This window comes from Dendrobates tinctorius, unplaced genomic scaffold (genome assembly GCF_039654945.1).
Source record: "Dendrobates tinctorius isolate UK_male_01 unplaced genomic scaffold, ASM3965494v1 ptg000211l, whole genome shotgun sequence".
Classification (NCBI taxonomy): Eukaryota; Metazoa; Chordata; class Amphibia; order Anura; family Dendrobatidae; genus Dendrobates; species Dendrobates tinctorius.
The window spans coordinates 2959092-3031180 of record NW_027361878.1 but is presented as its reverse complement, the minus strand read 5'-3'; positions in this window follow the sequence as shown (position 1 = coordinate 3031180).

The window sequence follows — 72089 nt, the reverse complement described above, 5'->3', positions numbered from 1 at the left end:
GTGATGTTGTGTTTCTGCGTTTGATGCAAAAAACTTACCAATTGTGAGCCCACTCCAAGTGTCTGTCCACCCCTTCCTTCTTCTTCTGGGAGCTCCTCTTCATCTTGTGATTCCTGTTTTGAAATAAAAGGCAATGAATACACATATATTACAGAGATGATGGATTTTGGAAATAAAAACTTACCGTCAAACGCTGACGATGCGAGGGAGGGCTCCCAGAAGATGTGCTGTCTTCCTCATGGCCAGACTCCATGGCTGTGGGTGGTGTTTCTGCTGCTGCCATTGCTGCTGCTGCTGCTGCTGCATCTATTGGGCGGCTGTTGAATAAAGAGAAACAAAGGGCCAATGAATATCTTGATATTCCATAGCCCTAGTTTGGAGGAATGGGGGATTTGATAATTACCGTCTCTCATCTGCTGCTGGACTCCCCTCCCGTTGTTCAGCATGCTGCTCCATTTGGGGTGGTGCTGATGGTGCTGCTGCTGCAGATGTCTGCTGCCTTCTCCTGCTCCTGGTTCTTGGCTTGGGTGGCATGTTGGGTGTGGCTGAGAGTCCCACTGTCTTGCTTTTATATATGTCCTGTGGGCAGAGCTACTGAGCATGCTCAGACCAAAGAAACCGGATCCGGCCGCCGGATCCGGCTGTCGCCGGATCCGGCGCATTGCGGCGCTCATAGGCTTTCATTGTATGAAAAAGCCGGACACGCCGGATCCGGCGTATCCGGCTTTTTCGCCGGAGACGAAAAACGTTACAGTAGCCGTTTTTTCCAGACGCCGGATCGCGTCACATTGCCGGATCCGGCGAAAATCGGATGAAACGCATGGCCATCCGGCTCGATCCGGCTCTAATGCAAGTCAATGGGGGGGAAACCGGATCCGGCATTGCATTTCGCCGGATCCGGTTTTAGTCAAAAGCGCCGGATCGCGCCTGACGCCGAAAACCTGATGTGTGAAAGAGGCCTAATGCGGGTCGCCCCAGACCATCAAGAGAATTGCAGATTTTTGGTGTTGCATAATTTGCATGATACCATTGTTCTGGGGTTTCCCTGGTTACAAATCCATAATCTAGTTTGGGATTGGAAATCCGAGTCTGTGGTGAGTTGGGGTTGTCGGTGTGCCCTTAGTGATGCTCCTGTTTTCTCTACCTCTCCCCAGTAGCATGATGTTCCTAACTATTTGGCTGATTTTTATGATGTATTTAGTGAGAATGAGTCTGTGTCTTTGCCTCCTCATAGGAGTTATGACTGTGCAATTGAGCTGAGCCCTGGGTGTAAATTTCCCAAGGGTCGACCTTTCAATTTATCTGTACCCGAGCACGAGGCTATGCGATCCTATATTAAGGAGTCGTTGGAGAAGGGTCATATTAGACCATCCTCTTCACCCTTAGGTGCTGGGTTTTTTTCATGGCTAAGAAAGATGGGTCATTAAGGCCTTGTATTGACTATCGTTCCCTCAACAAAATTACTGTTAAAAATCAGTATCCATTACCCCTGATTTCTGATCTATTCTCCAGAGTTAAAGGTGCTTGCTGGTTTACAAAGCTTGACCTCAGGGGGCGTATAATCTTATTCGCATTAAGCATGGGGATGAACGGAAGACGGCGTTTAATACTCCGGAGGGACATTTTGAGTACCTGGTGATGCCTTTTGGGCTCACTAATGCCCCTTCTGTCTTCCAGTGCTTCATGAATGATATTTTCCGAGACTTGGTGGATAAATTTTTGATCATCTATCTGGATGATATTTTGATCTTTTCCATGGATTGGGACTCTCATGTGGAACATGTTCGGACTGTGTTCCGGATTTTGAGGGAGAATTCCCTGTATGTCAAGGGATCGAAATGCCTTTTTGGTGTACAGAGGATTTCATTTTTGGGATTTATTTTGTCTCCATCAACTATTGAAATGGACCCGGCCATGGTACAGGCCATTTATGATTGGGTTCAGCCCACTTCTTTGAAGGCCCTCCAGAAGTTTTTGGGTTTTGCTAATTTTTATCGTAAATTTATAGCTAATTTTTCTGGTATTGCCAAACCATTGACTGATTTGACTAAGAAGGGTGCTGATGTGCTGAATTGGTCTCCGGGGGCTGTTTCTTCCTTTCAGGAGCTGAAGCGAAGGTTCACTTCTGCTCCGGTTTTGCGGCAACCTGATGTCTCACTCCCGTTTCAGGTAGAGGTGGACGCTTCTGAGATTGGTGCAGGAGCTGTTTTGTCCCAAAAAGATCCTGTAACATCTAAAATGAATACCTGTGCTTTCTTTTCCCGAAAGTTCTCCCCATCTGAACGTAACTATGATGTGGGGAATCGGGAACTGTTAGCCATGAAATGGGCATTTGAGGAGTGGAGACATTGGTTGGAGGGAGCTAAACATCAAGTCGTGGTCCTTACTGACCACAAGAATTTGATTTACCTGGAGTGGGCCAAACGCTTGAATCCTAGACAGGCTAGGTGGGCCTTGTTTTTCACGCATTTTGATTTTGTGGTCTCTTTTCTTCTGGGCACTAAGAATGTCAAGGCAGGCGCCCTATATAGGAGTTTCTTTGCTGATTCTCCTGTTGTGACCAAGCCTGCTACCATCTTAGGTGAGGGGGTAGTTCTTTCTGCCATCTCGCCCGATTTGAGACGTGCTCTGGAAGAGTTTCAGGAGGACAAACCTGAGCGTTGTCCCATTGGAAAATTGTATGTTCCTGACCAGTGGAGGAAGAGAGTGATGTCTGAAGTTCATTGCTCTGCATTGGCTGGTCATCCAGGTATTTTTGGTACTAGAGATTTGGTGAGTCGGTCTTTTTGGTGGCCCGCCTTGTCTCGTGATGTCAGGAATTTTGTGCAGTTCTGTGGGACTTGCTCTCGGTCTAGACCTTGTTCTCGCTCTAGTGGGTTGTTGATGCCTTTGCCGGTGCCCAGGAGGCCATGGACCCATATTTCAATGGATTTTATCTCTGATATGCCTGTCTCTCAGAAAATGACTGTTATTTGGGTGATTTGTGATATATTCTCTAAGATGGTCCACATTGTACCACTCTCTAAGTTGCCATCTTCCTCAGAGTTGGTGCCCTTGTTTTTGCAACAGGTGGTTCGCTTGCACGGGATTCCTGAGAACATTGTATCTGACAGAGGAGTTCAGTTTGTGTCTAGATTTTGGAGGACTTTCTGTTCCAAGCTGGGAATTCAGTTGTCCTTCTCCTCTGCTTTTCACCCTCAGACCAATGGGCAGACGGAGAGAAAAAAACAGACTTTGGAGTCGTATTTGAGATGTTTTATTTCTGCTGATCAGGATGATTGGGTTTCATTTTTGCCCTTGGTCGAATTTGCTTTAAATAATAGAGCTAGTTCTGCCACTTTGATGTCACCTTTTTTTTGTAACTTTGGGTTTCATCCTCGATTCTCTTCAGGCCAGGTGGAGCCTTCTGCCTGCCCAGGTGTTGACACTGTGGTGAAGAGAATGCACCAGATCTGGGACCAAGTGGTGGATAAGTTGTCTCTCTCCCAGGAAAAGGCCCAGCGGTTTTCCAACCGGCATAGGACCATTGGTCCCCAGTTTAAGGTGGGTGATATGGTTTTTTTGTCTTCAAAGAATATAGCTATGAAGGTGGCTTCTCCAAAGTTTAAACCTAGATTTATTGGACCTTACAAGATTTTGGAGATTCTTAATCCAGTCTCTTTTTGATTGGCTCTTCCTGTTACATTTAAGATCCATATCGTGTTTCATAAGTCTCTGTTAAAGAGGTTTGTTGAGCCAGTAGTTCCTGTGGTGGCACCTCCTGACCCGGTGTTGGTTGATGGTAATGTGGAATATGAGGTTGAGAAGATACTGGATTCTTGCCTGGCTAGATGGAGACTCCAGTATTTGGTTAAATGGAAGGGTTATGGCCAGGAGGATAATTCTTGGGTCCCTGCATCCGATATTCATGCCGAAAGATTGGTTCGTGCCTTTCATCGGGCCCATCCTGATCGCCCTGGTGGCGTGGATGAGGGTTCGGTGACCCCTCCTTAAGGGGGAGGTACTGTTGTGAGTTCATTTTCCCCTTCACCGTCGATGTCTGATGAACTCCCTCTTCTGGTGAAGGAAGGTAGTGAGGTTGATTACCAAACACCTGATCTTGTAGATGATGACTGGGTAACAGGAACTTCTGACTGGATATAAGGCAGCCGACGCCCTTCTGAGTCGCTGGTGATTTCTCTGCTGGATTCTTGGAGACCAGTCTGAATCCTGATTCCCAAAGATAAGTTTTTGCTCTGCTATTGAACTTATTAGTTTTGTTTTGGTTACCTTGTTTTTTGGAGTTCAGCCATCCCCGGTTGGGGGTGTGCTGAGTTCCAATTTTGTCTCTGATCAGTTTGTCTCTTTGCTCTGTCTTCAGAATTTACCTGAATGCTGATATAGTCTTTTGAAGTCCTAGCGACTTCAGGGCCTGTTTTTCCTATCAGACGGTTGGGACATTTTTTGTTAGGGTTTTTTACGGATTGCAGACAGCAGCTTTTCTATCCTGTCCTTTTTAGTTAGCTTGGGCCCCATCGTTTGCTCAACCTATCTTTCTATCTGTGTTAGTGTTTTCATCTTGCTTCACCGTCATTATATGTTGGGGGCTGACTATTGCTTTGGGTTCTGCTCTGGGGCAGTTTAGTTTTCCCCTTTCTTTCTTTAGGCCTATTTAGTTCTCCGGCTGTGATCGAGGGGTCTAGGGCTTCGTAGGAACCCCCCACGGCTACTGTTAGTTGTTGTGGATAGGATCAGGGGTCTGCAATCCGATAGCTACCAACCTCTCCGGTTTTCTGGACTTAGCTTGTATTTTTGTTTTTTCCTCCTTCGGTGACTCATTCATAACACTGGAATATCATTTGAAAAATTATGTGAATAAAAAAGTCCAGTAGCCTATTAGGCACTGTCTAATATCAAAATGCAGAGCAATTGTTAAAGAAGCACTCCCATCAAAAATTTTATCCTGTTAATATATAGCAATCATCATATTATACAGCACAATATACTTACAATTGCTCATTTTGGCTTCTACCTAGATAATTCTTCTTTCTGCTCTATGTAGAAACAGTAAGTCCCTTGTCCCTGCATTTATCATTCCCCTCTTCAACCCCTGACCCAGGTGCTCCTCTCTCCTGCCATAGACTTTTACGGTGATTTATGACTCATACAGGAAAAAATTACCCCCTGTTTTTACATGGCGCTTAGAAGGATTCAGCTAGTCAGTTATTAATTGTCACAGATCTAATGGAAAAGAGAAGAATTTTATGGGTAGAAAGGCAAAATGAGAAATTGTAAATGCACAATGCTATATAATATGATTGATGACTGCAGTATATTAAATGGATATGAGTTTTGATGGGAGTTCTTTTTTAAGTCCCCCAGATGAACAAAAAAAGCCGTAAAAAAATAATAAAAAGTAAATTGTATAAATAAATCATAAATGTTAAAATATTCTTAGTTCTTTTTTTGTGCATAATACATAAGGTATGTAGCAGAAGGATTAACCCCTTTAATTACTAAATTATAGAGTGGATCAATTTTTTTAGTATATATTAATTTATAGGATGGCAAACCCATTTTCTTACAGCTCTACTCACGGCAGACTGTGGACGATCTCCACTCAATGCACACACAGACTTCACTGCAGGCTTGGGCATAGGCCGAGACTGCAGTACAGTAGCAATCACAGTCACCTCCCATATCACAAGCACAGGTGTCTCTAACACAAGCATCGTAATAAGCCTCAGGGTCAATCTGCAGCAGAAGAGTGAAATAATTAGAATAATGTTAGTATGAAGTATTCTTTTTACATAAAAAATATTATCCCTTGGGAAGCACCATGGTTTTGCAGCGCTGGGGTCCTGGATTCAAATCCTACCAAGGACAGCATCTTCAAGAAGTCTGCATACTCTCCCCATGTTTGCATGGGTTTCCTCCAGGTTCTCCAGTTTCCCCCACTTTCCAAAGACATACTGATAGGATATTTAGATTGTGAGCCCCAATGGGGACAGTTATTGATGATGGTGTTTTCAAAGTACTGAGTAATATGATGAAACTGTAAAAATAAGCGTTGTAAATAATAAATTGCATATTACCTCACTGTGACATGGGGCGAACGCTTGGCTTAGAATTATGTTGCACATTCTTTGTGCCCAGGGTATCCTGTATGGATTGACAATACAAGGATCCTTGGAGATATAGACTTCTGGGCAATAGGGAGATATCTTCCAACTGTCTCTAAACTGTTTCACATCTACAACTACGCATTGACTCCTGGTGGTAAAATCATTGTTTCCATTCCCATCAAAGTTTCCACATAGGCCACACACTTTTCCCTAGTTAAAAAGAAAAAAGGATTATTGAATACATTCAGAATGGAATTACATGTTGAACAGGAGCAGGCAGACAGTTGGGGGCCCAACCTGGGGCCCAAGACTGAAAGTCAACTTCCACAGCAGGTGGAATTTTGCATTATTAAGAGCTTTTGAACTGAAAACGATCCATATATTGTTCTTGTAGTGAGACCCTATTGGTTGGAGAAGATATATCCCCTATCTAAAAGACCCACAGATACAGGCCCCTATGCCTCATTGTGTCTGCTTTTTTGCCTAGTTTTGCTATTCTATTTGCACCTTTTTTCAAGTCTATTATATATGTGTTCACCCAGTATTTTTGTTTGCTTTCTCCTTTGCAGGCTATGTTTAGTTATTCCAGATATTATTCCAGACATCAACAACCACACAACTGAGAAACCGATACCATGGCCTTGGGGAGGACGAAGAAGGCACACCTAAGGATGAGACACTACCAGCAAGCAAAGAAGAAAAGGGCACACAGTAACACCCAGAAGTGACAACAAAAAGTACAGCCAAGAAGCAAAGAAGAGTGGTAGTGGTGGGAGACTCACTACTGAGAGGCACAGAAGCAGCCATCTGCAGACCTGACATAACTGCTAACCGCAAGAGAAGTATGCTGCCTCCCAGGTGCGAAGATCAAGGATGTGACCGATACAATAACAAAGCTCATCAGTTCCAAGGACATCCACCCATTTCTTCTGATACATGTTGGCACCAATGACATGACAATGAAAGACCTACTGACAATCTGCAAGGACTATGAAGAGTTGGGGAAGAAAGTAAAGGAACTGGATGCACAGGTAGATTTTTCTTTTTTTTTGTAGTCCCCTTAAAAAATTGTGAGGAAAGAATGCTTGCAGATGACAAGGAAAAAACTAATTTATTAAGCACCTTTTTCTCCATTGTATTCACAGTGGAAAATAAAATGTAATATGAATTGCCGAGAGACAAAGAAAACCCTATATTAAGGGTCACCAATCCAACCCAAGAAGAGGTGCGAAAACCGCTAAATAAGATTAAAATAGATAAATCTCCGGGTCCAAATGGCATACACCAACGAGTACTAAGACAACTAAGTAATGTAATATACAAACAATTATTTCTTATATTTAAGGACTCTATAGTGACAGGGCCTGTTCCACAGGACTGGCGCATAGCAAATGTGGTACCAATAGTCAAAAAGGGCTCTTTCCCCATCTCACTCTACCCCTCCACGAGACCTCTCCATCAATGTCAATGACTGCTCGCTTTCCCCAGTCCCACACGCTTGGTGCCTTGGGGTGATCCTCGACTCTGCCCTCTCTTTCAAACCACATATCCAAGCCCTTGCCTCCTCCTGCCTCCTCAAACTCAAAAATATTTCCCGAATCTGTGCATTCCTCAACCATGAAACCACAAAAACACTAGTGCATGCCCTTATCATCTCCCACCTTGACTACTGCAACCTCCTACTCTCTGGCCTCCCCTCTAGCACTCTGGCACCACTCCAGTCCATCCTACACTCTGCTGCCTGACTAATCCACCCGTCTCCCCTCTATTCCCCAGCCTCCCCCCTATGCCAGGCCCTTCACTGGCTTGCTATTGCCCAGAGGCTCCAGTTCAAAACCCTAACCATGACATACAAAGCTATCCACAACCTGTCTCCTCCATACATCTGTGACATGGTCTCCCCGTACCTACCCACGCAACCTTCGATCCTCTCAAGATCTCCTTCTCTACTCCCCCTTATCTCTTCTTCCCACAACCGCATACAAGACTTCTCCTGTGCTTCCCCCATACTCTGGAATTCTACCCAAACACATCAGACTCTCACCAACAACGGAAACCTTCAAGAAGAACCTGAAGACCCACCTGTTCCGACAAGCCTACAGCCTGCAATGATCCTCAGTCTACTGAACCACCTCACAACCAGCTCCACAATCTACTAGTGAATCCTCACCCATCCCTGTAGACTGTGAGCCCTCGCGGGCAGGGTACGCTCTCCTTCTGTACTTGTGTGTCCCTTCTCTTGCACATGTTTATTGTACTTGTCTATATTTCCCCTTCTCACATGTAAAGCGCCATGGAATAAATGACTCTATATAAATGAATAATAATAATAATAATAATAATAATAATAATAATAATAATAATAATAATAAATAATTATAATAAAAGTGAACCTGGAAATTATAGGCAAGTACGTCTAACCTCTATTGCTGGTAAAATAATTGAAGGGTTTCTGAGGGATGTTATTCTGGATTATCTCAATGAAAATTACTGTTTAGCTCCATATCAGCATGGTTTTATGAGGAATCTCACCTGTATAACCAATCTAAACAGTTTTTATGAAGAGGTAAGCTATAGACTGGACCAAGGTGAGTCATTGGACGTGGTATATCTTGATTTTTACAAAGCATTTGATACCGTGCCACACAAGAGGTTGGTACACAAAATAAGAATGCTGGGTCTGGGGGAAAATGTATGTAAATTGGTGAGTAACTGGCTTAGTGATAGAAAGCAGAGGGTGGTTATAAATGGTATATTCTCTAACTGGCTCGCTGTGGCCCGTAGGGTACCGCAAGGGTCAGGTTGGGACCTATTCTCCTCAACATATTTATTAACGGTCTGGTAGAAGGTTTACACAGTAAAATATCGATATTTGCAGATGATACAAAACTATGTAAAGCAGTCAATACAAAAGAAAATAGTATTCTGCTACAGATGGATCGGATAAGTTGGAAACTTGGGCCGAAAGGTGTCAGATGTGGTTTAACAATGATAAATGTAAGGTTATACACATGGGAAGAAGGAATCAGTATCACCATTACACACTGAACGGGAAACCAATGGGTAAATCTGACATGGAGAAGGACTTGGGGATCCTAGTCAATGATAAACTTACCTGGAGCAGCCAGTGCCAGGCAGCGGCTGCCAAGGCAAACAGGATCATGGGGTGCATTAGAAGAGGTCTGGATACAAATGATGAGAGCATTATACTGCCTCTGTACAAATCCCTGGTTAGACTGCACAAGGAGTACTTTGTACGGTTTTGGGCACCGGTGCTCAGGAAGGATACAGTATAATGGAACTAGAGTGAGTACAAAGGAGGGCAACAAAATTAATAAAGGGGATGGAGGAACTACAAAACCCAGAGAGATTAGCAAAATTATCTGTGTGACTGATGTCCTATGCAAGCCCTATTTGTGTGCATTTTTTCCACTAGGCAGCCAGACCCTTTTGGGTTACTGGCTGTTCTCATCAGTGGATTGCACCTGTGCTGCCCCAGCCTTTATCAATGGAGGTCTGCTGCATCCTGCTGGTGCATCAGTCAGAGTTTTGGTGAGTCTACCTTTCAAATGTGTTTTTTTTTTAATTTTTGGAATTTTTTCCTTATGTGCGTCGTTCAGATTTAGTGTAGGGACTCACAATATTTGGGGACCCTTGACGCTGGGTTGTGAACTTATCTGCTTTGGCCAAAATAGTAACTAATACCCCATATTTTTTTTATCTTTTTGCACTTTTTATCATTTTTGCAGGATGCAGTTAGACCTCTTCATGTTGGCTTGGTTTTTCTGTGTGATGCATATACAGTTGTGGCCAAAAGTATTGACACCCCTGCAATTTTGTCAGATAATACTCAGTTTCTTCCTGAAAATGATTGCAAACACAAATTCTTTGGTATTATTATCTTCATTTAATTTGTCTTAAATGAAAAAACACAAAAGAGAATGAAGCAAAAAGCAAACCATTGATCATTTCACACAAATCTCCAAAAATTGGACAGACAAAGGTTTTGGCACCCTCAGCCTAATACTTTGTTGCACAACCTTTAGCCAAAATAACTGCGACCAACCGCTTCCGGTAACCATAAATGAGTTTCTTACAATGCTCTGCTGGAATTTTAGACCATTCTTCTTTGGCAAACTGCTCCAGGTCCCTGATATTAGAAGGGTGCCTTCTTCAAACTGCCATTTTTAGATCTCTCCACAGGTGTTCTATGGGATTCAGGTCTGGACTCATTGCTGGCCACCTTAGGCCTCTTTCACACATCAGGTTTTCAGCGTCAGGCGCGATCCGGCGCTTTTGACTAAAACCGGATCCGGCGAAATGCAATGCCGGATCCGGTTTCCCCCCCATTGACTTGCATTAGAGCCGGATCGAGCCGGATGGCCATGCGTTTCATCCGATTTTCGCCGGATCCGGCAATGTGACGCGATCCGGCGTCTGGAAAAAACGGCTACTGTAACGTTTTTTGTCTCCGGCGAAAAAGCCGAACACGCCGGATCCGGCGTGTCCGGCTTTTTCATACAATGAAAGCCTATGAGCGCCGCAATGCACCGGATCCGGCGACAGCCGGATCCAGCGGCCGGATCCGGTTTCTTTGGTCTGAGCATGCTCAGTAGCTCTGCCCACAGGACATATATAAAAGCAAGACAGTGGGACCCTCAGCCACACCCAACATGCCACCCAAGCCAAGAACCAGGAGCAGGAGAAGGCAGCAGACATCTGCAGCAGCAGCACCATCAGCACCACCCCAAATGGAGCAGCATGCTGAACAACGGAGTCCAGCAGCAGAAGAGAGACGGTAATTATCAAATCCCCCATTCCTCCAAACTAGGGCTCTTTATTCAACAGCCGCCCAATAGATGCAGCAGCAGCAGCAATGGCAGCAGCAGAAACACCACCCACAGCCATGGAGTCTGGCCATGAGGAAGACAGCACATCTTCTGGGAGCCCTCCCTCGCATCGTCAGCGTTTGACGGTAAGTTTTTATTTCCAAAATCCATCATCTCTGTAATATATGTGTATTCATTGCCTTTTATTTCAAAACAGGAATCACAAGATGAAGAGGAGCTCCCAGAAGAAGAAGGAAGGGGTGGACAGACACTTGGAGTGGGCTCACAATTGGTAAGTTTTTTGCATCAAACGCAGAAACACAACATCACACTACACACAACACATAGAAAACAATGTTCTGCAGACCACACACAGCAAACAAATGCCTACATCCAAAGACATAACATTTTTTGTTTTCTTCTCTAGTCTTCCCAATCTGGTGCTCGGCCAAGAGGTCCTCGCAGTGCCTCCCAGGGTCGTCGGCGACAGCAACGCGGCGGTCACAGCGTGTAAGTATAAATATTTTTGCTTTGTTTTTTTTGCACTTTTTATTTCATTTCTTTTGTGGAGGCTAATTATGTTATTTTTGTCTTTTTCTTTAACAGCCTTCACAGCGTGCTCCCGACTCTGACGGTGAGGATGGAGGGATTGATGTGGATCGCCTCATCGATCTCGTCAGAGAAAGGGAGCCGCTCTGGAATATGGCTGACCGCCGCCACGCTGACCTGATCGTTACCCGACGACTCTGGGAGGAAATCTGTTCGCTCCTTGTGGACTGCTGGGAGGACCTCGAAGCTCGGGCCCAGATTAAAGAGCGTAAGTATATACAGTACCGGTTGCTTGATTTAAACCAGTGTTTCCCGAACTCCAGTCCTCGTGGTCCCCACGGATCATGTGTTCAGGATTTCTATTTACTTTGGAAATCCTGAAAACATGACCCCTGGGGACCATGAGGACTGGAGTTTGGGAAACACTGATGTTGTATACTAACCACTTTGTCCTTTCTCGTTTCAGGGGAGAGAATTGTGAAGCGGTGGCGGTCTGTGAGGGATCGTTTCAAGAAGGAGTTCAATAAAGAGATGCAGGCCCCGAGTGGATCTGGAGGACGCAGGAGCAAGTACAAGTACGCATGAGCCCTGTCGTTCCTCCGGGAGACAATGCTCACCAGAAGGTAAATTTTACTCACCACATGTGACAAAAAAATGTTTAGATGTAACTTTTTTTTTTCAGCCAGGGCCATACCATGTCACTATTTTAATTGTTTTTTTTTCTCTTTATTCCACAGCACGGTGAGCAGCACTCGGGAGCCTGCACGATTGGACCCTTCTGAGGCGATCCCTGAGGAGACCGGCACCGAGGGACACTTCGACCGCCCCGGTACATCTGCACCTTCCCAGCCTTCCCACACATTCGACCCATCTGTACCATCCACCAGCACAGGAGCATCGTGGCCACCTACATTACATGAAGCTGCTGGTGAGGAGATCGCTTTCCCTTTACCCCACCCTTCTGCCCCTGCCACCTTTAGTACACCTGCGGGTACTGGGCGGCAGCGGCAGAGGGGTCAGGAAAAGACTTATGCGCCAGAGTTCTTGCATCTGAATGCATCTTTCCAGAACTGTCTAAAAGTCTTGTCAGAGCACATCTCCGCAGGCTATCAGCAGATCAACTCCAGCATTCTGGAGGTGAAGACACTTCTGCAAACCATGCATTCAGAAGCAAGATCTTCGCCAAACCACACCTTTTTCAGGTCTGTTGTGGAGCGCATGGAAACGCTCTCTCCTGCCCAGCAGATGCATGTAATGCATTCATGCCACGCTGCTCTCCAGCAAGTTACCTCCCAACCTCCTCCTCCCACCACAGTAGTTCCTCGACCTGCACCCCCTCCAGCCACTTTCCATCCTCCCCCTCCTATTACATCTACACCCCCTCCAGCCACTTTCCATCCTCCCCCTCCTATTACATCTACACCCCCTCCAGCCACTTTCCATCCTCCCCCTCCTATTACATACCATCCACCTCCCCAGCACCATCCACCTCCCCAGCACCAGCAACCTCCCAAGCACCAGCAACCTCCCCAGCACCAGCAACCTCCCCAGCACCAGCAACCTCCCCAGTACCAGCAACCTCCCCAGTACCAGCAACCTCCCCAGTACCTGCAAACTCCCCAGTACCAGCAACCTCCCCAGTACCAGACATCTCCCCACTTCCAGCAACCTGCCCCGTACCAGACATCTCCCCACTTCCAGCAAACTGCCCCGTACCAAACTCCTTCCCCATACAACTTGCCATCAACATCATCTGCTCCTACAGTCCCTGCCCAACCCTCCACTCCACCACCCACCACCTCTTCTGCTTCCCACATGTCCACCCATTCTGTAGTTTTTTCCACACCTTCACCTCTAACTGTTCCTTCCCCACCACGATCCCAGTCCTCTCTCCACACTCCCAGTGTCGAAGTGTCCCGCAGCCCCTCCAGCAGTATTTCCACCACACACTACACAGATTTATAATGTGTGTATTTAAATAAAAATGACCAGTTTTATGGTATCAAAGCTTTATTAAACAAGTTTATTAAAATTTTAAAAAAGTTTACTAAAAAAAACATTTTTCAATAAAAGTTAAATTATTTTACACTGGTTGTCTGTCATTTCTTTCTGCGGCGAAAAAGGTTAAATACAGGGTATTTAAAAGGTAAAAAGATATTCAAAACCAGGTATATAACTGTGGGTAAATTTTAGCTTTTTGCCACAGTTGTGTTCCTGGTTGTGTTTGAAGCAAAGTATTTAACCTAAAAAGTTGTGTTTATTGTTGGTGATTTCCTAACAATGTACACAACTTTTGTTAAAAGGTGAAATACTTTGCATAAAACACAACCAGGTACACACCTGTGGCCTAAAGCTAAAAATAGAGACTATGACAAGATAGCCAACTTTGGTTGGCAAAGGTATATACTGTTGGTACAGAAGGTACACAAGTTTGGTTAGGGCACAAATCTTTCACACTCTGTCATCCTGCCAGTGTACTCTGCCTTGAGGTGACATAAAGTATAGTGCAAAATTGTCCCTCATTACTGAAACCGTCACAGAACTTCTAGTGGTAATGTCATGGTAATCTTGCAAGGTGGTTTCTTCAGAGGTGTCCTCAATGGAAATGGGTTCCTTGCAGATAACAAAATTGTGGAGTACCACGCAAGCTTTGATCACCTCGTCCACAGTTTCTGTCTTGAGGTTGATCGCAGTCAATAGGACCCGCCATTTGGCTGTCAGAATACCAAAGGTACATTCAACCATTCTTCTTGCTCTTGTGAGGCGGTAATTAAAAATGCGTTTTGGTCTTGTCAATCCTCTGCTACCGTACGGTTTCAAAAGGTGTTCTGACAGCTGGAAGGCTTCATCCCCTACACAGACAAATGGCATAGGTGGGCCAGATGTTTGCGGCAGCGGTCTAGGTGGTGGGAACTGGAAGGTGTTTCCATACAGTTTACGCCCCATGGCAGACAGTTTGAAAACTTGAGAGTCATTGGAGCAGCCATAGGCCCCAATATCAACCGCAATAAATTTGTATTCCGCGTCAGCGATGGCCATGAGGACAATTGAAAAATATTTCTTGTAATTGAAATATTCCGATCCCGATCCAGCTGGCTTTACAATGCGGATATGTTTCCCGTCCACAGCGCCCAAGCAGTTGGGAAACTGACATATCTGTTGAAACTTGTCAGCAATTTCAATCCACCTCTCTGTTGTGGGCTCTGGTAAAAACTCTTCAGCTAAGGAGTCCCACAGTGCACGGCATGTGTACTTCACAATTCCAGATATGGTGGAAATCCCGAGTCTGTACTGGAAATGCAGTGACGAAAGGGATTCTCCAGTTGCAAGAAATCTGTGGGGAATTAAAAAACAATAAATTAGTTTTAAATCACAGCATTACATACCAAAACTGAGCTATAACACTTGGAGATACAAACTACCACCAACAAGATTGCAGTGAAAGTGTGCTCTGATGCGATCACATCCAATAAATGTGGCTTACCTTAAAGTCACCATCAGACGCTCTGCGGGTGAAACAGAGAAGCGGCAATAGGTGTCCGCTTTTCTTATGAGGTGTGCAATGCGCTCCACCAAGTAATCAAAATTCTCCATTTTCATCCTAACATATTCAAAAAATTTATCCGGGTTTCGTCGAAGGTCCATGCAGAGTGTAGAATAGACCCCACGCGTCATTCTCTTGGCTGTGATGGGGTGGATCCACAAACGTCGTCTACGATGCCTGATGCGCTGCTGTCTCACTCTCTCCTTCTCCAGAACAATCACCCTCAAATGATTCGCCTCCGCTATAAAATCCGCCAAATTCTTCAAAATATTTCCAATGACAACATCCATCTTCGCCAGTAACTTGCTCTTCTCTCCAACCTGCACTTTCTCCTCGACAACCTGTCAAAGAAGGGCTGTAGGAACACTCTATATATAGTTTTCCAGTAGCCAATCCCGTTCGGAAGGCCACAAGGGTCAATTTTAAAAACCGGATCCGGCGTAATCCGTCGAAAAACGGATAGAAAAACGGATGAACCGGATGAGACGGATCCGGTTTTGTCTGTCAAGAAAAAGACGGATCCGGCAGAAAACCGGATCCGTCACATCCGGTTTTACTAAACATTTGCCGGATCCGGCGTTCCGGCACGACGCCGGATCGCGCCTGACGCCGAAAACCTGATGTGTGAAAGTAGCCTTAGAAGTCTCCAGTGCTTTCTCTCAAACCATTTTCTAGTGCTTTTTGAAGTGTGTTTTGGGTCATTGTCCTGCTGGAAGACCCATGACCTCTGAGGGAGACCCAGATTTCTCACACTGGGCCCTACATTATGCTGCAAAATTTACTGGTAGTCTTCAGACTTCATAACGCCATGCACACGGTCAAGCAGTCCAGTGCCACAGGCAGCAAAGCAACCCCAAAACATCAGGGAACCTCCGCCATGTTTGACTGTAGGGACCGTGTTTTTTTCTTTGAATGCCTCTTTTTTTCTCCTGTAAACTCTATGTTGATGCCTTTGCCCAAAAAGCTCTACTTTTGTCTCATCTGACCAGAGAACATTCTTCGAAAACGTTTTAGGCTTTTTCAGGTAAGCTTTGGCAAACTCCAGCCTGGCTTTTTTATGTCTCGGGGTAAGAAGTGGGGTCTTCCTGGGTCTCCTACCATACAGTCCCTTTTCATTCAGACGCCGATGGATAGTACGGGTTGACACTGTTGTACCCTTGGACTGCAGGGCAGCTTGAACTTGTTTGGATGTTAGTCGAGGTTCTTTATCCAACATCCACACAATATTGCGTTGAAATCTCTTGTCAATTTTTCTTTTCCGTCCACATCTAGGGAGGTTAGCCACAGTGCCATGGGCTTTAAACTTCTTGATGACACTGCGCACAGTAGACACAGGAACATTCAGGTCTTTGGAGATGGACTTGTAGCCTTGAGATTGTGCATGCTTCCTCACAATTTGGTTTCTCAAGTCCTCAGACAGTTCTTTGGTCTTCTTTCTTTTCTCCATGCTCAATGTGGTACACACAAGGACACAGGACAGAGGTTAAGTCAACTTTAATCCATGTCAACTGGCTGCAAGTGTGATTTAGTTATTGCCAACACCTGTTAGGTGCCACAGGTAAGTTACAGGTGCTGTTAATTACACAAATTAGAGAAGCATCACATGATTTTTCGAACAGTGCCAATACTTTTGTCCACCCTCTTTTTTATGTTTGGTGTGGAATTATATCCAATTTGGCTTTAGGACAATTATTTTTGTGTTTTTTCATTTAAGACAAATTAAAAGAAGATAATAATACCAAATAATTTGTGTTTGCAATCATTTTCAGGAAGAAACTGAGTATTATCTGACAAAATTGCAGGGGTGTCAATACTTTTGGCCACAACTGTATATGGTGCTGAGCAGTCCGCCTGCTAATACTATGGGTGTCATTAATAGGCTGTTCAGACACCTTGCACCACACTTATCTGTGTGACTGATGTCCTATGCAAGCCCTATTTGTGTGCATTTTTTCCACTAGGCAGCCAGACCCTTTTGGGTTACTGGCTGTTCTCATCAGTGGATTGCACCTGTGCTGCCCCAGCCTTTATCAATGGAGGTCTGCTGCATCCTGCTAGTGCTTTAGTCAGGGTTTTGGTGAGTTAACCTTTCAAATGTGTTTTTTTGAATTTTTTGAATTTTTTCCTTATGAGCGTCGTTCAGATTTAGTGTTAGGGGCTCACAATATTTGGGGACCCTTGACGTTGGGTTGTGAGCTTATCTGCTTTGGACAAAATAGTAACTAATACCCCATATCTTTTTATCTTTTTGCATTTTATATCATTTTTGCAGGATGCAGTTAGACCTCTTCATGTTGGCTTGGTTTTTTCTGTGTGATGCATATATATGGTGCTGAGCAGCCCGCATGCTAATACTATGGGCGTCATTAATAGGCTGTTCAGACACCTTGCACCACACTTATCTGTGTGACTGATGTCCTATGCAAGCCCTATTTGTGTGCATTTTTTCCACTAGGCAGCCAGACCCTTTTGGGTTACTGGCTGTTCTCATCAGTGGATTGCACCTGTGCTGCCCCAGCCTTTATCAATGGAGGTCTGCTGCATCCTGCTGATGCATCAGTCAGGGTTTTGGTGAGTCTACCTTTCAAATGTGTTTTTTGATTAGCAAAATTAGAATTATTTAGTTTAGAAAAAAGACGACTGATGGACAATCTAATAACCATGTATAAGTATATTGTCACGTCTCCGTCAGATTTGGGGCCTGCTGTTCCGGTCACAGCCACTAGGAGGCACCGGACCGCCACTTCGCCGTCAGACTCGGGGACGGCTGTTCCTGCCTCGGCCACTGGGAGGCGCCGTGGTTCTATTACGTCGCCGTCAGACTCAGGGCCTATGGTCCCAGCTTTAGCCACTAGGAGGCGCCGGTCTGTCACGTCACCGTTGGATTCGGGGCCTGCTGTTCCGGTCACGGCCACTAGGAGGCACCGGACCACCACATCACCGTCATACTCGGGGATGGCTGTTCCTGCCTCGGCCACTGGGAGGCGCCGTGGTTCGCCCGTGAGTTATGGTGGTGACAGAGAAGTGGCTCCTGCGCAAGCATCTGGTGGGCACAGGCTCCGCCCCTCTGTCAGTCGTCAGGGGGTTACTGCATCACCATCTAGCCTGGTCCTGGGGGCGGCCCTAATGACATCACCAGTCCAGGAACCTGTGAGGGATGACCTGATCCCTCAAATACCTTGGTACTGGTCTTGCAAGCCGCCGGATACATTCTTGGTTCCCCTGTGTGCTACCGTACTTAGTGATTGATTTCTGTTTGACTCTGACCTCAGCCTGGATTTCTGACCCCTCTATTGCCTGACGATTTCGTACTTCTGCTACTCCCCTGGTTTGTGACCTTGGCCTGGATATTCTGACTCTGCTACTTCCTAACGATTCTGTACCTCTGCCGCCCTCCTGGTTTTTGACTCTGACCTTGGCCTGAATTTGACTCTGCTATTGCCTGCCGTTTTTGTACTTCCCTCTGACGACCGTCCTGCTCTGGCCACTGCTCATTTTCAGACAGCTACCTCCTGGGCTCTGTTATAAATCCAGATCCCTGTATAGGGGTAAAGGGTATCAGTGTTTCTCGGGGTGCTGTCTGGCTGCAGCCCAGAACCGCAGACGGACGTTACATATATAAGGGGACAATACAAATATATCAGGATCTGTTTATACCAAGGAAGGTGACGGTCACAAGGGGGCATTCTCTACTTCTCGAGGAGAGAAGGTTTTTCCATCACCATAGAAGAAGATTCTTTACTGTTAGGGCAGTGAAAATATGGAATTCCTTGCCTGAGGAGGTGGTGATGGCAAACTCAGTCGAGGGGTTCAAGAGAGGCCTGGATGTCTTCCTGGAGCGTAACAATATTGTATCTTACAGTTATTAGGTTCTTTAAAAGGATGTAGATCTGGGGATTTATTCTGACGGAATATAGGCTGAACTGGATGGAAAAATGTGTTTCTTCGGCCTTGCTAACAATGCTACTATGTTACTATGTTCACTGATTATCAATTGTGACTCCAGACCTCTCGATGTATTTTTAACTAAGCCAGGATTTTTGTACAATTTTTGAACCATTTTGCGCAACATGCAGCTTTTGACAAAAAAAAGCTGCATAACAGTTAAAGACGTTAAACAGATCGCTTTTTAGTTTGCACCAATCATGAATTGCGAGCGCCATTTTGAAGAATTTGGTATAAAAATTGGCAACTATTACCTCGATATAATAGGGAATGAGACTTAAAAAAAAACGTTACCCCTTAGATCCCATTCAAGTTGGTGTAAATGCATTTGCAGGACCTGGTCCATTGACCATAAGAGTTATTTTTGACCACTGGATGGGAGCCATGAGAGCCGCCTCTTACCTGATGGCAACAATGGCTCTTCTTTTGATTAGCCAATATCATTGTGGCAGCATAACGCACGTGTATAATTGGTTCAGACTGTCTAATGAAGCCATGGATGCTGTCAGATAACAGGTGGTTCTAATGGATCCAGTCCTATTACCACAGATTAATGACATGGACAATCAAAAGAGTTTTTCAAATTGCATTGCACTAACTCTAGTGTTCGTATAATGAGAACAAATATGGGAATATATTTAAGGACAAACAAAACAAAGAAAAATATAGAAAAGTTGCTCTTGAAATTGATTAAAATTGCATTTTGTCCACTTTTCATTTTTTGTAAGGCTTAGGAAAAAAACACAAAAATCAACCAGAAAAGAGCACCTTAAATATTAATCACCAAAATAAAGCCCTATTTCTATTGAAAAAAGTCAAATATCGAATGCATAGGGATGAATAATTCCTACACAGTTAAGCACAATTTGTACAAAGCTATGCAGTAAATGAAACCATAGCAAAACTGCTACATTTTCTTTATCAATGACCAGCCAAAATATATGTAAAGGCACGAGATAAGCTTAAAATTATTTTTACATTTTACCTTATATTTTGTGCTTAGATGGATATAAATGCTTGTCTTTCGGTCCCATACTAAATCAAGTCCAATTTTTGTCTCGATGACAATAAATAAGCCCATATTACGAGTCTTGTAAGGGATTTCAACATCATTGGATGTTTCCAGAACCTCTACGCCTCCACTCGTGAGAATAAACTTATGAGACTGAATACCAGAAACAGTTAAATATTTAGTTATCAAAATACATAGAGCTAACCACAATATTGTATGATAAAGCATAGAAACTTTGAGTTTTATTAGGTTACCATTTACTACATTTAAAAAAAAATCCAAATTCCAGGAGGGGATTGTGCAATCTATTATTTTAACATTGCAAAGGTAACCGTTCACAATCAACCTTCTGTAATATTGTAAAGCCCCCATCACACATAGCGATCTCGCTAGCGAGATCGCTGCTGAGTCACAAGTTTTGTGACGTAACAGCGATCTCACCAGCAAGATCGCTGTATGTGACACCTATCAGCGACCGCCCCCCCTGCCGGTATCGCTGATCGTTGTTGGAAAGCCCTGGACACTTTTTTGATCACTGGTCTCCCGCTGGCCAGCATGCATCATTGCGTGTGACAGGCGGGAGACCAAGGTGACGCAGGGTTTCATAGCAGCGCGCTGTGCTTGGAAACCCTCTGTGTACCTTAGTTACCAGCGCGCTGATGCAGGGAGCTGGTAACCAAGGTACACATTGGGTTTCTATGCACAACGCGCTGCTTAGAAACCCGATGTGTACCTTAGTTACCAGCTCCCTGCATCAGCTCGCTGGTAACTAACATACACAGCGACGCGCCCACTCGGCGTCGCTGGTGCGGATCAATGGTGAAGCTGCCTGTTTGGCAGCTCACCAGCGATCATGTAGCGACTCACCAGCGATCCTGACAAGTTGATATCGTTGTCAGGATCGCTGGTGAGTCGCTATGTGTGACTTAGTCATTGACGTGTCTGAAGATCACATTTGGATAGATTTCCCAAGAAAGAAAATAACGGGGAATAATATATCCAACTTTTTTAGTTCAAGAAGCACTCCCATCAAAGTGCTATATAATATGATGACAGCGATATATCAAGAGATAAAATCTTTGAGGATATTGCTTCTTTCAATGTTCCTTAATCTTTTCAGGTAATTTTATTATAAATTGTCTCGGTAAAGTATGAGCTTTGTAAAGAGCATAGGGCCTGGTGATTAGCAGACCATCGCATCACTTTGGGTTTTGTTATCTTCTGTTGATCAGCACTTAGGAAAACCAAGTCTAGTTTCTAGACAATCTTTTAAAGCATGGATGTTCTGGTTTCACCAGAATTGGAGTAGCTTTTACTGAACTACTTTCTGTTCTACCTCCTGGAGGGGGAACCCATATTGACCATCCGCATAATGGTTCCTATGTCTTAAAGCAGTGTTCCCCATCTCCAGTCCTCAAGAGCCACCAACAGGTCATGTTTTCAAGATTTGCCTTAAAATTGCACAGGTGAGATCTGCTCACCTGCACAGGCAATAATTGCACCACCTGGGTGATACTAAGGAAATCCTTAAAACCTTACCTGTTGGTGGCTCTTGAGGACTGGAGTTGGGGACCACTGCCTTAAAGGATAAATGCTGTCACCATCGTCAGATGACTTCTTCAACTAGTTTCGCTAAAAATTATTTTCTCTGCCTATGTCTGGGATCACACATCATCCGAGAAAATCAGTCCGACTAGAGTTTGATCAGAATGTGATCTGATTCTCACGGATGAGAATATGGGAAAAAAAGAATTTCTCCGTCTTCTCCATTCTGTCAGTCTGTGAAAATCAGACCACACTCGGATGTCATCCGAATGCGGTCTTATTTTTTTCCATGGACTCATTGACCTGTACATGGCTTAGTGCGATCTGAATATTGGATGGAAATCATGCAAGGTGCAATTTTTTTTCCATGGACAGACTCTATCCAAGAAAAAAATTGGGCATTTGCATGGTCTCGTAGAATAACATTAATGTGTCGCACTTGGATCAAAAATATGGTCATCTGAACTAACCCTAAGACATCACAATGATCTCGCAGAGGAAAAAAAAACCTTATTCAGAGATAGAATAACAAAGTGATATTGTATATGCGTCTTTATTAATCAGAAAAATATTTTTACAGTTGCAATACTTTACCCCTAGATAGAGTGTGATAGCCTTTGAGCAAGAAGTTCCTGTTGTCCCACACGGGATATTTTCTGAGATGACTTTAAATGTTCCATTCCATAAATGATTGCTATCACAGTAATCCTAATTAAGAATGTAATAACTTATGTGAAATAAATTGCAAGATGGCTTTTAATTTTGTTATTGGCTCTTTTCATTGCATATTTCACACTGTACCTGAACCAAAGTATGTTCACAATCTCCATTGACGGTGTAACGTTTATTGTCAAAGGTGATGTAGTGCCCTTCTCCATACACGGTACATATTCCCTTTTCATTTTTGCTATTGCAAACCCATGTCCTGTTTCTACATACACTGTCAAAAAAGGCAAATTTGTTATATTTAGGATTCACTTTTAATGTTAATTTTTATTAATGTAAAAGAATTAACTTCATTGGTTAAAATATACCATAATTAAATCTAGTGCCAAAAGGGTGAAAGGCATGAAATAAATATGATGCAGAAGTCAAAGCCATCGATAAGGACGATTGAATATGCCGAAATTGGAATTTAGCAGGTTTTCTTGAGTTCATCTGGAAAATTTGATTGAAATCAAAGTTATTCGATGCACATCAAATGTGAGTTATTAAGCTCCGAGGTCTAGACCCCATGTTTATTTGTCTTACTTTGCTCATTAAGTAATATTTATGTGTTGCATGTACCAAGCTCAATTTTTGTGTTTTTTCTTTGTATTTTTGCATTCTGTGCAAGTCGGGGTGTCGCCTCCCTCTTCTGAGCTAGAAATTGTTTTTAAGAGCTTCTCCAGACTGGTGTCCACTGGTTGGAACCCGGTCCTTTTGTCTGCCCTTATTCACACACTGAGGTCAACTCTGCCATATGGTAAGGTTTTTAATATTAGACAGTGTAGGACCGTCCTGATCAGAGTCACCTTGTCGATGGTGGGAAGGCTGTTATGCTATTTTTGATCAAAAACAGTGTTACTAAGAACCCTTTGTTATTTAGGTGCACTTTTTTTTTTACTTATTTAGTTACAGCAGGGTTTTTGCTCATTTTGTCTCTTGTAGGTTGGTATGTTTTACGGCCAATGTCAATATGCATTTATATGCTGCATGTATACCAACTTAGACCAAGCTCAATTGTTGTGTTTTTTTCATTTACTAATGTTGTAGAGACGTGTAGAGGATTAATATAATCAAAAGTCTACAATCCCCTCTGCAGATTAAAAAAAGACCTTTTACTATACTCATAATCTGGGTGCTCCGGTCCCATGGTCTTGATTCGGCGCCTCTTCTTTTCCTTCATTTGTCATCCTCGCTCCATGCTTCATGTGGATGACGCATCCTATGTCATCCAAACAGTGTCTCATTTGCACTCCTGCACAAGCACACTTTTCCCTGGCCTAATGAGGACAGTGCAGGTTACTGTAGAGCGCATGTGCTGCCTTTTCCAGGTTATGGAATCTTTTTAGCCTTTCCCAGCAAATTACAGTACTGTGCTTTGCCTTTGGCAGGGCAGAAAGTAGTGCGCCTCCACAGGAGTGTGATTGAGGGATACTGTGTGGATGATGTAGGCTGTATCATCCACACAAAGCAGGGAAGGTGGAAAGGTCTTGCGACAAGAGAGGAGGCGCCGGATGAAGACCAGAGACACCCATCGGACAGGACCGCAATTTATAGGGGTTTAGTTAAAGGTCTTTTTTGGGATCTAGAGATGGATTGAGTCCTTTTTTGTAGCATTGTAGTATGCTGTAAAAGAGGCTTTAATGGTGGTGGGCGTACTTTACATTGGGAAAACCTGGTGACTGGTTCCCTTTAAATCCATGGCTTAAATGTTCATTCTTACATAAGGGACTCAGTTCAAAAAGTGATTAATTTACATTTTCTTTCATTGACTTGTTTATGTTTTGAAGTTCCTGGGTTCATTATGCTGCATATTAAACATTGAATATGAATATATTTATGAAAACTCCTATTCATACAAAAAAAATCATTGTGTACAATATAGATATCAAACCAATCTGTTTTTTATTTTTAGTTAGTTTAATATACAGAGTAAAGTTTACATACCATTGATTGCATTGTACTATGGCTACATCTCCTGGGTTGTAATACGTCTCATTGTGAAAACATGGACATTGCTCTTGCCTTATACAAGTTTTGTTCTTGCTTAGTACAAAGTCATTTGGACATAAGCAGCCTGATACACACAGTGGGCTGTACTGTCACGGCACAGGTGTCGGCAAGATGAGGATAAGAAAACAATAGTAGGAATAGATTACATAATTGTATCTATTATACAAAATGAAACATAATAATGATAACAATAATAATAATAATAATAATTGTTTGAAGGATCGGTACAGAATTTCATCAAACCTTATTCATTGAAGCTTTATGTTTGGGCCATCACCCCCCTCCCTTTACTAGGCACATTTTGAGGTTTTATAATGTATGGTCTTTTAATGAATCTAAAAAATATTCTCCTTTGGATATTCAAAAGCTTTTTTTTCTTTTTTCACAAAATATGGGTCTTCATTTTATGTATTTTTTATTTTATTTTTTCTTTGCTGATATTGGGTGGAATGTAAAGAAAAATGGCAAATACTTCTCTATTTTTCAGACTTTTTTTTACAAAACATTTTAAATTTCATTCCCCTTTCTGAAGAAATTATTTTTATATACTGGACATATTTTTTATATGGGCAGAGCTAGAAACCGAGATTCAGACTGGTGGTATTTGCTTTTTTTTGTTTTAAAAGACAGAAGGGTCCGGGCTGCTTCCTCCCTCCTGGCTTTTAAACGGCAACCAGTATTTAATTTTTATTTCATAAATCAATATTATATATGAAAATATGCAACTTTGTGATATATCTTATCCTATTACTGAGATAGATAGGAGATGACAGTTGCTGCAGATATAATTCTATGTAGACGGCTGGAGGGAGGAGCACAAGGCAGAGTTCCTCCCTCCTCCCCCTCCAACATAGATAGAGTCTTATCTGTAGCAGTCTGTGTCTCTGAGAGGATTCCATGTCGCGTTTTAAGAGCCCCTGATGTGCCTAAACATCGGAAAACACCACAACTGACCCTATTCTGGAAACTACACAATTCAAGGAAATTATCTAGCTGTGCGGTGAGCACTTTGAACCCTAAGGTGCTTCACAGAAGTTTATAAAGTAGAGCCGTGAAAATAAAAAATCTAATTTTTTCCCCAAAAATCTTTTAGTAGCAATTTTTTTATTTTCACATGGGTAACAGGAGAAAATATTCCACTATGGTTGTTGCGCAATTTCTCCTGAGTACGCCGATACTCCATATGTAGGGGAAACCCTCTGTTTGGGCGCATGGCATGGCTCAGAAGAGAAGGAGCACCTTTTGAATTTGTCAACACAAAATTGGCTGGAATTGAGAGGGGACACCATGTCTCGCTTGAAGAACCCCTGATGTGCCTAAACATAGTAAAACCCACATAAGTGACCCCATTTTGGAAACTAGACCCTTCAAGGAACTTATCTAGCTGTGTGGTGAGCAATTTGAACCCCCAGGTACATCACAGAAGTTTATAACGTAGAGTCGTGAAAATAAAAAAAACACATTTTTCCCCTAAAAATGATCTTTTAGTAACGATTTATTTATTTTCACATGGGTAACATGAGAAAATGACCCACTAAAGTTGTTCCACAATTTCTCCTGAGTACGTCGATACCCCATATGTGGGGGAAAACCTCTGTTTGGGTGAATCAGAGTTCTGCAAACACAGGAAGAGCACAGATGCTCTGTGCAGGATGCCACCTGCACAAAAAAAGTGAGCTAAAAATTCAATTGGAAGGGGAGGGGAGGGGGAAGGGGGGTATTGGGACGGGGATGGGGGTTACTGGGAGAGGGATGGGGGAGTTGCTGCTGCTGCTGCTGTGATCACTGACGAGTCACACAGCAGCCAGCTCACAGGACAGCAGGCAAATCGCAGAAGGATCTTGACAGAGCAGGATGCTGGAGCCGGAGGCAGAAGATCACAGGGAGATCACACTAGCCACCAATGAATCTTTAAATCAGGTACACAGAGGGGCTACACAACCGCTCTGCATGCTAAATCTGAGAAAAAGATGACGATCGCTATTTTAGATTAACCCCTTTGGCACTGATTAGCCAGAAACTGATGTTCAGCCACTCAGTGCCAAATGGGTTAATCAGGTGAGGTGACATCACGATCAACCCACCCATTGTGACAGCTGAGATTTGTCCTGTGTCACACAGTACAGATGACAGCATGCCACAAGTTTTTTTTTTTCTACCAACTTTATAGTCACATTGCTGTGATTGGCTGGTCAAAACTGACCAGCCATTCACAGTGATCGCCGATGCGGGGGGCGGTACAGACCATCGGGGCAACGTGAAGGGATGGTCTGCTGTCATGGACAGCAGCCATTTTAACCCAGTCAATGCCGCGAGGTGACCAGAAATGGCAGCGCCGTACATATACTGCTCTTTGCGGGAATGCACCTCCCGTAGAGCAGTATATTTATGCCGCATGTCGGGAAGGGGTTAAAGCAACACCCCAGCATTTTTTTTAGCACTGGAGTGATGCTTTAAATCTAAGTCCCCTGAATTTGGCATTATACTTACCCTTGGTGCTTTCACGTTTTTTTCGCTGCCACTCCAATCCTGCAGTCCCATCTTGTGAGCGAAGCATCTGACTGGTCAGAAGTTATATCACAAGCCTTCAATGCAAGTCTATGAGAGGCAGAAAAAGGCTGTCACAGACTTACATTGAGTTTTGACATCTGGCACCCTCCAGCAAACACTGGAGCAATCCAGCAAGTCACAAACTTCTGTGGACAATTGGGAGTGGCAAAGATAACAGATGAAGATGCTGGAAGGTGAATATAAGATAGAGGATGTAGATTTAAAGCACCACTCCAGCACTGCAATAAAAAAATGCTAGAGAGATGCTTTAACAGTATTTGTTATTGCTTTTCTGAGAAAGCAAGTTACAATTTTTGTGCTTTATTTTACTCCTAACCAATGTTTCAGTCATACCTTTTTTATATATTTACATAGACATTGACTGTAATGCAACAGGGCTCACATGTGATTATACAGTAGATGACTAGGAAATACAGCTAACACTTCAAGGTTTAAAGAGGTTGTCCACTACTTTCACATTATCACTGTTGGCCTAGGTTGCTGCCAGCTGGAAGTACTCACTTGCCGACCTGCTCTGTCAACTTGTAGTGGCTGCTGCAGGGTACTGCACATTCACCTCCTATTGATTTGGATAGGAAGCAGATCTGCAGTACTAAGCCCCGGCCACTACAAGTAGACAGAGCAGCTCAGTAAGTGAGCGTTTCAGGCTGGTGGCCGCCACCACCAATAACTGCTGATTGGCGAGAGTTCCCAGGGTTGGGCCCCAGCAGATCAGACATTGATGACTTATCCTAAGAGTACAACCCCTTTGATAAAATAAAAACTAAGTAAAAAGACAGGAACTTATTTCAGGCACTCCCATGGGCTTCATCAATCTTATAGAGACAAGAGAGGGTATCATGAGCCCCGTCCTGCGTGACACGGCCAGCAGGCCAGTAACCAATACAACAGAACACGGCACGTGTAATTGTCCAGTGTGACGCGGCCCCCAGGCCGGTAGCTAATACAACCAGACACAGGGGATAGGGAAACATTTACAACGGTGAGCCCAGCGATAGCGACAGGGGACGTGGAGATCTCCTGCACGCCCCTGAGTCAGTGTCCCTAGCGCTCCTAACGTTCCCTATGCCGGTTCCACACCAGGCGCCGCTCAGGATACCTGTCACCCTAGCACACCCTACACCTATCCTGGGTGGCGCAGGCACTGGCCCCACCGCTGTATTAACACCAACATGAGGAAAAGTGACAAACAGGGAAACACTTAGCTTTGCTCTGATGCACTTGCTCCAGGCAACAGAGTCCAACACCTGAGTGCATCTTCCTCCCACCGTGTCCAACACCTGGGTGCAGCTGTCCAGCAATGGAGTCCAGCACCTGAGTGCAGCTGTCCAGCAACGGAGTCCAGCACCTGAGTGCAGCTTCCAGCAACAGAGTGCAGCAACTGAGTGCAGCTCTACACCATAGCTGCCACTCCACCAAGCTTTGCAAGAATTCTTCACTGACACCATAGCTGCCACTCCACCATGCTTTACATGACCTCCTCGATGACACCATAGCTGCCACTCCAGGACTCTGATTAAACTATTCTGGACTCTCCTCAGCTCCTTCCTTCACCCAGCATGGTTGGAAAAGCCCAACAATATCACCAACGTGAGTCAGAACAACTGACACACCTTTATTGAGTAAGCACACCTGTTTTATAATTACGTGCACAAAACTAAAGTAACCGAGTGCAATGACGCTCACCACCACCTGGGCAAACTAGAACTGATAACACCAGTGCAATGACCATAATGGCCACCGGGGGAAAACCACCTCCGAGCACACAGCTCAAGAAAAAAAAAGGTTACTTTGTGCATTTAATCTGTCAGATCCAACCTGGATCATGACAGAGGGTGGTTGAATTTAGTTTCTGTCGTTTTACTTTGTTGTGGTTTTGTTCAATATTTTTACAATACCCCTTGAGTTGGTGCCAGCTGCACCTCAAGAATTATCCAACCAGTATTCTAGAGCGCAAACACAACTAACTCCTATTGCGTTGAACCAGCTAGGTGTCATCTGTTTTTTACGGCAAAAAAAACCAAAACTATTTGGGGAAATTTATATATTGAGCAAATATATTAGAGTGGAAATGAATTCTGCTCGAATTTTACAAAAATCCGTAGAATTCTTTCTAATTCACTTCTAGCAATGTTTGATAGGGATGTGAGTAGATATGTTTCAGTATTTTGCATCTGTGCTTCCTACTTCATGTACCATTGGATTTGTCTGTGCCATACAGGGACCTGGTATTTATTAGTATTGTCCTTTCTCATTAACAGAATACAACTTGAGCCTAGTAGGCTGTACCTCACACGACTATTCAAATCATTTCACCATATCTGTATAAACTTGGAAATTTGAAGGAATAACACTAAACAATGTATTAAATGTAACCATTAGTTATGTAATAAAAGGAATAACATCTATACTCACACACTGCACAATGGATGAATCACAGGTCCGAGCACACTCTATTCCTTTTGCTGTTTCTCCAGCTTTGTCACAGTCAAAGTAAACCATGGGGTGAGGACACTCTGAAAAATACAATTATATTGAATGAATGATTGTTATCATTAATATTATTATTTATTTATATAGCACCATGTGGTAGATAGACGGACGTGTTGGGGCCCAGGGTTCAAGAGGACGGGGGATATTCGGGAATAGTCTTGGAGGTGATTGGGTGAGGAGCGAAGGAGGTCTTTGGAGGACCAGAGATTACGTGAGGGAAGATATTGAAAGATTAGTTCGGAAATATACGGAGGAGAAAGGTTATGGATGACTTTGTAGGTCAGTGTTAATAGTTTAAACTGGATACGCTGGGAAATTGGGAGCCAGTGAAGGGATTTGCAAAGAGGGGAAGCAGGAGTGTAGGGAGGAGAGAGATTAATTAGTCAGGCAGCAGAATTAAGGACGGACTGGAAAGGTGCGAAAATGTTAGAAAGTAGGGTACAGAGGAGGATGTTGCAGTAGTCAAGGTGGGAGATGATTAAGGCATGCACAAGCAATTTGGTTGAGTGAGGGTTGAGGAAAGGACGGATTCTGGAAATATTTTTGAGCTGATTATTCTCCATTGCAACTTATCCCAGTTATTGCTATATATAAGTTGCGATGAGAATATAATGTATGTGAACAGATAACGAACCATAATGAACCATATCATTTTGATACGTTGACTTTAAACCATTTGCTTTTAAACTTGTACATGTTATGCATATAGCTATAAAGGTTGTGCTAAACCACTAGCACTACTTGAGGGTAAAATATTGCCATATGACAGTGGTATAACATTAGTTGGACACTAAGTGATAGTATTATTTTGGAATTTAATGTAAAGTACTATATCACAAGGCAAAAGTAATAACTAAGTGATTTGATTAACAAAACATTAAGATTTTGGATCCATGGACAAGAAACTCACCCGATCTCAGCCTCATTTAAAAACTATGGTCTATCTTCAATCTTCAATAGCGGGTGGACTAACAAAAACACAGAAATTGTGATAAACTCTAAACACTGACTTATTAGGCAAAAATATGCTGCCATCAGTTAGCATTTAGTCCAGATTCCGATCTGGAGAAGAACTAAATTTGCATACTACCAGTTACTTCTCTTTGATGAGAACCAGTACCTCTCACAAAATACTGTATGGAAGGATTATTTAGGGCCAGCGGACCCTATTGTTTATTTCACACAAGACCATATGTTCTTTAAGTCTGAACCAATTGAATCATAGAATCATAGAATCGTAGAGTTGGAAGGGACTTCCTGGGCCATTTGGTCCAACCCGCTGCTCAAAGCAGGATTCGCTAAATCATCCCAGACCGATGTCTGTCCAGTCTCTGTTTAAAGACTTCCATTGAAGGAGAACTCACCACTTCTCGTGGCAGCCTGTTCCACTCATTGATCACTCTAACTATCAAAAAGTTTTTTCTAATATCTAATCTATGTCTCCTCCCATTCAGTTTCATCCCATTGGTTCTAGTCTTTCCTTGTGCAAATGAAAATAAAGATGATCCTTCTACAATGTGACAGCCCTTGAGATATTTGTAGACAGCTATTAAGTCTCCTCTTAGTCTTCTCTTTTTCAAGCTAAACATTCCCAAATCATGCAACCTTTCCTTGTAAGACAGGGTTTGCAGACCGGTCACCATTCTGATTGCTCTTTTCTGAACTTGCTCCAGTTTGTTGTTGTCTTTTTTAAAATGTGGCGTCCAAAACTGGACACAGTATTCCAGATGAGGTCTGACCAAAGAGGAGTAGAGGGCAATAATAACTTCACATGATCTAGACTGTATGCTTCTGTTATTACATCCTGGATTTGCATTTGCCTTTTTTGCTGCTGCATCACACTGTAGACTCATATTCAGTCTGTGATCTATTAGTATACCCAAGTCTTTTTTACATGTGTTGTTGCTTAGCCCTATTCCTCCCATTCTGTATATGCTTTTTTCATTTTTATTGCCCAGATGTAGTATTTTGCATTTTTCCCTGTTAAAAACCATTCTGTTAGTTGATGCCCACTGCTCCAGTTTATTTATATATTTTTGAATCCTCTCTTCCTCTTCTCTAGCATTAGCTATCCCTGCTAGCTTTGTGTCATCAGCAAATTTAATCAGTTTACTCTCAATTCCTTTATCTACATCGTTGATAAACAGGACAGAGCCCTGTGGTACCCCACTTGAGACATTCTTCCAACTGGATGTGCAGCCATTTACGACCACTCTTTGGGTCCGAAAACTAAGCCAGTTATGAATCCACCTAACAGTTGCCTTGTCCATTCCATACTTAGTCATTTTTTCAATAAGGATTGTGGGAGATACTTTGTCAAATGCTTTGCTCAAGTCAAGATATACTATATCTACAGCATTTCCCTGATCCACCCAATCAGTGATTCCATCATAGAAGGAAATTAAGTTAGTCTGACATGACTTATTAGTTACAAACCCATGCTGACTCTGTTTAATCACTTCAATGTTATCCAGGTACTGACATACATGTTGTTTAATAATTTGTTCGAAGATCTTTCCTGGTATAGAAGTCAGACTCACCGGCCTATAGTTGCCTGGGTCCACCTTCTTCCCCTTTTTGAAGATAGGAAAAACATTTGCTCTTCTCCAGTCTTCTGGGACTTCTCCTGTTCTACAAGAATTTTCAAAGATTATGGAGAGGGGTTCAAAAATTTCTTCTGCTATCTCCTTCAGTACTCTGGGGTGTAATTCATCTGGACCTGGAGACTTGAATTCCTTTAGGTTAGCTAAGTGTTTCCTCACTATCTTTCTGTTTATAGATATCCTGGATTCTTCCATTCCCTTAATAGGACAGTGAAGAACAGTTGATGTTACATTTCCTTTCTGAGAGAAAACAGATGCAAAATAGGAATTTAAAAGTTCGGCCTTCTCAACATCCTGTCTTACCATTTCATCATTTTCATCCTGTAAAAATCCTATAGCATCTTTGACTTTTCTTTTACTTTTGACATATCCCAAAAATCCTTTATTATTGCTTTTGACATCTCTTGCAAGCCTCAATTCATTGTCAGCTTTAGATAATCTGATTTGTGCCCTGCAGGTTCTGCAGACAGCATTATATTCTTCTTTAGGTATGCCTCCCTCTTTCCATTTTATAAACATTTCTTTATTCCTTTTTAGCATGTGCTTAAGTTCTGTGTTCATCCATCCTGGTTTCCTTAAATCCTTCCTATTCTTCCCTCTTTTCGGAATTGTTAACAATTGTGCTTTGAGAATTTCATTTTTCAAGATTTCCCATCCTTCCTGGACATTTTTGTCTTTACGGATATCCAGCCATTGGATCCCTCCAATTCTCTTTCTGAATCCCTTAAAATCTGCCTTTCTGAAATCTAACTTTGACGTCTGAGTCTTCAAAGGTCTTCCTCCTCTAGTTATCCAAAATTCTAAAATAGCATGGTCGCTACCTCCTAGGGTCCCAGCCACCTTTACCTCCTCAACCATTTCCTCCCTGTTTATAAGGATTAGATCCAAGGTAGCAGGTCCCCTTGTTTTCTCCCCTACCTTTTGGAAGATAAAGTTGTCAGCAAGAGAGGATAAGAATTTCCTTGACCTGTTAGTTTTGCCTGAGAGAGATTCCCAACAAATGTCTGGATAATTGAAATCTCCCATGACAACTATGTCATATTGTTTGGAGAACTCGGCCATTTCATGCATAAAGAGTTCATCCATATCTTCAGCTTGCACAGGCAGCCTGTAGTAAATGCCTACAATGGTGTCCTTTCCATTGATCTGTCCTTGTATTCTTACCCAAACAGTTTCCACAGAACTCCCAGTCTCTGAAGCTTGGATCTCTGTGCAGATATACGTGTTTCTAACATACAATGCGACACCTCCTCCTCGTTATCAAGTCTGCTTCTAGCAAATAAGTTGTATCCTTCTAGCCTTGTATTCCAATCATGTGTATTGTCCCACCAAGTTTCAGTGATTCCAATGACATCATATTTCTTTTCCTGTGTTAGTAGTTCCAGTTCTCCTTGTTTGTTGCCCATGCTTTGTGCATTAGTATAGAAACATTTTAGTTTGTGATTGGTTTCTCTTTCTCCAATATTTTTATTATTTAGATTCTTTTGTCTTTCCTCTTCCTTTCCACTTCTAATAGCAGAGTTCTCAATAGCATTCGTCAGGTGTATGGCTTTTTCTGGCCATTTGCTTCCCTTCCCACATTGTTCTAGTTTAAAGCTCTCCTGATGAGTGTAGCAAGGTGACTTCCAAATACATGTTTTCCAGGCTTTGTAAAGTGCACCCCATCTCTAGCAAGTAGCAATTGATACTGATTCAACTCTTGCCCAGATAAAAAACATAAATATGACATTGAAAAAAAGCATGGAGAACAAGAAAATAGTTTTCAACTATCACCTTGGCTTAGTTTTTTTTTAACAGTATGAATAATTTAGAATACCTTGTTGGCCTTGGTCAATACATTGCAAAGTTCCATTTGTGCAGGTGCTATTAAGAGAAAGGGAAAACATGCTGAACAGTATTTGAGGGTAAGTGCACACGTAGTTTTGTAGGTTGTGCGGATTTTGTTGGAAAATCCGCAGGTAAATCCGCAGGACAAAAGTCCTGCGGTTTATCTGCGGTTTAGCCTGCGGTTTTGCCCTGCGGTTTTACACCTCGTAATGATAAGGTGTGAAACCGCAGCGGAAACCGCACAAACAATTGACATGCTGCGGATTGTAACCCGCAGCAAAACCGCGCGGAAAAATCTGCAGCATGTGCACAGCGTTTTTTTTATTTCCATAGGAAATAAAGGTACTGTACAACGCAGCAGAATCTGCTGCAGACCCGCAGGGCCAAAACCACTGCGGATCCGCAGCAGAATCCGCAGCGTGTGCACATACCCTAAAGGTAATAATAAGCATAACTTATCGTGTACTGGCTGTTTAGGTGATTTTTCAGAATAAGTAGCTATGTGCGTGTTTAGATGAAGAATGACACTACTTTTGGGCATTATATGATTTGTATCTTATTTTTTAATAACTTTTCCTTTCTGTAGGCCCTCGTTCTAGTCTTCAGACTTTTAGAGCTAGTGGATGGAGACCAATAGCTATAGTTTCTTGTTATTAATAAAACAATATATCTGCCAGTTTTCTGCATCTAGTTTTTTCATGCTACCAAGATAGATTCAGCAAACTTTGCACAAATCAATAGATAGATCAACAGTGCTGGTGAATGGGGGAATCTTGGTAATTTATTTTATCAAATAAATCTGCTTCTTCCACTACTTATGAGCCACTTATTTTGCTCCCCTGTCTCTTGAATGTATCATCCGCTGTAAAAAAAATTAAAATAAACACCAGCTAAAATCCATCCTCAAAGTAAGACAGGCTGTCGGCACAGAGAGGCGTTAGGTTGCACACAGCCTATTACAATACAGGGAAAGGTGAGAGGGGAAGAGGAGCAATTAACACATACAAGACAGGAAGGAACACTAAAATTGAGTTGCACCCTGAAACAATTGAATAAGATAACACTAAAGCTGGATTCACAGTCATACAGCTCAGTACTGCTGCATAAAGTTTTCCATGCTCCTGGATAGATTTACATTTTTTTTAACAGCGTGGATGATAAGTTCAGGAAGTAGTATCCAAAATGACAATTTTTTTTGTGCCCTGCCCCACTTCTACGATACCCAGCAGGCACACTTAGCAGACTTGAGAGGGGAGAACATCTAGGAAATCAAAATGAATATGTATGAAATACGCAACTTCTGACTAAAATGGACCAACCTTGGGTACAGCTGAAACGCATTGTGTTTCTATTACATTTTTTTGTGAATTCTGATGAATGATCCATTTTTTTGCCTTTGGGAGCAGCAGTTCCCTGGACTTTCTTTGCTTATATTTTTCTTCTCTTAGGCTGGTTTCACATTTGCGTTTTTTAGCGCTGGAAAAAAACGCATACGTGCGCATGCGTTTTTTCCCCTATATTTAACATGGGTGCGCATACCTGCGCGCTGGTAAGCGCATGTATGCGATTTTCATGCGCTGCGTTTTTTTGGGGTGTGCGTTTGTATTTTCCAGACGCAGCATGTTGCATTTTTTGGCCCTGCAAAAAAGCGCATGCGCACATATGCGCACGTTTTGAGCTAAAAATGGCCATTATAGCCTATGGATGCGCATACATGCGCACTGGCATGCTCATGTATGCGTTTTTTTGCACATGCGTTTTTTTTGTTAACCATGGAATTTAGGGGTTTGGGTTAGAGTTAGGGTTAGTTAAGGGGGTTTAGGGTTAGGGTTAGGGTCAGGGTCAGGGTTAGGGTTGGGGTTAGGGTCAGGGTTAGGGTTAAGTATGGTTTGGTTAAGGGTCAGGGTCAGGGTTAGGGTTGGGGTTAGGGTCAGGGTTAGGGTTAAGTATGGTTTAGTTAAGGGTTAGGGTCAGGGTTAGGGTTAGGGTTAGGGTTAGGGTTAAGGTTAGTTAGGGTTAAGTATGGTTTGGTTAAGGGTTAGGGTCAGGGTTAGGGTTAGGGTTAGGGTTAAGGTTAGTTAGGGTTAAGTATGGTTTGGTTAAGGGTTAGGGTCAGGGTTAGGGTTAGGGTTAGGGTTAGGGTCAGGGTTAGGGTTAGGGTTAGGGTTAGTTAGGGTTAAGTATGGTTTGGTTAAGGGTTAGGGTCAGGGTTAGGGTTAGGGTCAGGGTTAGGGTTAGGGTTAGGGTTAGGGTCAGGGTTAGGGTTAGGGTTAGGGTTAGGGTTAGGGTTAGTTAGGGTTAAGTATGGTTTGGTTAAGGGTTAGGGTCAGGGTTAGGGTTAGGGTCAGGGTTAGGGTTAGGGTTAGGGTTAGTTAGGGTTAAGTATGGTTTGGTTAAGGGTTAGGGTCAGGGTTAGGGTTAGTGTTAGGGTCAGGGTTAGGGTTAGGGTTAGGGTTAGTTAGGGTTAAGTATGGTTTGGTTAAGGGTTAGGGTCAGGGTTAGGGTTAGGGTTAGGGTTAAGGTTAGTTAGGGTTAAGTATGGTTTGGTTAAGGGTTAGGGTCAGGGTTAGGGTTAGGGTTAGGGTCAGGGTTAGGGTTAGGGTTAGGGTTAGGGTTAGGGTTAGTTAGGGTTTAGGGTTTGGGTTAGGGTTAAGTATGGTTTGGTTAAGGGTTAGGGTCAGGGTTAGGGTTAGGGTTAGGGTCAGGGTTAGGGTTAGGGTTAGGGTTAGGGTCAGGGTTAGGGTTAGTAAAGTCATGGTTTGGGTTAGTGTGAGGGGCCACCTAATGTTGGAAAAAAACGCAAACGCGGTAAAAACGCACTAAAAACGCATACAAACGCATAAAAACGCTGCGTTTTTTTCATGCATGCTCATAAAAATGCTTGAAAAAAACGCAGCAGTTGTATGCTTTTGTATGCGTTTTTTCAATGCGTTTTTTTGCGGGAAAAACGCGCTGCAAAAAAAAGCAAGTGTGAAACTAGCCTTATGCTGTGAATTTATGCAACATTTTTCCTTACTAAGAAGGATTTGTAGTTTTCCAACCAATATTTCCAGCAGAATTAATAATAAAAGTAACATCATCAAGATAAAAAAAATTCAATTGGCTAATTTTGGTTTACAGGTAGCCCAAGTTAATAACTACAAATAGCTTACATTACCATATTAGTCGGCCCACACTCAGAGGCTCATTGGCTGTCACAGGAATCCCCTTATAGTAGCATGGACAGTCTTCCCTTTTCACGCAAACTCCTTTATCATTTAGATACGTTCCATTTGGACAGACACAACCATCAACAGTATGGAACTTGATAGTGCATGCAGGGTCTGGTTTAGATAGGAAACGACAGGTGGGAATGCAGGTAGTCACTGTATAACTGTATACAAAGGATGGGGGGCAATAGTATTTGAAATTCCCTAAGAGAAAAAAGGAATATAAAAGTTATGATTAGCTACAGTATACACAAAACCACAGCGGGATCCTAAATGACTAATACTGTAATGAAACACTATTTTTTTCCCAGAAGCAACAGATGCTAACTAGTGATGAGCGAGTATACTCGTTACTCGGGTTTTCCCGAGCATGCTCACGTGGTCTCCGAGTATTTGGAAGTGCTCGAAGATTTAGTTTTTGTCGCCGTAGCTGCATGATTTATGGCTGCTAGACAGCCTGAATACATGTGGGGTGTTATGATTGGGTCACCGAGGAGGAAAGCAAGACCGAGCTAAGCCACAGAAAACCAGAGAGGTTGGTAACTAAGCGGATTGCAGACCCCTGATCCTATCCACACAACTAGCAGTAGCCGTGGAGTGTACCTACGATGATTCTAGACGCCTTGACATAGCCGGAGAACTAAATAAGCCTAACGCAAGAAAGGGGAAATCTAAACTGCCCCAGAGCAGACCCCAAAGGAATAGACAGCCCCCAAACATATATTGTTGGTGAGACCAGATGAAAACACAAACGCAGGTAGGAAAATAGGCTGAGCAAACGATGGGGCCCACACTAACTAGACAGGACAGGAAAGGAAAGACACTGTCAGCAATCACGCAAAAAACCCTGCAAAAAATGCCCAACATGTCTGATAGAAAATTACTGAAGTCACTAGTCTTCACCCACTATATCAGCACTCTGGCATATTCTGAGAGCAGAGCAAAAAGAGGCCAATCTAGTAAGGGAAAAAAACAAACTGGCACAAGCAGTAACATAAGGATGGAAATTCAGCACAGCACCAGCTGGGACTGGCTGACCACACAAAACTGAATAGGCAAAACCAAAGCAAATGTGAACAATAGCAAAAGAACACTTAGTTCCAGCTCAGTCCCTGCATGCTCAAGCTAAGACCTCAGAAGGCAGGAAAAAATCACCAGCAGGGATAGAGGGAGTCGGCTGTCTTAAATTCAGTCAAAAACTCCAGATGTCCAATCGCCCTCCTCATTATCAGGTGGCAGGCCTCTGTTAATTAGATCAGCTCCATTACATCCTGTAACCACCAGAGGGAGCCCGGAAAGAGAACTCGCGACCCCTATGTCAATATAACCAGCTCCACTACCTTCACTAGTAATCAGAGGTAGGCCAGAAAGTGAATTCACAACAGTGGGGTTGCCTGTTTGCTAGGGAATTCCCAAATGTATTCAGGCTGTCTAGCAGCCGCAAATCATGCAGCTGCGGCAACAGAAACTAAATCTCCAAGTACTTCCAAATACTCAGAGATCACCCAAGCATGCTCGAGGAAACCTGAGCAAAGAGCATACTCACTTGCTAACCAAAGAAACAAATGTAAGCCAAATGTAATCTCATTCAATGGCATAGCGTGTGCCCCTAACCCAATGTTAATGCTCCCTGAGTGCCTCCCTAAAACAAATTATTTTCTTTGCTTGTCCCCTTTAGAAAACATATATAAAGCCCACTGGCGCTTTGACAAACTCCTGGGTTTCTAGCTGCTAAGTTTGAGTGACAGTAACAACCTGCTGTCAGATAAAGTAGAAAAAGACAAGTGTAAATTCCAACAAGCGCTCAGAAATGGGGGAATGGAAAAGGAGAAGCAGGAGGACATATCTTCTCCTTTTCTTTTCTCCCTTTAGAATACAGTGAGCCCCTTTAGAAAATAATTTGTGCCACAACCAGCAAAAAAATAACGTTGATATTCACCTAATCCCAAGCTTCTGAACCCTCTTTTATCCTGCACACTGAGCAAGCCAGCACAGGTGGCACAACACAGTGCCGGCTGGGCCAGGTGAGTGATGGCTTGTAGGCTGTTAGCCTACGGTAGCTTGCTGTTTACGGGAAGGAAAATGGTGGCAGTGGGTCAACACTTTTTATTTTTCAACCTTGATTTGCATTTGGATTCAATAGATTTCTAATGATAAGCACATTAGAGTGCTATGAGAAATGTATAATTTCTATTAAAGAGAATCAGCAGGTTTTTCCTACTTTATCTGGGAGCTGCATCTTGGACTACCAGGCACATGCTGCTGTAGTCCAAGCAATGATAAGCTCCAGGTGCTAAAACAATCATTGATTGATCTTAATAAGAGAAGTATTGTCTTTGTCACAAATGTGCAGCATCCTGCTGAGACCTTTGGGGTATCTAGGATCAGAAGATCGCAGCAGTTGGTGGTTCGCAAGTCCTCTTTGGAGTCCACTTGGCACTTAACTTAAGTTGTGCAGATTGATTTTCACTTGGTGTGTAAGGGTTTAAGAGTTCTTTTTTGATCCTGCTCTAATCTCAGCTGCTGCCACTCCCTTCCATAATTTAAACTCACTCCTAGCACTCGCATATGCCAGTTGTAGGTTTCCTATGCTGACCTCCTTGGACAAGTGGTTCCAGTCCCTGGAAAAGTTGTTCCTATTTAAGCAGTGGAGTGCCATTAGTTGTTCAATTTCTCCATGTTTGTTTCCCTCCCTGTGTTTCCTTACTTTACTGGTAAGACTATTGTCTTATTGCCCAACTCAGTAGTTTGGGCTAGCTTAGGGCTTAGGCATGTGATGGCCCATGGGGGAAGGATCCATCTAGGGATGATATGGAGCACAGGGTGCAGTCTCAAGTGAGTGCTTAGAAGGTTCTCTTCTCCCCTTTCCCTATCATCAGGGCACTCTCAACCTTCTTTCCCTTGTTTGCACCACACACAAGGCTTTTTCTTTTTCCAGTGTGATATTGTAACAGCCCACATTTTCTTTTTTGGGAATCTAGCGTGGATCCTGTTTCTTATCTTGCAAAACAGATGCAAAGTCTCTCTGTGGAAGTGACAGATCTGTGGACTTTGGTTTTGCAACAGCAGATCTCCGTCTGGTGGTCTTGGCAACCAGCTACACTCATCCTGAACCCATGATAGCCCTCCTGGACAGGTTTTCAGTGGGATGGGATAAATTTGTAGTGTTTAGAGAAGCTTGCAAACTTTACTTCAGGTTTTCCCCACATACCTCTAATAGTGAGGAACAGCGGGTGGGGATTGCTGTTTCTCTCCTTCAAGGGGTTACTCAATCCTGAACTTTCTCCCTTCCGCCCTAGGTTAGGTTATAACTGCCTGAATGCTCTTCTCTCTACAGTTTCCACTAAAACCTTATCCTCTTTTCTGTCCAGGTTTTGAGGATGTATTCTCAAAAATGGGGCAACAAGAATTGCCCCATTTACATGCTGCCTGGAGCAAAAATACCCAAAACCAGGTTGTTCAATCTTTCTGGTCCCTGGAGAAGTTTTTCCTGTTTTAGAAAGTGGAGTGCCATTTGTTCAATAATTTCTCCTTGTTTTTTTCCCTCCCTGTGTTTCCTTACCTTAGTAGTGAGGCTAATGTCTTACTGTTCCACTCACTAGTTAGGGCTAGCTCAGGGCCAGTCAGGGCTTAGACATATGATAGTGCATGGGGGGAAGTTTCCATCTAGGAATGATAGGGAGCCCAGGGTGCAGTCTCAGGTCAGTGTTTAGGGGTGTCTCTTTTTCCCTTTCACTATCGTCAGGCCACCCATTACCGTCTTCCCCTTGTTTGCGCTGTACACCGGGAATTTTCTTGCTCCTGTGTGACATTTTTAACCCCTACAGTATGCTGTCTTCAGATTACATACGAAAAACCTGCTGACAGATTCCCCTTAAAAATCAAGTGCCTTATATCCCACCTATACATCATGTGTAAAACTGTGCTTCCCTTTTAGGCCATATCCCATTCCACACCAAGCCACACCTTTTTCTCTAAGTCAAGCCCCCCCTGTTGATAGAGTCATAAAAGTGTCTAAGGCATATAAATATGTGGTGCAAAGCATTTAATCCATTATTTAGCATAAGTTTAGCCAGAAATCTGGTGCACTTTGCTTAGTAAATTCCCATCATGGGTTTATTTTTCACGATAAAAGGAATATATATTTGCACTTACTGCAGATATTTTCTCTCCATCGAGGTAATGTAATACCTGCAGATGCACAAGCCCATACATAGGAGGAAATGGAAGCACACAGACAATCCTCAGGTCTTTTGCAAGCACAAGTATCAAAGAGACAGTTCTAAGAGAGAAAAATAAATTTTGTATATAAGCTGTTCATTTTCATTTTAATTTCGTAGCCGGCATCAAATCTAATTCTTTGCATTCAATTCATAGCAAGCATAGTATAATAACAGAATTGCCTGAAATATAAACAAAACTTTTCACTGGATTTTTTTTAATTTAAACTCACCTCCTCCAATTTATTTTGCTCTACTTATTCAGGAACAGATTTTCCTCCATGGATTGGTAGGATGTGAGCTGTTGTCTCATCGGCATTCTTGCACCTGTGTTGCCGCCATCTTAACTATATGAGTCCACTGCATCCTGATAGTGCATTTGTTTGGAGGCCTGGGCAGTAGAGATGAGCGACTTTGCCTTTTTTAGGGTCGAGTCGGGTTTCATGAAACCCGACTTTCTCAAAAGTCGAGTCAAACGAAATCGACCGACTATCGTGAAAAGTCGAAGGCCGACTGAATCACGAAACCCAATGCAAGTGGGGAAGCAAAGTCGGCATGGAGTGGAGGACAGGAAACACACCTACATACCGGACCGCTTTTTTAAAGTGCGCGAAAACTCTCTCTCTCTCCCCGGACACAGCACATGTCATCTCGTTGCCCACAGTGTACGTCCTTGCTCATTGGCTGAAAAAAAAGTCACGTGCAAGCATTCTGTGAAATCCGACTTTGGCGCTCGGGTCGCCGACCGCATGGCCGACCTCACGCTGTGGTCGGGTTTCGCTCGTCGAAACCCGACTTTGGCGAAAGTCGACGACTTTTGAATCTGACCGACCTGTTTCGCTCAACTCTACTGGGCAGGTAAGCATCTCTGCCTTTTTTGCTGTATTTTTGAATTTTTAGTTTCATGTTCACTATTGATTTCTGAAATAAATATTAACATAATGGTTGCTCTTTAAGTTTGCTTTAGGGCTCGCTCCCACAGCCATATATTCTCTTAAGCGAGAGAATTGGGTCAATCATGCTAATGAACCCTCGGCTCAAACTCCGTCAGAGTTTGAGCAGAGCGTCATCACACCGTGCTGCGATTTTCTCGCATGAGAGAATCGAAGCACAGGTGCAGAGAAGACGAAGAACTTGATTTCTCCTTCCTCTCCATTCTCTGTGTCCATGGTAATCAGAATGCACTTGGATGACATCCGAGTGCAGTCCAATTTTTCACACACTCCCATTGTCTTGTATAGGTGTGTGCAATTCCATTCTCAGATGAACTCGAAGCACGCTGTGATTGTTTTCTCCTGCTGATTTGGCACAGGAAAAAAACCCAGAGATCTCCGCTGACCCGTAGTATAACATTGGTCTATGTGCTGTCCGATAAAACATTGCCCAGCACTCACCCAAGTAATGCGATAGTGCGAGTGAGTCATTATTCTAATGAAAATGCCATTTATTTTAAAAAATGAGTGCATGAAATAAAGGAAAAAGTTTCAGTGAAAAAAATGTGAAAACCTTAGTGTTTATTATTTATTCATCATAACAAGGTTTTGGCTATTTACCTGTTTATAAGCTTCCGGGCTGACCAAAGAATGACAAGCAGCAAATGGTCCGTCAGTGTCCAGCAATACATTGCAAGAATAATGAGCAAATTTCTCTGTTTACAGAAGAAAAAAAGTCAATAAAATACTTGGTCAGCTAAGAGTGCAGTTTGCAAAACTTTGAGAAGAAATGTCAAAATGTCATTTTCTTCATTGTTGTTTTCTCTCCCATCCTATGTATACTACTAGGCTAATTGTAACTAATGGTCTCCTATAGTATTCACTAGTATACAAAAAACACACAAGAACCGCAAAGTTAATTCCACTGATGATATCTAGTGATGATCGAGTATACTCGTTGCTCGGGTTTTCCGAGCATGCTCGGGTGATCCACGAGTATTTTGGCGTGCTCGGAGATTTAGTTTTCGTCATCTCAGCTGCATGATTTGCGGCTGCTGGACAGGCTGAATGCATGTGGAGATTCCCTAACAAACAGGCAATCCCCACATGTATTCAGTCTGTCCAGCAGCCACAAATCATACAGCTGAGGCGACGAAAACTAAATCTCTGAGCACGCGAAAATACTCAGAGGACACCCGAGCATGCTCGGAAAACCCAAGCAACAAGTATACTTGCTCATCACTAGTGATATCAAGTAATAGTGTAAAGATCCCAACAATCAGAATCTCATCCAATCTAAAAAAAAAGCCTTTATTATGATTGCTGTAGTTCTGACACAATCAGAGTTTTTAGATATAACATAACAGAGCTCAGGACGATGCCCCCTGCCTACGCCACAGCTTTCTGTGTACATTGTATATTGTCAGTAAGCTGCTTATCAGAGGAGGGGGCGTGGTTAGACCAGAGCTCATGTGCCATGTAGTCCAGGTAATGATAATCTCCTGGTGATAAAACCTTCAATGTATGGAGAAAAAACAGCACACAGCCTCATAAATGACACCTCACTGAAATCCCTGTCTCAACCCCAACCTCGTGCTGCTCTGGGATTACATAGAAAAATTGCTGACAGATTCACTTTAAATATAATAATGTGGGAAACAATCATGTTTATGGTCCTTGAGCTGATTATCGTCTATCATATCACAAATCATAAGAGTGAGAGAGATTCACAGTAATAAGAGGAGAAATATTCTAAATCCTAAACAGTACATACGGCCTGATCACCCCCAAAGTTTTGCCTTTCACAATTAGTGGACATGCGTAAATTGTTTTGACGCTCTTAAAATTTGCTTAAAATTTTGAAAAACTTTTGTGTTCTCCAGAATCCAATGTTTTTGTGATTCGATTGACATAATTTGAGCAAAATGACACAGAAGGATTTAAAAAAAAAATAATACTCTTTCAGCCTTCACATTTCCCCCCCAATACTAGTGTCATCTTTACTACGCCATCTTCAACATTTTCCAGCACCTGGCATCTTTAGTATCTCCTGTCCTTACAAGGAGACAACATCATGATATAATATTTATGCCAAGTCAAGGCAAGCATTGTTTAACATCATAATGACCCGGCCCAAGTGCTGGAAGACTCCATAAATGGCCAAGTGAAGACTACACCAGTGACCTGACAAAGGAAAATTATGGTTAGGACCATAGCTGAATAGTAGAAGTAGTGAGGGCTGGGGAGTATAATTTTTTTACATTTTTTTGGCATATGTTTAATATGCTATCCCGCCTAGATTATTATAATGTACATTTCATTTCCATCAAATAAATACAATGCATATCAAATTTCCTGCCCATATTCAAACAAACTGCTAATTTTCAATTTTGACAAATTGGCAAGCTAACAAATAGTATTTTTTGTGACTTGGAAAAAAGTTGAATTTCTTGAAACATCTTTAAGTGATTTTTTTATTACTTTATACCTTAAAATTTGATTAAGTGTTAAACAACTAAATATAAGAAGATTGTTTTCTATACAGAATAGAAGAACCGTACATTACCTATTTCCGTGCCGTAAACGCAGGGGTGTTCGTGGACAAGTTTGATATTTTTGCATTTAAAACTGACCTTCCATGAGTTGGCAAAATCAACAATATTGCTTTCTAGAGTGCCACTGCTAGATCGAAGGTCATCTTTCTGGATACTGTTGAAGTTCCCACACAGACCTTTATAAAAGCAGATCATTATTTAAATATCCACAATGAATGATTATAAAATAAATGATTTGTAATCTGAAAATGGATTGAAAACTAACACTGTAAATGAAATCTGTTATAAGGCCGGGGTCACACTTGTAACTGCAATGCGAGAAACTCTCGTCAATACCCGGCACTACCGCCGGCAGTTCGGATCGGAGCATTCAGCTGCATAGAAAGACATGCAGCCGCACACTCCGGTCCCGAGTGCCGGCGGCAGGGCCGGGTATTGATGCGAGAGACTCACGTGAGTTTCTCGCATTGCAGTTACAAGTGTGACCCCGGCCTAACTCTAAACTACTCAATTTGACTTTTTGGTTCACTCTGTCTCTCAAAAGCAAAAATGAAAGAATTGTAAAAATCCATTTTAAAAAGTAATGTAAAATCTTAGAATAATGACTACAACGACAAAATATTTCTAATGTACTGACTAGGACTAGAAAAAAGGGCAGCTGGAATCTGAATGGCGACATTTGGCATTACCTTGTGGGTTCTGATTTCCGTTTATATCATTTATTGTTTTTGCAATCATAGGCTATGGTACTCGGCACATGTCATTTTTTAAATATCTGTCACAGATCCTAATAAAAATCTCTAATACGAGCCCAGTTGGCATAAGAGAAAAATCCTATTTTTTTATAAATATATATTTTTGAGACATTGGCTAAGCAAAGAGTGTCCTGAACAAGCAACGCATCAAATGTATCAACAGGTTTGTGTATTACACTTTTTTTTTGTCCCTAATTTTTTTGGAAATTCTTTAGAATATTTTTTATTAAGTCTGCACATCTACTGTAAAAATGTTGAAACTTAGCTGAGAGAAGCCAAAGAAAATGCAAAAAAAAGAATAAACTTTTCCTTCACTCTTCCAGTGCTTGACATTGGTGTAAGTTACGCCGTAAAGTCATGTAGCAAAAATAATAATGTTTATTTTTATATAGTGCTAACAAATTTCACAGCGCTATACAGTTTTGCACACATTAGCATTGCTGTCGCAGAAGGGCTCACAATCTAAATTCCCTGTCAGTATGTCTTTGGAGTGTGGGAGAAAAGCAGAGAACCCAGAGGAAACCCACACAAACACGGGGAGAACATACAAACTCCTTGCAGATGTTGTCCTTGGTAGGATTTGAACCCAGGACCCCAGCGCTGCAACACTAACCACTGAGCCACCGTGCCACCCTAAAAGAAGATTACAAAAACGCGCCGCAGATTAGTTTACGGAGTGTTAAAAAGAAATGAATGGTGGGCATGAGATTTCGATAAATCCCATCCACTTTGCTGTAACAGTGTCGAAAACTCACCAGATACTCATCATGGACTGGTATCAGCTATTTTATTTTGTCCCACTTAGAAACAACTGTAAAAATTATATTTATAATAAAATCCATCATTTCCAGTAAATACTGATCATTACCACACATTTTCTCCTTGTAAGACGGCTTCAGAATAACATACAATTGCATGACTGGAATTAGTTGCACCTGTAAGTATAGACCTTTGTTGGTATGCACAACGAGGTAGAATGACGATGGCCAGCAAACGTTAACACCAGCTGCAATACAATAAGAAATTCTCGATGACAAGGTCAAAGATCTCCTTCCATAGTTAATATTATTTATAAGTTCAAGTTGCCCTCATATGAACAAAGAAATTTGACCTTCAGTCAATTGCCAGTATTTGTCTGGATTTATTTATATGTGACAAGGGTGAAAAACTTGGCAGCCTCTGGTTCCTATTATTATGGCATTTAATTGCATAAACTCGTGAAAAAAAAACACTTTTCTTATATCCAGGTAGGGAAAATAGACATGCATGATAGAGGGAGATGGTCAGTTGGCACTTAAAGTGGTATTCCCATCTCAAAGACCCTATCCCAATACGTATTAGATGAAATAACAGTAATATGAGTAAATATCTCCAATTAGAAATGTAGTATAGTTCTCCTGATTAGCTATGCTGCTTACACCATTTGCAGGTCACTGCAGTAGCTTAGGTATCCATGGTTATGACCAATCATATAATGACAGTTTCTATTGGTCATAGCCATGGATACCTAAGCTAAAGCAATGCCCTGCACGTGAGGTAAGTGACATAGCAATTTAGGAGAACTATGCTACATTTCTAATTGGAGGTATTTGCTAATATTATTATGATTACATCTACTACATATTGGGATAGGATCTTGGTGATGGTAATACCCATAATGGCAAAGCCTGTCATGGTATTATAAGTACTACGGAATATGATAGCACTCTTATAGCAATGCATAATAATAAATTTAAAATAATATATATGCTCTGCATGATAAAACAGCTTGAGAATTTATTAAAAGAAAATTGAATTCTATTCAAATTTTACAAAATTCTAATTCTCCAGAACTCAAAGGTTTTGCCGTTTGCATCAAAGAAATGTTTGCCAGCTGGCTACCATTTTGCACTCTAGAAATAAAGAATTGATCACCATCTTCACCCTTCACTCAGAGCCCTTCCATTGCCAACTAAGTTTCAGACGTCACTGCACATGTTGCGATGTCACAGGTACAATTGGAAAGTGTAGTGTAACGTCACAACGTCACAATGAGCATCACACCATCTGAGACTTAGTAGGCACCCGGTGGCTGAATAAGAGAAGTGGACAATGGGGAGTGACAGCGGTGAGACAGATGAGAGAGATGAGGTATCAATTATATTTTCTGCTGCATGCGTGTACAGTAAACTGGGGACTGGAATGAGCTCAGAGCATAATAATGAGCATTCAGTTTGCATTAAATAACTTTATTTGGCAACATTTACGAATGGTGTTTTCCTGCCAAACTCGAGCAATCAAGGAAGCCTAGAAATCTGGATCCTTTAGAAACTTGAGCAAAAGCATTTCCTTAGTGACAAAAATAGACACCTCTCCCCATTTTCAGAACATCAACGTAATCAATGACCACTCTATTTTAAAGTCAAAAGAAGGTCATTGGGTAGCAATTCTGGATACCAGGTAGAATTATACTGTATGGAGAAGGCCATTGGGTAGTAATTCTAGATACCAGGTAGAACTATACTGTATGGAGAAAGCCATTGGGTAGTAATTCTAGATACCAGGTAGAACTATACTGTATGGAGAAAGCCATTGGGTAGCAGTTCTGGATACCAGGTAGAACTATACTGTATGGAGAAGGCCATTGGGTAGTAATACTAGATACCAGGTAGAACTATACTGTATGGAGAAAGCCATTGGGTAGTAATTCTGGATACCAGGTAGAACTATACTGTATGGAGAAGGCCATTGGGTAGTAATTCTAGACACCAGATAGAACTATACTGTATGGAGAAAGCCATTGGGTAGAAATTCTGGATACCAGGTAGAACTATACTGTATGGAGAAGGCCATTGGGTAGTAATTCTGGATACCAGGTAGAACTATACTGTATGGAGAAGGCCATTGGGTAGTAATTCTGGATACCAGGTAGAATTATACTGTATGGAGAAGGCCATTGGGTAGTAATTCTAGATACCAGGTAGAACTATACTGAAAGAGAAAGCCATTGAGTAGTAATTCTAGATACCAGGTAGAACTATACTGTATGGAGAAGGGCATTGGGTAGTAATTCTAGATACCAGGTAGAACTATACTGTATGGAGAAAGCCATTGGGTAGTAATTAGAAGTATACTGTATGGAGAAGGCTATTGGGTATGAATTCTGGATGCCAGGCAGAAATATACTGTATGGAGAAGGTCATCAGGTAGTAATTCTGGATACCAGATAGAATTATACTGTATGGAAAAGGCCATTGGGTAGTAATTCCAGATACCAGGTAGAACTATGCTGTATGGAGAAGACCATTGGGTAGTAATTACCGGATACCAGGTAGAACTATACTGTATGGAGAAGGCCATTGGGTAGTAATACTAGATACCAGGTAGAACTATACTGTATGGAGAAAGCCATTGGGTAGTAATTCTGGATACCAGGTAGAACTATACTGTATGGAGAAGGCCATTGGGTAGTAATTCTAGACACCAGATAGAACTATACTGTATGGAGAAAGCCATTGGGTAGAAATTCTGGATACCAGGTAGAACTATACTGTATGGAGAAGGCCATTGGGTAGTAATTCTGGATACCAGGTAGAACTATACTGTATGGAGAAGGCCATTGGGTAGTAATTCTGGATACCAGGTAGAATTATACTGTATGGAGAAGGCCATTGGGTAGTAATTCTAGATACCAGGTAGAACTATACTGAAAGAGAAAGCCATTGAGTAGTAATTCTAGATACCAGGTAGAACTATACTGTATGGAGAAGGGCATTGGGTAGTAATTCTAGATACCAGGTAGAACTATACTGAAAGAGAAAGCCATTGAGTAGTAATTCTAGATACCAGGTAGAACTATACTGAAAGAGAAAGCCATTGAGTAGTAATTCTAGATACCAGGTAGAACTATACTGTATGGAGAAGGGCATTGGGTAGTAATTCTAGATACCAGGTAGAACTATACTGTATGGAGAAAGCCATTGGGTAGTAATTCTGGATACCAGGTAGAACTATACTGTATGGAGAAGGCCATTGGGTAGTAATTCTGGATACCAGGTAGAACTATACTGTATGGAGAAGGCCATTGGGTAGTAATTCTGGATACCAGGTAGAATTATACTGTATGGAGAAGGCCATTGGGTAGTAATTCTAGATACCAGGTAGAACTATACTGAAAGAGAAAGCCATTGAGTAGTAATTCTAGATACCAGGTAGAACTATACTGTATGGAGAAGGGCATTGGGTAGTAATTCTAGATACCAGGTAGAACTATACTGAAAGAGAAAGCCATTGAGTAGTAATTCTAGATACCAGGTAGAACTATACTGAAAGAGAAAGCCATTGAGTAGTAATTCTAGATACCAGGTAGAACTATACTGTATGGAGAAGGGCATTGGGTAGTAATTCTAGATACCAGGTAGAACTATACTGTATGGAGAAAGCCATTGGGTAGTAATTCTGGATACCAGGTAGAACTATACTGTATGGAGAAGGCCATTGGGTAGTAATTCTGGATACCAGGTAGAACTATACTGTATGGAGAAGGCCATTGGGTAGTAATTCTAGATACCAGGTAGAACTATACTGTATGGAGAAAGCAATTGGGTAGTAATTCTGGATACCAGGTAGAACTATACTGTATGGAGAAGGCCATTGGGTAGTAATTCTAGATACCAGGTAGAACTATACTGTATGGAGAAAGCCATTGGGTAGTAATTAGAAGTATACTGTATGGAGAAGGCTATTGGGTATGAATTCTGGATGCCAGGCAGAAATATACTGTATGGAGAAGGTCATCAGGTAGTAATTCTGGATACCAGATAGAATTATACTGTATGGAAAAGGCCATTGGGTAGTAATTCCAGATACCAGGTAGAACTATGCTGTATGGAGAAGACCATTGGGTAGTAATTACCGGATACCAGGTAGAACTATACAGTATAAGTATAGCTTCTAATGTAGTGAATATAGCAGAGAAAATAAATGTATATCACAATAAAATTATATTATTTTAAGTTATTTTAAATACATGATAACATCGAAACTACTACACAATTGCAGAGAGACTCTGAAGAATTTGCATTATATATTCCTACCTACAATATTTAAAAGGAATAATTATTTCTTACCTCAAACTATTTATATGCACATGTAGCTCTTTGAAGGAAAAGTCCAGCAATACCTTTACCTGGACAGTCCGTTCCTCCATTATTGAGAATGCACCATTTAAATTAATATACAAATGAGGTTGAAAAACTCTTTCAAGATCTGAAACCTCTGTCACTTCAGCTCTATTCCCCGGACACCAGCAATTTCTCTTGTTTGACTGGCAGCCTCTATGCTGTGTAATTTCAGGCAAAAAGAGCCCACAGTCAAGCAGGAGGAGGCGGTGGAATTGGGTGGGGAATAGAGCTGGAGTGACAGAGGAGTCAGATCTACAAATATTTTTTCAACCAGATTTGTATATTAATTTAAATGCTGATTTCTCAGTAATGAGGAATGGACTGATGATATAAGGGTATTTCTTGATTTGTCTTTGGAAGTGTTACATGCAGATATAAAAAGTTTGGAAGTAAAATCCTGCTGGCAGAAACAGACTCCTTTTCATATGTGCAGTATATACATATGACATTGTACAGTTATGTAACTGTTGTATTATGGATTGGTATAGCATTATATAAAGAAGTGCATGGTCAGTTCATGATCATTCAGCTGAAAGCGATCTCCCCAAACTCTGTATGAACATGCCAGGAATGAATGTTTCTCACCCTTATATAATCATCTGTTGAGGGGATAATCTGGAGGCCCCATATACATTAGACTGTCGACAAATTCCAGTGAAGATCATAACTTTACTCTAATGTGCATGGAGGTCCTAAGACTATAGGTGTATGAAGCTGATGGTCATACAGCTAAGAAGCAGTACTTGTTATCCTAATGAGGGTCTGAAATATTGCACCATCTAGACAAAATATTTATATTTGTTATTATTTTTTTTCTGGAAATAAAGTATATTTTTAAGAAAAATACCTGCAGCCATTTTGTCCTTGTCAAAGCTTACAAAGGGAAAATCATTGTTGTCATATTTTATCTCAATTTCCTAAAAAAGGGAAAAAATAGAATGGAATTTAGTATTATTTTACCATTTATTTTATATACTATAGCATGACTATTCAGGAAACTGCAAATGTTGGTTGTTTCAAGTGAATGTGGTTGTGTTGCAGCTACCTGTATAGAAGACCCCCGGAAGAAAGCAACACGCTGAAACGCACGTTGGGGTGGGTGGAACCACAGTCCTCTCAGGTATTCCCTCAGGCACATATGTACTTTACCCTTATGGTGTTTTGCTCTGCACTTTTTTTCCTATTGTGGCAATTAGCCCTTGGGGATTATTCTTGTGCCTCTAGTGTACTTTTTACCTTTTGGATATGTTTTCCATTTACAGTACTTACACTGGCGTATTCCTTTAGCACAATGCACTTGCACTTTTGAGCAGACATACAAATATATAAATTATTTACTTGGCCTGTGACTCCTTTTGCCTGTTTGCATGCCGTGGTTCCACCAGTTTGGCTTACCACTGTCATTTCCCTGCCATCTTTTCGTTATGTTTTTATATGATGTTTTATTGTTACTTCAATAAGGTCTTTCACTTTTATCACTTTGGTTCTTGTTAGTGCTTTTTCCTTGATATGATTTTCACTGCTCTTGCACTGAACCCTCTATATACGTCCTTGTACTCCCATATGCTCATCATCTGATTAGCGGTACTATTTGTGGGTGTTGGCTTTGTTATATAGGTTTCTGTATAGAAGGTGGACACAATCAAGACTATGCTGGAAAAAAATTAAATTAGCATTGTTGCCTCTTTATTTGAAGGACTATTGGGGCACTGATTCACTGTAGTGAATCTTGCAAAGATAAGGAATTGATTATCATTTATTCTCAATATTAGTGTAGGGGCAGATAAGTATAGTTTTGGTCCGAGTGCGATCCGAGGAAACTTTGGATCATACTGGGACCAATGTTAATCTATGGGGCCGTGCACATGTCTGATGTTTTCCTTGGACATGCTCTGTCTATGACCGGGGTCACACTTTGGAGTGCAATGCAAGAAACTCGTGCAGGTCTCTCTCCTCAATACCCGGCACTGCCGAAGGCGGTTCGGACCAGAGCGTTCAGCTGCATAGAAAGACATGCAGCTGCACACTCCGGTCCCGAGTGCCTGCGGCAGTACCGGATATTGACGCGAGAGACTCATGCAAATTTCTCGCAAAGCACTCGCAAGTGTGACCCCGGCCTAAGAAAAAAATCTTTACATGCCCAAGTTTGATCCAATATTTGGATCACCCTCAGCCATCCAAGTCAATGAGTGTGTGAAGACATCGGACTGCACTCAGATGACATTTGAATGCTGTCCAATTTCCACAAACTGACAATGGAGAAGATGGAGATTTATTTGTCTCCATCTTCTCCTCATCTGAGAGAATCGAATCACACTATGATCACACTCTGCTCAAACTCTGATCAGAGTGTGATTTGCATAATCGTCCCAATTCTATCGCAAGGAAGAATCTATGGCCGTCTGCCCCTGCAATTAGGGTAGGTTCACACTAGCATATAAACAATTATTTAGAATTTCATCCAAAAAAAGTGGGAGGATTTTTTTCCTCACTTGTCATCCGTATAGAATACATTTTTTTTCAGCAGCATCTATTAGAAAACCATTTATAGTTTCCTATGTTACAGAACTACAATGTTTCCATAAACATGCTGTACTATGGCATGCAATTTTTTTAGGCACCATAAGATGGCTAGCGGACACATAGTTCATGGGAGGTATATATCACTGTGGTGATTGTCATCTGTGATGTAAACCTGGAGTATTTCTCTAGGGCACATAGTTGTAAGAGGTGTTGTGAATTCACTTTCTGGCCTGCCTCTGGTTGCTAGTGAAGGTAGTGGAGCTGGTTGTATTGACAAAGGAGTCGCAATTTCTCTTTCTGGACCCCTTCTGGTAGTTACAGGAGGTAATGGAGCTGATATAATTGACAGAGGCCTGCCACCTGATAATGAGGACGACGTTTGGACATCTGGAGTCTCTGACTGGATTTAAGACAGCCGACTCCCTCTATCCCTGCTGGTGATTTTTCCTGCCTCCTGAGGTCTTAGTTTCCAGTTCAGTCCCTGCATGCTCAAGCTAAGTGTTATTTGCTATTGTTCACATTTGATTTGGATTTGTCTAATCAGTTTTGTGTGGTCAGCCAGCCTTGGCTGGGGCTGTGCTCAATTTCCATCCTTATGTTACTGTTTGTGTCAGTTTGTTTTTGTCCCTTATTAGATTGGCCTCTTTTTGCTCTGCTTTCAGAATATGCCAGAGTGCTGATATAGTGGGAGAAGTCTAGTGACTTCTGAGCTTTTGCTATCAGAAGTGTTGGACATATTTGCAGGGTTTTTTGCGTGATTGCAGACAGTGTCTTTCCTTTCCTGTCCTTTCTAGTTTTTGTGGGCCCCATCGTTTGCTCAGTCTATTTTCCTACCTGCGTTTGTGTTTTCATCTTGTCTCACCGACAATATATGTTTGGGGGCTGTCTATTCCTTTAGGGTCTGCTCTGGGGCAGTTTAGATTTCCCCTTTTCTTGCTTTAGGCTTATTTAGTTCTCCGGCTGTGTCGAGGTGTCTAGAATCATCGTAGGCACGCTCCACGGCTACTGCTAGTTGTGTGGATAGGATCAGGGGTCTGCAATCCGCTTAGTTACCAACCTCTCTGGCTTTCTGTAGCTTAGCTTGGTCTTGTTTTCCTCCTTGGTGACCCAATCATAACAAAGAGGTTTGTTTGGTGCATCTGGGCCAGGTTTTATGGGCAGCTTGAGAGATGGGCGGGTCTGGCTGCTCACATATCCATCCCTGGGTGTAGTTCAGATGTTTAAAAGGAGTCTGTTGTTTGACATATGTTCTGTGTCTGGAGGTAAGAAGGCCTCCTGTGGGTTATGTCCAGACTGAGCTTGTACAATGAGTGCTTGCCAACCTGTGTGACTGGGACTGACTCTAAAGAGACTTTGTCAAGAATTTTATTTTTCCCGCACTGAAAGGCTGTATGTTTTCCCTTTACTTGTGGTTGGTTCATGAAGCACTAATAAGCCAGCATGGGCATTTAAATGGAAACGCCTCCTGTACTGACTTATGACGCAAACAAGTGAGCAGCAATTCCACAGCAATCATAGACTTGAATGGTTGAGTATCATCCAATTTACTCACTAGTTTGTCCATGCTGCAATTTTTTTCACCACAGATTTGGTCAGTGAAAACAATTGCTCATCTGCAGTGCCCCATTGAATAACATCGGTCTAAGTGCTGTCGGCTTTTTTATCCTTGGACAGAACTCAGACCTAAACTCAGACCTCTTTGAGGTGAAGAAACAGGAATAATAATAAGCGCAATAGGGTTTTATCTGAGTGAAAATAGAGTTTTATCCAAGTGACAATGGAGAGACCAAAGGCAATGGTACTTACATGGTGTTATTGTGTGACCACAACCATAAGGAAACTCAAGGTTGCAGTAAACCCAAAACTGAAAGTTGTGGATTGCTGAAAACCCACAACTATTTCCGCACCACCAGTAGATCAAGGAATGAAGAGGAGAACAGTATCCAGATATGCAGTTAATTAGTCAAGGTGTTTCGCAGTTACAAACCACTGATACAGCTTTTATCTTCCATGCTTCATCTACTCGCGAATCAGAATTAACCTTTTCATTAAAATTTAAACTTTTCTCTTTGGCAGTAACGTTATATCTAATAAGTAAGAAAAGAAGCATACTGATTTTATATATATATATATATATATATATATATCAGAGCAATCAATATTGCGCAGGTCTTTTCCCCAAGATAATATAAAAACAAATTCATAAACATACTTACATAAGTCCCTTCATCCAGAGACAAGAAGACACACGTTAAACACGTGCCACTTTCACTATGTGCACATTTCGTCATCATAATACTCACTGAGAATGTGCTGTTTGCACAAGGCTGAAAGAACAAGGAGGATAAAGGTAATCCAGTAAGCATAATATCAAGGTACTGTCTTTTCAAGAAACATTCACAGTTGTCAGTGTTAGATTTCCAGTTTTTTTTGTGTGTGTTTTGTTTTTTTATGATTGTATTAGTGTTACCTTTGTTAATAAGTATTTACATTTGCCATGAAAAGTATATTGAGTCTTATCAAATGTGGTAACATGGGATCCACCTTCCACAGCACATGTACTCGGGCAGGGGATCTCTCGACAATTCCAGTGACCCCCAGTGCATAAACTGCAAAACAGAAACAATATTACGTATAAAAGTGCTCTTATATACTGTCATTGTAAACTGTGTATAAACTTTACCAGGGCTAGCTTAGCGAACAGGCAAGGTGGCATGCTAAAGGCACCGGGTAGGCATGCTAAAGACACCTTGTAGGCATGCTAAAGACACCTGGTAGGCATGCTAAAGGCACCTGGTAGGCATGCTAAAGACACCTGGTAGTAGGCATTCTAAAGACACCTGGTAGGCATACTAAAGGCACCTGGTAGGCATGCTAAAGACACCTGGTAGGCATGCTAAAGGCACCTGATAGGCATGCTAAAGACACCTGGGAGGCATACTAAAGACACCTGGTATGCACACTAAAGGCACCTGGTAGGCATGCTAAAGGCACCTGGTAGGAATGCTAAAGGCACCTTGTAGGCATGCTAAAGGCACCTGGTAGTAGGCATACTAAAGACACCTGGTAGGCATACTAAAGGCACCTAGTAGGCATGCTAAAGGCACCTGGTAGGCATGCTAAAGACACCTGGTTGGCATGCTAAAGACACCTGGTCGGCATGCTACAGGCACCTGGTAGGCATGATAAAGGCTCCTGATAGGCATGCTAAAGACACCTGGTAGTCATACTAAAGGCACCTGGTAGGCATGCTAAAGGCACCTGGTAGTAGGCATACTAAAGACACCTAGTAGGCATACTAAAGGCACCTGGTAGGCATGCTAAAGACACCTGGAAGGCATGCTAAAGGCACCTGATAGGCATGCTAAAGACACCTGATAGGCATACTAAAGACACCTGGTATGCATACTAAAGGCACCTGGTAGGCATGCTAAAGGCACCTGGTAGGAATGCTAAAGACACCTTGTAGGCATGCTAAAGGCACCTGGTAGTAGTCATACTAAAGACACCTGGTAGGCATACTAAAGGCACCTAGTAGGCATACTAAAGGCACCTGGTAGGCATGCTAAAGGCACCTGGTAGGCATGCTAAAGGCACCTGGTAGGCATGCTAAAGACACCTGGTAGGCATGCTAAAGACACCTGGTAGGCATACTAAAGGCAGCTGGTAGGCATGCTAAGGACACCTGGCAGGCATTCAAAAGACACCTGGTAGTAGGCATACTAAAGACACCTGGTAGGCATACTAAAGGCACCTGGTAGGCATGATAAAGGCACCTGGTAGGCTTGCTAAAGGCATGTGGTAGGCATGCTAAAGACACCTGGTAAGCATATAAAAGACACCTGGTAGGCATAATAAAGGCACCTGATAGGCATGCTAAAGGCACCTGGTAGGCATGCTAAAGGCTCTGATAGGCATGCTAAAGACACCTGGTAGTAGGCATACTAAAGACACCTGGTAGGCATACTAAAGGCACCTGGTAGGCATGCTAAAGACACCTGGTAGACATGCTAAAGACACCTGGTAGGCATGCTAAAGGCACCTGGTAGGCATGCTAAGGGCTCTGATAGGCATGCTAAAGACACCTGGTAAGCATACAAAAGACACCTGGTAGGCATAATAAAGGCACCTGATAGGCATGCTAAAGGCACCTGGTAGGGGCAAATTGTGCTTTTATGTTTAAATGTAATTGATATGTTATGCTGTCACATGCAGGGATAAAAAAGGACACTAGACAATCTATATTGCAAAGTCATCTTTTGTAGATTTTATTTTTTATTTAAATTGGTGTTGTTGGGATTAAAAACCAGTTTTGCAATTGGCTATTATTAAAACTTTGGAACCATTTGCCTTCAATAGCCTCATAGTTGCATTATCTGTTGCAAACTGCAGAATGATTTAACTGAAAATCGATCAGTGAGTCTGATCTGAAGGTCTCAGAGAATAGTTTGTAACTCTTTTATCTGTATTTTACTTAGCTCCCTTTAGCTGATTGATGACCTCATCGATGTTGCATATACAGGGAAACAGCCTTTAAAATTTAAATGGTGCCAAATATTTAGTGAAATCCATTTTAGCTCCAAATTCATGCAATTATGTAAAAAAGAAAATGTCCAAAAAGGTGGATGATTCCTTTACTTAGAAATAAATCAAAATAGTCTTGATAGTTGATAGTTGATGGATTGCCTAGACTGATGACAATTGCAAAACTCAGGTTTCATGAGTTAGGTCTGTACTGTTTTAAGCAGCTGAATGAACTGTAAACTAACAACACAAAGAAATCTTGAGAGAGTTAAAAAGGGGAGTTGTGACTCCAGTCACTTTTCATAGCCAAGCCATGAGAATGGTCAAGGAGTCCAAAGTCAGAAGCCAGGAGGGTACGTTATAAACAGAAGGAAGAGGCAAAAGTGTGGTCAGGTAATGTTCTGAGGTCAGAATACCAGGAGGATAATGAATCAAAGCAGAAGGGGTTAAACAGTTGAATGTCAAAATGAAGTCCAAGGTCAGGCAACAAAAGACCAAGCACACAGAACCCAAGGCACAGGAAGCACAAACCTCACTTGTTGAATGTACATCTGGCAGAGGTCTGGGAGAAGCAGCTTAGTTAAGTAGGCATGGCAATCAACCAGGATAATGAACACTTGGAGACAACTGACATCTCCCAGTCTCAGACAGTTCAAAAGAATTTAAAACATGATCACATAGGGGACAACAAACTGCAAAAAGGCCACAGAAATCAACTGGAATTCCAGGCAATGTACCATTATGCAATGAATCAAACAATTAAACAACTCAAAGGCCAAAATAAATAGATATAAATATACGTTAGGAGCACAAAAATGGCTTCCTGAATAACTAAATATAACACATATGTGGGCCAAATAGTATATATAATGTTATCAGATTATCAGCATTTTATATAAATAAGCCATTACTCAAAAATATGGAATCCACAAATAATATATATATACGGTATATATATAAATGCTGCTGAACACAAAAGAAAAATCTTGTGAAAAATTAATTCCTATGAATAGAGGTAAATAATAAAATCACAATGCTTATGTCTTATTCCAAAAAATATACAAATGTGCCAACCCTAAAAGTATGGAATCAACTGGCAGAGATTGTGTAAGGGCTAGGCTCAGAGGAGAGAACCTCCAAAAGAATGAATCCATATAAATTAAGGTAGATAATAGAAGGCTAGAAAATAGGAAAGCATCGGTAGTAAAAGTGTGCTGGTACTGTACCTTTAAGTGGCAGCACCCTGACGCGCATTTCGCTTTATCGATAAAGAAAATAGGATAATTTTTCTTGGATGGAGAGAACACAGTCTTTCTACCCTATCCTTTGACAACACAGTTTTCTTTAGACAGATTTAATCAATAAACCCAATTAGTTCACACTTTGAGTATTTGGTGAGTTTTTTACCTCAGGTTTTGTAAGCCAAAACCAGGAGAGGAACAATCAGAGGAAAAGTATAATAGAAACAAGTCACCACTTCTGTATTTATCACCCACTCCTGGTTTTGGTTTACAAATACTGAGGTAAAAAAAATGCCCAAATACTCAACATGTGCAAGTGTCTTTACACATAAGCTAAAATAACTGAACTTTACACTCTCGTATCTATCTACATCAATGAATTAACTGGAAAGTCCAAATAGCATTTAAAAAAAGACAAGCTAAAGATTATAGTGATACAAGCATAAAGTACGATATGCAATCATATTCATATATTCCATATTATTTTCATATGACAAATTTCTGTTTATAAGGTAATGGCCCATCAGACTAATGTCGGCTGAACCCACAAAATTGGTGGGATCGGCCTAGAGTGAAATGTGCGTGTGGGCTTGCTGACTCTCCCATGTCAGATGGTGTTGGGATAGAGAAGCACCCAGCATGTTTGTTTATCCAGAGATGATCCTTTTGAGAGATAACTTACTCCAGAGGAGCCTGGTATCAGCGGTCTCATAGAGAACAGGGAGGCGATCAGTCAAATAAAGCATTTCTTTATATCTGTCAAGAGTGGGTCACATCCTCCTGGGAGATCTGGGGTTAGAAGATCACTTTGTATTGTGAATCACAGATCTTCAATTTAGCCCGTATGTTTTTGTTTCATATTAAATTGATTTTGTTTTCTTTGGTGCTGAAAAGGTTAATGACCTTTCTATGCTGGTTAGAAACTTGCAGCTCCATCTCACAGCTGTATCTGATTTGATCATTTCCTCTCTTTATAGAATCTGGCCAGACCTTCTCCTCTTTGCCAGTGAAAGTTTTATTTCCTAGCTGCTTGGAGTTACTGTGCTGAGTTGCAGGTTGTTGTCCTGCTGGAGATGTGGAGATTTTTGCTTGCTGTTTTTGGTTGTATGCTTTTCTCATTGTCCTATTCCCATTTGGTTTGTACATTCCAACTATTCCCTATATATCTCTCTACATTTGGGTGAGTGTTTTGTATGCTAGTTGCTTTTTGTTATCCCTGTTTGTCTTACATGTTTATGCACTAGCATTTCTGTCCCAGGCCTCCGGGGTAGGGGGAGAGGACAGATTAAGGTATATCAGGAGAACATTAAGGCTTAGTACAAACCTCCTCATATTTAGAAGTACCTTTGGGAGCAGGGATAGTTAAGGTCCTAGCCATAGAGACAGTGCAGGGCCTCTTTCACTATTCCCGTACACTCGCTATGTGACAGTATCGGGAACTTGGGAGAGATGGTTGTCAGCCAAACGATCATGCATCTGACAACTATTTATTATGTATGGTAGATTGCAATAACAGTAAATAAAATCCACTTACCACGTTCTACAACTGGTGTTGTAAACTGATCCTGGTGCAAAAGTTTCATTGTTGTATGTGCAAGGACAGTTTTCTATAGGAATACATCCCAAGTGAGTGATATCATCCTTCACTAAACCTAAAAACAAAATAATATAATATTAAAAGCAATGCACAGTTTTTCAGGTAAATTCTATATTATTACTCTTACATGTTAAAATGGTAAAATTACATTATTGTTTAGTCTACTTTATACTGCTATATATGACCATAAGTACTGCATCTAAGGCAAGGATCACACCACCGTATTTTCTCTCATCCGAGAGAAACAGACCGATTGTGCTAATCTCATTCTGATCAGAGCTTGATCAGAGTTCGATCACAGCGCTATCCGATTATCTCAGTTGAGAAGAGGGAAAAAAATTCTCCATCTTCTCATTTCGTTCAGTCCGTGAATATTGTACCCCATTTGGATGTCATAGGCCCAATGTATTCCATGGACTCATTGACTTGCATGGCCAAGTGCGATCCGAATATCGGAAACAAATTGGTCATGGTGCAGTTTTTTTTCTTGCAACATACCCTGTCAAAGGAAAACTTCAAACATATAGATGGCCCTTTAGAATAACATTGGTCCAAATGCGATCCGACCTTTTGTCAGATTGGACTAAGACTGAGCATACGGTCATCTGCATGAGCCTTAAAGTGGAGCTATGTAGAGTTGGGGAATAGTAAGGTATTTTATTGGTAAGTGGGCTCACTCATGATGAGGTTTATATTAATTGTTTGACATGGAAAACGTTTTCTGTGATATTCATTTTAATGACCTATTGTTAGCTCCAGCACTCTCAATTATACTGTAATTTATGTATCCAAAAACACCGCCTCTCGTGCATAAAACAAAGTTTTTAACAAATTGGAAATGGTAATACTTGCCCAATGGACAGACGCACCGAGACACACAAGGTCCATCACAAAAATAAAATTCCCCAGGATTAGAGCAGGTAGCTGTGCATGGCGGACTGCATTCTTTATAGATAAAATTAGCGTGACAAGATTTATCTAAGGGAGTAAAAAAACAATATATTCAAGTTACAAAATAACGTATAGCACAAAAACATAAATGGTACCACAAGATATTGTATGTATCTCTACTAAGTAGTGAAAGCTCCAGTACTTTATTATTGCCACTAGAGATGATCGAATCTAAGTCAATAAAATGTATTTCTAAGAAAAAATCTTTTTTTAGGGTATCGAGAGCACTTTATTTTTTTTTCGCAATTTATTTTTCATCTCCACACTGTAGTTTGGGATAGATTCATATATACTGTGTGTGTACAGTAAATCTGTGCCCACACAGTCAGGAAAGCAGAAAACATTGCTGGTCTGTGCAGAATGTCATGACCCAGCTGATGTCACAACATAGACCTCACCTGGGACAGCAGGACATATTCCCCAGTTTGGGACAGTCCTATTGAATTCGGGATGGTTTGGATATATGCTAAAGGAATGGTAAACCTACTGCTATTTAGTTCTCCATGTTCATGAGCTCTATGTAACCTCTCCCCACTTCTTATTGGCAGCTTTATACCAATACACAATACACAGAAAGCTGCCAATCAGTGGTGTGGGCGGGGTTATACAGAGCTCAGCATTCAGAGAACTGCTAGATCTGCAGCAGAGAAAATAGTGATTTTCTCAAAATGGCAGTAAGCAGCCCAATGAGTGATACATCTCTGGAATCAGGGTCTATGCCCCAACATCATGCTGCTCTCTGATGGGACAGGAAAGCCTGGTGACAGAATTCCTTTAATTAGTTTGTTGACTGCAATTTATGTCAGTGCTTTGTACATTGACCCTATTTTGCACAAAATATTAGTTGTACCTTCCCATATGTGGACTATAATGATATGGCTAAGAACTCCATCTGAGCATTATTCACTTATAATGTGGTATATAGGGATCCTACTGCAATTAGGTTACTGATTAGCCCTACTTGTTCATGCTGCCTACTAGAGGTATTTTTGTTTTTGCATTTTCCCCTTCTTCCTAGAGCCATAACTTTTTTATTTCTTGGTCAATATGGCCATGTGAGAGCTCGTTTTTTGTGGGACAAGTTGTACTTTGGAACCCATTTTTTTTACTGGGTTCACTAAATGCTAAAACTGACCTGTCATTATGATTATCCAGGTCATTACGAGTTCATAGACACCAAACATGTCTAAGTTCTTTTTTATTTAAGTGGTGAAAAAAAAATTCCAAAGTTTGTTAAAAAAAAAAAATTGTGCAATTTTCCGAGACCCATTGCATCTCCATTTTTTGTGATCTGGGGTTTGATAAGTATGTATTTTTTGTGTGCCAAGCTGACGTTTTTAATGATACAATTTTGGTGCAGATATGATCTTTTGATCACCTATTATTGCATTTAAATGCAATGTTGCGGCAACCAAAATAAAACATATTTCTGGCTTTTTAAAATTTTTTCCACGTAACGCCCTTTAGCCATCAATTTAATTATTTCTTTATATTGATAGATCATCAGGCGATTCTGAACATGGCGATACCGAATATGTGCATATTTGGTTTTTTTATGGTTTTATTTTGAATGGGGCAAAAGGGGGGTGATTTGAACGCTTATATTTTTGTAATTTTTTTAATATTTTTAAAAACATTTTTGTACTTTTTGCATGCTTCAATAGTCTCCATGGGAAACTAGAAGCTGCAGTTGTCTGATTGGCTCTGCTACACACAGGTGATTATTTGATCGCCAGTATGTAGAACAAATTGCTCACTTGCTATGACAACTATCGAGGTTTGCTGGAGACCTCTGGTTGTCATGCCAACCCATCAGTGACCCTCGATCATGTGACGGAGTCACCGATGGATGGGCTTAGTGACGTGCTTATGGTAATCGTGAGTTAAATGACGCTGTCAGAGATTGACAGCGGCATTTAACTAGTTAACAGCTGCGGGTGGATTACAATTCCATCCGTGGTTGTTGTGGGCAGATGTCAGCTATGCATATCAGCTGGCATGTGTCCGAAAAGGTGTGGACTTAGCGCTGGAGTCCACACCAAACAGAGGGAGTCCGACACTGTCATACCGACGCCGGATTTCAGAAAGGGGTTAAAGTGGTTTTCCCATGAACAAAATTAATTTTAAAGTTGATTTTAATCAATACATCTTGGAATAATAATAAGTTCCACAATTCGATGTCTTTTAAAAAAATGTTCCTGTGCTGCGATAATCTTATAAAAGTGCCCCTGCTGTGTGCTGTGTAATGGCTGTGTCTGACTGCAAAGGGACATAGTCTGATCATACCACAGCTTCTGGTCAGGGGAGGAAGCAAAATAGAGTATACCTACATTACAGCCGGGGATCTCAGCTGATCTTTTTTTAGATAAAGCATTTCCCTGCCTGTTTTTTTTAAATATTTTACCTCAAAGAAATAATCAGGTACATTCCAATGCTGTAATGTCTATATATTTTTTTACTTTCTCACCTGCCCAGGAGCTGTGGTATGATCAGACCATGTTCCTGCACGGTCAGACACAGCCATTACACAGTACACAGCAGGGGAACATTTATAAGATTATCTCAGCACAGTAACATTTTGTTTAAACACATTCAATTATGGAACTTATTATTATTCCAGAAACTATTGATTAAAATGAACTTTGTTTATGGGAAAACCCCTTTAATACTTTTGTGTTTATGACAGCATTCATAGATATTACACAGTTGTGGCCAAGAGTATTGACACCCCTGCAATTTTGTCAGATAATACTCAGTTTCTTCCTGAAAATGATTGCAAACACAAATTCTTTGTTATTATTATCTTCATTTAATTTGTCTTAAATGAAAAAACACAAAAAGAATTGTCCTAAAGCCAAATTAGATATAATTCCACACCAAACATAAAACAAATAATAAGACAAAATTATTGGCACTGTTCGAAAAATCATGTGATGCTTCTCTAATTTGTGTAATTAACAGCACCTGTAACTTACCTGTGGCACCTAACAGGTGTTGGCAATAACTAAATCACACATGCAGCCAGTTGACATGGATTAAAGTTGACTCAACCTCTGTCCTGTGTCCTTGTGTGTACCACATTGAGCATGGAGAAAAGAAAGAAGACCAAAGAACTGTCTGAGGACTTGAGAAACCAAATTGTGAGGAAGCGTGAGCAATCTCAAAGCTACAAATCCAAAGACCTGAATGTTCCTGTGTCTACCGTGCGCAGTGTCATCAAGAAGTTTAAAGTCCATGGCACTGTGGCTAACCTCCCTAGATGTGGATGGAAAAGAAAAATTGACAAGAGATTTCAACGCAAGATTGTGCGGATGTTGGATAAAGAACCTCGACTAACATCCAAACAAGTTCAAGCTGCCCTGCAATCCAAGGGTACAACAGTGTCAACCCGTACTATCCGTCGGCATCTGAATGAAAAGGGACTCTATGGTAGGAGACCCAGGAAGACCCCACTTCTTACCCCGAGACATAAAAAAGCCAGGCTGGAGTTTGCCAAAACTTACCTGAAAAAGCCTAAAACGTTTTGGAAGACTGTTCTCTGGTCAGATGAGACAAAAGTAGAGCTTTTTGGGCAAAGTCATCAGCATAGAGTTTACAGGAGAAAAAAAGAGGCATTCAAAGAAAAAAACACGGTCCCTACAGTCAAACATGGCGGAGGTTCCCTGATGTTTTGGGGTTGCTTTGCTGCCTCTGGCACTGGACTGCTTGACCATGTGCATGGCATTATGAAGTCTGAAGACTACCAACAAATTTTGCAGCATAATGTAGGGCCCAGTGTGAGAAAGCTGGGTCTCCCTCAAAAGGTCATGGGTCTTCCAGCAGGACAATGACCCAAAACACACTTCAAAAAGCACTAGAAAATGGTTTGAGAGAAAGCACTGGAGACTTCTAAGGTGGCCAGCAATGAGTCCAGACCTGAATCCCATAGAACACCTGTGGAGAAATCTAAAAATGGCAGTTTGGAGAAGGCACCCTTCTAATATCAGGGACCTAGAGCAGTTTGCTAAAGAAGAATGGTCTAAAATTCCAGCAGAGCATTGTAAGAAACTCATTGATGGTTACCGGAAGCGGTTGGTCGCAGTTATTTTGGCTAAAGGTTGTGCAACCAAGTATTAGGCTGAGGGTGCCAAAACTTTTGTCTGGCCCATTTTTGGAGTTTTGTGTGAAATGATCAATGTTTTGCTTTTTGCTTCATTCTCTTTTGTGTTTTTTCATTTAAGACAAATTAAATGAAGATAATAATACCAAAGAATTTGTGATTGCAATCATTTTCAGGAAGAAACTGAGTATTATCTGACAAAATTGCAGGGGTGTCAATACTTTTGGCCACAACTGTACATGATATACTGACTAATGTGTCAATCCTAGTGGTTGATGATGCTACTGCTTCCTAGTAGAAGTGAGCAAATCCAGTCTTTGTCAAATTTTTAGTAGTTCAATAAACTCACAAACTTGCACAATTTGTGATTCAACACCCATAACTTGCAGTTATCACATCACATGACATAGCACAGCCAATCAAGAGGGACTCTCATAGCCTGTATAAAAGAAGAGACAGGGAATGCAGTAGCCATTTTAGGGTTATTTAGAATAGTGAGAGGATGTCAAAGTTCACAGCTTAGCGATAAAGAGATGAAGAGAAAGTCATCAAACAATGAATGAATTCTGCAAATCATGTGTGACAGCTTAGAAGGGGAAAAAAATGTTGTGTTCACATGTAACCTTTTTTTTCGCGTTTTTGCGGCATTTTTAAACTCGCGATTTTGCCGCGAAAATGCAAAAAAAAGGCATCCCATGCAATACTATGGGATTCCGCAATGCTGTGCTAATGCTGCGGATTTTTCCATGGCGGAATCACATCATGGAAAAATACGCAGCATGCTCATTAATTTTGCGGAATCGTGGGAAAATCCTGAAAATCAGCACACATAGGAATGCAATGTTCTGCTTACTTTCCACATGTGGCTGTGCCCACCATGCGAAAAGTAAGTATAACATTTGTGAATGGTACCCACGGTCCGGAGGATAGGAGATTGTCCTCCAGGCTCTGGGTAACATATCCCTGTAAAATATAGAATTAAAATAAAATAATTGTGTTATTCTCACCTTCCGATGTCCCTCGCAGCGTCACCAGGCTTCAGCGATGCTCCCGGCAGGTCTGTTATGAATGAGTCACCGTAGGAGGCAAAAACAGAAATACTAGCTAAGTCCAGAAAACCAGAGAAGTTGGCAGCTATCGGATTACAGACCCCTGAACCTATCAACAACAACTAGCAGTAGCCGTGGGGGTTCCTACGGTGCCCTAGACCCCTCAATCACAGCCGGAGAACTACATTGCCTAAAGACAGAAAGGGAAATCTAAACTGCCCCAGAGCAGACCCCAAAGCAATAGGCAGCCCCCAATATATAATGACAGTGAAGAAAGATGAAAAAACACTCACACAGATAGAAAGATAGGCTGAGCAAATGTTGGGGCCCAAGCTAACTAGATAGGACAGGATGGAAAAACTGCTGTCTGTAATCTGCCAAAACCCTATCAAAAGTGCCAACAGCTGATAGGGAAAAAAGCCCTGAAGATGCTAGGCTTCAAAAAGACTATATCAGTACTCAGGTATTTTCTGAAGACAGAGCAAAAAGGAATTCAGCACACCCCAGCAGGGAATGGCAGAAATCCAGAAAAACAAGGAAAAACAAAACCAAAACACAAATGCAAAAAAACAGAGCAGAGAACTTAGCTTTTGAGGAGCAGGAATCAGACTGGTCTCCTAGAATCCCTCAGAGAGATCACCAACAAGGCAGAAGGGCGTCGGCTGCCTTATATCCAGTCAGTAATTCCCGTCACCCAGTCATCATCATCCTGCCCAGGTGCTTGGTAATCAGCCTCACTACCTTCCTTCACCAGAAGAGGGAGTTCATCAGACCTCAATGGTGAAGGGGAAAATGAACTCACAACACAGGTCCCGTTCCCAGGGATGCATTGCGACAATGGCCTTTGATAATGTCGCGGTCTCACGTGACCGAGACGTCATCAAAGGTTATTGTCGCAAGGCATCACTGGGAAGGGGACCTGCCGGCAGCATCTCGATGATCGGGAACTCTGCGTGGGACGTGAGAAAAACACGATTTTTTATTTTTTTATTATTTTTAACATTAGATATTTTTACTACTGACGCTGCATAGGCAGCCTCAATAGTAAAAAGTTGGTCACACTAGTCAAACACTATGTTTGACGAGTGTAACCAACCTGTCAATCAGTTTCCAAAGCGATGCTACAGATCGCTTGGAAAACACTAGCATTCTGCAAGCTAATTACGCTTGCAAATCGCTAGTTTTTCCGCTGGAAATTTGCAGGAATTAAAATGCGTTTTTCTCGCATATTTCCTGTGGAATGGAATTCCCATGGAAATTTCCGCTGCAATTCCGGAACGGGTGCACATAGCCTTAACCATATATATTGAAGTCACTTTGACCTTACTGAGGCTACATGTTCATAAAGGCGCTTGAAAGGGGTTTGTGCTGTCCTAGGAGACCCCATCATGTTATGCACATTTTTTCAGGGCAACAAAAATTTTTGTAAAAATTCTGGGATGCTGGTGAATTTTTATTTTCAAAAGGTTGCTCATTTATATTGCTTAATTCATTAAATTATTCAGCCGGTATATCTTGTATATAATAAAGAATTCTTAAAGAATGTCTGCAGTAATAGGAGTTTTTTAGGATAAAAGTGCCATTTATTCATGTTTGTGGTATCTGGGTTGGGTACACATTGCCTCACTGCATCCATACCCCATAAATTAACAATACATTAAACTTTGTTTGAAGTTATAAAGGAAGTAACTTTATCAAGAATGGAATCCTGTATTGATGGGTAACTCAACCTAGAGAATAATGCACCTAGAGAAACATCACTGAGCCAAAAATAAGCTGAAAATTAGAAAATTATCATCTTCATGTTGACGTTTGAACTTGGTGTTGGGAAAAAAGCACATGAAAAATAACAATTTTTTTTCTAATTGTGCCTTATCAGAAACCACCCATGAGGCATTAAAAGTTTTTTTGAAGATTTTGAGAAAGTGGGTTAAGGACAGGAAATTTATCATGTAAAGATATAACCTATATTCAGCTATTTTGGTGATACTCACTGGTGATAATGAAACTTCAAATATTTACTGGACCCCTGCAGCCACTCACATGCTGAATGTGATGTCAAGACCAGTGATTGACTAGCGGTCACTTGAAAATGTCATTTTAAATGATAGTTGGAAAGTTGATAAATGATACTCACAGCACATGCTAGGACTTCTCCAATCTGGTGGTCTACCTCCAGCAAGTGCACACTGGCGGGAGTATTCAGTCTTGGTGCTACACAAGCAGAAAGAACGATACTCTGCTGTGGCATTACAAAGGCACATATCCAACATATAAGCATCCACATAGGGCTTTGGGTCCACCAGTTTATTGCAGTGCCTCCATTTATAGTTTTGTAAGTGTTTCAAGCACATAGCTCTCTAGAGAACAGAAATAAAAGGATAATATAAATGGAGCTTGATAGAAAGTTTACATTAAAAGAGACACATCAATTGTATTTTTTAAAAAATGACATATAAGGCTCGTGCAGTCAACCTTATTTTTGGTCCAAGTGCGATCTGACAAAACATTGGATCACACACTTGGCCAAATTTCATTCTATGGAGCTGTTCACGTGTCAGATTTTTTTCCTCAGACCAAAATCCTCAAGTATCGCAAAGCAATCCAATAAAGAGCAAAAATCATCTCCACTCATTTGAGTCGGGTTGTTTCTGCGTTGTTTCCCAAAATAATTGTTCCCAATATGCTTTTATAGTACTTTTCTAGAGCTCATGATGATTATCCAACAATCAGATAAACGGCTATGAGGGGTTAAAAAAGAAACCGGCAAAATTGTTATTTTTTCTTTGCACATGAATTGTGAACAATATGGGAAATAATTATAAATAAAAAAGAGATGAATGAAGTTCTTACTAAACTAAAAGTTTCCATTGGGTTCAATAAAATTGACAAACAATCATGACGGAGCTCAGAGCAGAAGCAAATTCACTTTCCATACACAGCAAAGTAATTACCCACTTCCTCTGTAAATTATAAGCCCTAGCAGGCAGGGGCTGTTCCTCCACACTTACTTGTGTTTAGTTATACATTTTTTTAACCTTAATAAATATTGTTAATTGGCTGTTATATATTAAAAATAATACTTTTACATGTATAGAGCCCTGCAATTAAGAAATCTATAAAATAAAATAATAATACTACAGGGTGGGCCATTTATATGGATACAACTAAATAAAATGGGAATGGTTGGTGATATCAACTTCCTGTTTGTGGCACATTAGTATATTGGAGGGCGAAAGCTTTTCAAGATTTTATAAGTGTTTATAAACTTGTAAATAACTCATGAAAGAATAAAGTTACGTTTAAGCCAATCACACCATTGTTTTTCTTGTGAAATTCTCAATAAGTTTGATGTGTCACATGACCCTTTTCCCATTGAAACAATAAAGTTGGATCCAAAATGGCTGACTTCAAAATGGCCACCATGGTCACCACCCATCTTGAAAAGTTTCCCCCCTCTCATATACTAATGTGCCACAAACAGGAAGTTGATATCACCAACCATTCCCATTTTATTTAGGTATATCCATATAAATGACCCACCCTGTACATCATAGTTCTTAAGAAGATATGCCTGCTCTACAAATAGGCTATTCTGTGATTATTATTAATATTATTATTATAGGATATCAGTGTCAGATCAGAGAGTCTGACAACCTGCACCTCCATCAATGCAGCTTCATTCAATGTGTAGCAGAGACAGCAAGAACTGAAAATCAGCTCATATTCTACTGCACCTCTATTGATCAGCTGTTGTGTGCTCAATAGTACTTGGTATCAATATTGAACACAACTTCACTTTGCAGATTAATTCAATATGTAGCAGCTACTGCTGAGTGCTGCAGATCAGCTCCTATTCTTCTGCACCCCCTCTGATCAGCTGCTGTGTGCGCAAGGGTAATTGGTGTGAACAAAACTGCACCTTGCAGTTTCATTCAATGTGTAGTAGATTCTGCTGAGTGCTACAGATCATTTCTTTTTCTCCTGCACCCCCATTGATCAGCTGTCAATTGCTCAAGGGTAGTTGGTATAAATATTGAACACAAAGTTTGTATAAATATTGAACACAACTGCTCCCTGCAGATTAATTCAATGTGTAGCAGCTACTGCTGGGTGCTACAGATTGGCTCATATTCTGCTGCACCTCCACTGATTAGTGTCTGCATGCTCAAGGGTAGTTGATGTAGCTATTGAATAGAACTCTACACTGTAGCTTCATTAACTGTGTAGCAGCCACTGCCGGGTGTTGAGATCAGCTACTTGGATCTGATATAAAAGACCTATTCTGACGATAAGTCAAGAGTATTTTGTAAGCTATCCTTTAAGTAAATATTTTAACCATGGATTTATATCCTGAAAACTATACTTACAAAAACAATGCATTTCTTTATTGGTTCTGGCTTAGGGTCTTCACAGATTTCTTCTGGTTTCCTCAATTTTTGGAACTGTCCAAACAGTAGTGGGTCAATCGCAATTCCTGTTAAAGAAAAAGCCAGTTAATAATAGGGGAAAAGAAGTATTTAGTCAGCCACGAATTGTGCAAGTTCTCCCACTTAAAAAGATGAGAGAGGCCTGTAATTGACATCATAGGTAGACCACAACTATGAGAGTCAAATCCAGAAATCACTTTGTCTGATCTGGCAAGATTTATTTTTCACATTATGGTGGAAAATAAGTATTTTGTCACCTTAAAACATGCAGGATTTCTGGCTCTCACAGACCTGTAACTTCTTCTTTTAAGAGGCTCCTCTGTCCTCCACGCATTACCTGTAGTAATGGCACCTGTTTGAACTTGCTATCAGTGTAAAAGCCACCTGTTCACAACCTAAGTCACGCTCCAAACTCCACTATGGTGAGACCAAAGAGCTGTCGAAGGACACCAGGAACAAAATTGTAGCCCTGCATCAGGCTGGGAAGACTGAATATGCAATAGGCAAGAAGCTTGGTGTGATGAAATCAACTGTGGGAGCAATAATAAGAAAATGGAAGACATACAAGACCACTGATAATCTCCCTCGATCTGGGGATCCATGCACGATCTCACTTCATGGGGTCAAAATGATCACAAGAACAATGAGCAAAAATCCCAGCACCACACGGGGGACCTAATGAATGACCTGCATAGAGCTGGGACCACCATAACAAAGGCTACCATCAGTAACACACTATGCCGCCAGGGACTCCGATCCTGCAATGCCAGGCGTATCCCCCTGCTTAAGCCAGGACATGTCTGGGCCCGTCCAAAGTTTGCTAGAGAGCATTTGGATTATCCAGAAGTGTACTGGAGAATGTCATATGGTCTGATGAAACCAATGTAGAACTGTTTGGTAGAAACAAAACTCATCATGTTTGGAGGAGACAAAATGCTGTGCTGCATCCAAAGAACACCATACCTACTGTGAAGCATGGGGGTGACAACATCATGCTTTGGGGTCTGATTCTATGCAAAGGGACCAGGACAACTGATCCATGTACATGAAAGAATGAATGGGGCCATGTATTATGAGATTTTGAGTGCAAACCTCCTTCCAT